The sequence below is a fragment of the Amborella trichopoda genome, chromosome 8 (genome assembly GCF_054954075.1).
Source record: "Amborella trichopoda isolate Santa Cruz 75 chromosome 8, AtrichopodaSantaCruz75HAP2 v2.0, whole genome shotgun sequence".
Lineage (NCBI taxonomy): Eukaryota > Viridiplantae > Streptophyta > Magnoliopsida > Amborellales > Amborellaceae > Amborella > Amborella trichopoda.
Window position 1 is genome coordinate 3765985 of NC_142343.1, and position 72089 is coordinate 3838073.

Below are 72089 nucleotides of genomic sequence, written 5' to 3' on the forward strand. Positions count from 1 at the left end.
AAAACATATTTCGGCACTATTTGAAGAGGAGCCTTACTTTGATAGTTTAGGGCCTCAACCTTATACAAACTACAAGCATTTATTTTTAGTAGAAAGAGGTCAAAATCACTCTTATCTATCAAAGTTTAAAACGAGTAATTACAAGTGTGTTATTGACTAGAGTCAAAGTTCAACAAAAAAGTATATTTCAACTTCGCAATCACCCCAAGCCATTAAATTAGACATCTAATGGCTAAGAGTAATTGTGACCTCCTTGTAACAATGGTAAATGTTTTCATATTATACTTACAAGAAATCAACTATTTAATATTTTATTGCTTGGCAATTATTCCAATACATGATCATATATTCCTTTTGATAGGTAATTTGAAATTAAATCGATAGATACAAGTCTAAATGATAAAGTTAATCTCTTATGGCCATTTGGATAAATTTTTCCAATTTGTATTTCTAGATAACACTTTGGGAACATGATTTTAAGTTGGTACTGAGGTGCTTAAAAAACATGCAGAAGTAGTTGACTTAATTGAGAGAGTTTGCTAGCAATATGGGGTTAACAATTAATGATAGTGTCCCTCAATTTGAGATCGATAACTCCTCAACCCCAGATCTGATGATGTTTGAAGAGCTGCTAACAAATTGTTGGAGATGTGGAGTTGTTATTTGCTATTAGGGTTTGGTTTCGGTGGGCCCAAGAAACCAAACAAAAAATAAAATCATAAAAATAATATATTTTTTTCTTACTATTTTTCTTATTGGAAATGGTCAGTTTCAACTCGAAATCACCGAGTTGTACCAGAGGAACCTGGGTCAGGACTTGGAGCCCAAGTCGAGTAAGAGAGGATCCAGGTCAAGACCTAGCAAGAGCCCATGCCCTACTTTTTAAAGACTAATTAAAACTAGTCTTTGTTCGTAACTTCTTTTTAAGATTCTTTGAATCACAAACGGTTTCCTAGTCAAATCACAGTGGCAATCACTTTAATGAGGATAATTCAATGAGTATAGATGAGTTTGCCCTTCTTTTTTGAAATTAATTATCTACACAACAACAAGGTCACTTGCTTGGGGTAAGACTATTTTCTTGAATTTTATTTACTTAAAAGGGAGGCCTGTGTAAGGCGGGCTTTTATAATGTAGATGTAGTTTGGTGTCGAAACTTATTTTTATCTTTAATTATGAAATTTACAATATCAAAAAAAGTATAAATCGAGCATATCAATAAATATTTAAAAATCTTAAAAATAGACGATCCATATGATTTGTTGCAAAATGTATTATTTTTAATAATTAAAATGTGGTATTGATGACTAGATTCAACGTTGGAACACTTTTTTGGATGATAGCTTAGTTCGATGGCGTAAGGTTGACGCCTTATATATTAATATTGTCCAAATTGAAGAAGCCAAAAGATTTGATACCCCTACGGAGTACGCTGTCCATTTTCTCCTTCAGATAAAATCCAATGTCATGGTAATTTCAGGTCGCCAAAATTTGGGAAACTAACATTCTCAACCCGTAGACTAACCTAAAATAAAAAAGAGAAAAAAAAATAAGTTCCAAATTGGACTCTCCAAGCATTTGAAAAAAGAAGAAGAAGAAGTCTCAAGACTGAATAGAAACCATCTTATTTTTAGAAGATTTGGGAAACTAACATTCTCAACCCGTAGACCAACCTAAAATAAAAAAGAAAAAAAAAAAAAAGTTCCAAATTGCACTCTCCAAGCATTTGAAAAAAGAAGAAGAAAAAGTCTCAAGATTGAATAGAACCATCTTATTTTTGGAAGATGAGATCGAAGTATTAGAAAACTCAAAATTCAAATGTGTTGTTTGAAAAATAATCACCTAGTAATTTATAGGCTGTTCCCAAAATTTCAGATAAAAAACAAAAGTCCTCCCAAGTAGGTTTTCAACCCAAGGGAGTAGATGTACAATATGCTCATGTAGGTATACAATATATGTGCAATTTGAAGATTTCGTTGAACTGCACTTTGTTGCTCAAAAGTTAAACATAGTTCTTACTGCCTATCCTTCAAACTTGTCAAGGTTAATCCTTAAAAGAAACGGATACTTTATAGAAAAAGTTTTTGTTGATCAAAGTTAAGCATAGTTATTACTGTCTACGCCTCAAACTCGTCTAGGTTAATCCTTTTAAAGGAAGCAAATATACAAACCACGCCCTACTTTATGGAAAAAGTTTATATAAGGGTGAGGCATTAAACAATCAAATTAAGGTTCAACTAAAAAATTCACCGGAAGAGGTTGTTTTTTTATGTTGAAAGACCCTCAATTCCATCATCTCCATCTCAAGATGTATGGACATAAGAAAAAATAGATTGTAAGTATTGGAAATAGTACAGTAATGTATTATCTATACTGCCAATTTTTAAGATTTTTAAGTATTTACAGATTTGCTTGATTAAAACTATTTTTTAATATTTAAATATTATAAATAGAGATGAAAAATAAATTTTCAGGTCATCACAAAGATTTATGAACTAAAACAACATGTTTCGATACTATGTGAGGGTGCACTTTATTTTAATGGTTAGGGCCTTCGTCTTATGCAAATCACACCCATTCGTTATAAGATCAGGTTTCTATAAGGCCTAGGCCGTATGAAAACAAAATAACACCTCAACTCAAATCCTCATTCAAAAAGCACTTTCGGCAACGGAAATCTCCATGATGGCACTAAAATTAATTTCCAACACCGACAATGAAATTCTAAACTCAAAACATGGTACATATCTTGTTGATTTTTTAACACTTATTTTTAGGGACAAATAGACGATCTAGATAATTTGTTAAAATAACCATATTTTTAGAGTTTGAAATCTTTTTTTTTTACAACAATAATATTCATGCCAATATGAGCTATGACAAATTTCTAACGCTTGAATTGTAATTTTCGATGAGTTATAAAGTGAAGCCTTACTATTGAAAGCTACAGGCCTATCAAACCATTTTCCTACTTTTTATCCATGCAGTTTGTAAAGGGGGAGTATGGTACAGAAACATATCCTTAAAAAAATAATAGGATCACGTTTTGTTTTGTTTTTGTTTTTTTGTTACAATAATAATAGATTAGTTATAAATGGGAAAAATTGTCATTTCTAGAAATGCCTTATTGTTGCTTCAAAATTTTCGCATCAGAGAATGTTTCCTTTATATTTTTCTAAGCCCCATCTTTGATTGATGGATTATGCCAACTAGCAAGAACAGGAGTTTATGATTTAATATTTATTGTTGGAACAAGTAAGTCGATGGTCCACTTTGAAGGAACACAAAAAGTAGTTCGTCAACCTTCCCTTTGGAGCGGTTCTCTTCACATCTTCATCATCATTTCGAATCTTGGTTTGAAACTTAATATTTTATTTATTTTTGAACGAAATAAATAAATAAATAAATAAACTTAATATTTTATTACCCTTCCATGTATTTTCCCCTAGTTGATTGACCAAAATCATATGACAATCCTTAGGGGCGTGGTTAGCAAGAGGACTAGAAAAATGAAACTGCATCTCAAATCTCTATTGAAAAATATAGTTCTGGTGTGAAAAATCGTAATGACTCTCTAAAAATTTGCTTCTGTTTATTTTATTATAAAATTTGAAGATTCATAATGGTATAGACTTGGCCGAGATGTAAACACTTGAATTCGTCCGGATAATGCGCTACAAGATACTCTATTTTAAGGCTTAAAACTCTTATTTTTTGTGGTATCCACAATTGTTGAAGTTGAGATGATAGTCATAATTTAAGAAGAACTTGAGTTTTGTATAAGCAGGAGGATATTGAACTTTAGTTCGACGCCATGTAGAGGTAATATATGGATCCTAACTTCAATTTAGACATTGAGAAAATCGATATATTCCCTTTTTTTTTCAAATTCTTGAATTCTTCATATCATAATCAGCAAGTCTCCATCTAAAACATAATTTTTTCAAAAAACAACTTCTAGTTTTTGAAATCCGTGAAGAACTTTGTATTTTTCAAAAGATATTAAAAAAAATCACATTCTTATAATGGAACCGATATAAATCCATATTTTATCTTTTTTCTTTATTTCATATAACTTCATTTCTTCATTTACACAATACAAATAGATTTTGATTTAGAGATAAATACTGATTTATATAAAGGATGATGTTTCTTTAAAAAGTTTTTTTTTTAAAAAAAATAAAAATATTGATTTATATAAGTTCCAATAAAAAATTTGATTATTTAAAAATCTTTTAAAAACTCGGAGTTCTTAAAAGAAAATTCATGATTTAAATGAAGGCTTGCTAATTATGTCCAAAAGACCACAATGTACTTTGCACCTGGCCACATGAAATTTTTTATTTTTTTTTGTTGAAACTTGCCCTAGCCACATGATTGCGGTCCAATAAAAAAGACGAAACACAAACTTGGCCCACACTCCTACATAGGCTATGGGGACGCAAGAAAAGTGTATTGCCCTTGTGCAGTTTGCATGTTATGCATGGACCTTCATTCAATGGGCACATAGGGAGGAGTCCTCTATTTACACGTGAATCCCATTCCTCAATGTGTGGCTAAATGTTTGTCTTAAAACAGCTTCACATTATTTATGACACGGTGAGGTTTGTATACGTTGCCTATTTTTTATTTTTTTATTTTGGTAATACGGTGAGGTTTGTATAAGTTGACCATTTTTTTTTTGTAATTCAGTGAGGAAAACAGGCATGTACCTGTTTTTTCAATTAGATTAGGAGTTAGCCTTTTTGAAGGTATTAGTCGGGTGGTGTTAATGGTGGGAACGGAAACCATGACGTGGTGATTAGGTTGTGGGGTGCTACCACCATGACTCGAGCCCTTTTACATAAGGCACACCTTTAAATTTTACCGGAAGATGCAGTTCCAATGTCAAAAACCTTATGATAGCTTAAAAAATTTATGTTAAAACTTAATTATAAAATTTAAAATTAAAAAAATAGTGCAGATTGAGTAAATTTATGAACATTAGAAAATCTTGAAAATAAATGGTCTAAATAACTTTGTTACAAGATGTACTATTTTTAGAACTTGAAATTTCTTTTTTCTTTTTTTTTTGTTCTTTATTCTTTAGATCTATACATCTCGATGTCAAGATGATTAATTAGAAGCTTTTTTAATTTCAAAACACTCTTTTGTATTGGATTTTTGAGGTGCATCTTACTTCTATAGTATAAGGTTGCAATCTCATATGAGCTTTTTACTTCAAAAATAGGGTGCAGTTTGTATAAGGAACAACCAAAGTACGGCGCACCTCTAACTATTATTAAAAGATGCAAATGCAGTTTCCATAAAAGAAATTCTTATGATGGCTGAGAAATCTATTTTCGCCCGAAGTATAAAAAATGATGTATATAAAGCAGGTCTATAAAAAATTATAAATTCTAAATAATGGAGAGTCTAAATAATATGCTACAAGATGCACTACTTTTAATATTTAAATATTTTTTTCTTTTTGATATATGTACATCTTGAGGTTGAGATGATCAATTGCATGGTTTATCGATGTTCGAACAACCTTTTTGGGTGGATTTTTGAGGGGCACCTTACTTCTACAGAATTAAGGTTGATACCTTATATAAATGTTTTCTATTATGTGTAGTTTATATAAAGTAGAACCTTACTTGGAGAAGTAAGGTTGCAATGCTCTACAATGTCTATTTTAACTTGGTGAGATTTGTATAATGTGCCTTCTTTATACTGTAAAAATAAATGCACCAAACTTTGTTTAGAGATGTGGTTTTAGTGTCGGAAACCTTGTGATGACTAAAATCTATATGAAATTTAAAATTTAAAAAATGGTACAGATTAGGCAGATCTATAAATACTTGAAAATCTTGAAAAATAAATGATTTAGATAACTTGTTATAAGGTACATTATTTCTAAGAATTGAAATTCTTTTTTTTTTTTTAATTATTATCAACACATCTTGAGGTTGAGATGATCATTTGGAAGATTCTCTAATGTTGCAACGCTCTCATCTAGAGAATTTTTGAGGTACACCTTACTTCAATTATATAAAGTTGTAACTTTATATAATTTTTTTCTTTTAGTTGGGTAGTGTAACTTTGATGTGTATTTTGAAATAATATATAAAAAAAGTACATTTTTTAAGATAATATCAAATCTACATGTCTAAATAAAATGGAGGGTATAGACTACTATAACTTTACTTCTATAGGTAAAATTGTAACCTTATATAAAGTTTTTTCTTAAATTATTATCAAAACAAATCCTAAAATATATTAGTTATCATTAAAAAGCTTATGCTAGGAAATGAGGATCAAGTTGCATTTTCCATTGGATTTTGGACACAACTTTCATGAGTCGTAGGACATATGGAGATATGCATCCCCTCTTCATGACCCATTTTGAGATGGATTTTCGGCTCAATTTTTTAGATATACATAATATTAGCAAGGAAAATATGTTAAAAAAAATAAAAATAAAAATATAATGTTTGAAAAAAATTTAAACCATTGATTTTATTTTATTGTATAATTTGAGATCACAAGTCCACATCCATCTATAAGATAGATAGATGTAGGATGCCTCGGAGAGGCAAATATAGTTATGCATCCCCCAACGCATAGAGCCACACTTTACCTTGGATTTTTGAGGTGCAAGTTTACCCCTAGGCCTTGCATTATTGCCTAAACTTTCCCCGCAAAAAAGCCGTTAAGAGACCAGCAAAACACGAACGATTTTTGCAATTCGAAATCTATGGAGGATCGCTGGTTTTGAATTACATCGAGTATCAAATCCACTGCTTCCATTCAACAAAACTTCTATTATCTACGTCTGTTTTTTAGGCAGGAGAGGAGAGCTTCACCACTATTATTGGAAGTTTAATAAGTGGAAAAAACTTTTAGGTTGCAATCTCATACTATAAAAGTATAGCGTACCTAAAAAATCAGTAAAAAAAAAGAGTGCTTTAAAGTTGGAAAATCTTCTAATTGATCATCTCTATCTCAAGATATATAGGATGAAAAAAAAAAAAGAATTTCAATTTAAAAAAGACTATGCATCTTGTAACAAGTCATATGAAACGTTTATTTTCAATATTCTAAAGTATTTATAGATCTTCTTGATCTATACCATTTTTTAACTTTACAATTTTTTAACTATGGTTGAATACAAATTTTTAAGCTATGATAAGATTTCTGATACCGAAACTATGTCTCCAAAGAAAATTTAAAGGGGTGCAGTTTGGATAGAGCCGAGGCTCTAAACGATCAAAGTAAATCACACCTTCAAATGGTGTCAAGAAATGTGGTTTTAATACTGGAAATATTTGTGATAGTCTTAAAAGATATTTTTATATTTAATTATAAAATTTAAAGCTTAAAAAATAGTGTAGATCGAACAGATCTATGAAAACTTAAAAATTGACAGTCTAAAAATGCGTTACAAGATGCACTATTTCCAAAACTTAAAATCTATTTTTTTCTCTTGTCTATGCATCTTAATGTCAAGATGTTCAATTTGAAGATATTTGGGCATCAAAACAACCTCTTCTAGGAAGCATTTTAAGGTAGGTTCTATTGGATTGTTTAGAGCCTCGTTATGTATAAACTTGTTTTTCAAATTTAGAAGTGCACCCTAGAGGCATCACTAAGTGAGTAAATAAAGAATCTCACAAAAAAATCCTAATTTCCTTTGCCTTTTCAAACATACTTATTTAGTTCATTAAAGGGACATCCATCAATTTTCTAAAGTAGGGAATCTCACAAAATTTCTCCTAATTTGCCTTTTGAGGGGTACTTATTTAGTTGATGTGGGCGTGGTTTGTATAGAGCCTGGGCTCTAAACAATCAAATTAGATCTTACCCTCAAATGGTGTCGAGAAATATGGTTTCAATATTGGAAATTTTTGTGACAATGGTAAAATATATTTTTATATTTATTTATAAATTTTAAAGCTCAAAAAATTGTATATCAACTGATCTATGAAAACTTGAAAATCTTGAAAATTGACGGTAAAAATTCCATTACAAAATACACCATTTTCAAAACTTGAAATCCTTTTTTTTCTCATGTCCATGCATCTTGATATTGAGATGATCAATTTGAGGATACTTGATAATAAAAACAACCTCTTTTAATGAAATTTTTTAGGTAGGCTCTAATTTGATGGTTTAGAGCCGCGGCTCAGTTTAAACTTTTCTCTTAATTAGTTAATTAAAGGATTAAAGGCACATCCATCAATTTTCTAAAAGTTATGTAGGGTACGTTTACTCCAAGGCAATAAAATTTTTAAAAGTTCAAAAGAGGAAAATGATTCGAAAATGGTAGGTTTGGGTTCATAAACGCAGCCTAGGGGCGTAGGCTAGAATGAAGCCGTGGAGGAGCAGAATAAGTTGCAGTGCACAACCAACGTCGTCATCCTAACCTTGTCGGGCCCATCTTCCTTTATTGTACTAACTGGCACCTGTCAGGACCTCATCTTTCGGGAACGGGAAAGATGAGAGAGAAATAATGGGGTGAAACAGAGACGAGAGGGGGAAAGAGTTCGACAGAGAATTGTTGGGGTGCCAATGGTGGGATCGGATACGGTCGGACCCGGGCCCACCTGTTGGGCTTAATTTTTGGCCTCATACCCGAACTCAGATTGAGTGTATTTTGTGGGTCTTGAGTCTGTTCCGGGTCTACTCCCACGCTTAGAACACAATGTCCAGTGAGAGCGACACTAATGGAAAGAGAATTCAAGAGAATGCGGATTACTTATTTCAAAGTTTTTAAATTTGGAAATTTTTGGAGTTAAATATAATTATAAAGATCCATTCTTTTAAACTTTATAATATATCTCAAGCCATCCAATTTGACATCTAATAGAAACACGAATTTATTGTAAAAAAGATAGATAATCGTATAGTATACAATCCCGTATTTAAAAAGAAACATCCGATTATGTTTAGCATTTTGATATCACCTTCAAAAAATTGTTAGTCTTTGTTCAATCTCGAAACACCATGGTTCCCACAGTTTGTGATTTTAAAAAATCTTTTGGTTAGGCTATGGGTTGAAGAGATTAATCTCCAAAATTTAGATCCTAAAATTACTCATAGATTGGGTTTTCCATGAGAGAGTAATATAATGAAATCTTTTGGCATTTGTAAATTTTCATTGGAATGTGGAAACTGCTTTTTGAGAGAGAAAGGAGGGGGAAACATTTTTTGAATTTTAGGAAGAGAGAGAGAGAGATGGGGTGAACAAAACAGAGAGGGAGAGAGGACCTTTTAGTACGTGTGTGGAAAAATATGCATGGGCCCGGGCTGTAAACATGAGTTAAAGCAAAATTCTCTTTTACATTTCTTTTTCCTATCCATTCCTCATCTTTAACTCCTTTTCTCCGACCTTTTCCTTATTTTTTACCCTCTTCATGCTTTGCATTGTACTGAACCACCTTTTTTTAATGAACTTTGAGAGAGAGATTCTGAGCTATAATAATTTTCAACAAAAGAAAACGTGTGGTGGGGTTCTTTTGATTATTTTTTAGAAAAATTAAATGGGAAACTCCGACAGCATTTATTATAGATTATTAATTAGTTTATGACCCATGAATATACCTTAACACTGTCAAACATTGAGTTAACTTTTGGTAGGGTAAAATGAGATATAATAACGAATGGGGGAATAATTTCATGCAATGGTTGTACATGAGTATAATGCAACTACATTTCTAGAAAATCATATATTTTGGTATTTGTTTGACTCCAAATTTTACATAAATATTTTCTTCATCCTCATAATAATTTTTATAAAAAAGAATTTCAATTTGCACCCTTAGATATAATCAAAATTAGTACCCATCTAACAATGAATCTTGACCATCCATTTGGTGAATTTCATGATTTAGCCCTTAACAAATTCAAATCACTTTTTTTTTTTTTAGCATTATTAATCAAATGATGATAACACTATATAAAAACCTTGGGAATAAAAAGCTCCTTCTGAGACCTATATCTAACCATCTCAATAAAATGGACGGCTTATATTAATTGGGCTAGAATGAAAACTTTTTAGAGCATTTTTTCAAAATTTTATTTTTTGTGATTGTTCTTTAGAATGAAAAGAGTGTACATTTAAAATCTCGTGTCAAACAAATGTCTCTAACATGGATTCTGAAAATGGTTGGATTATACTACTATGCAATCATTACATGAAATCATTCCTCAATTACAATGACCATGATAAAACTAGAGAATAGGATAAGAAAAGAGTAGCTCTAAACCATCCGAATATTGAAAAAGGGAAATTAGACAATAAGATGAGAAAGGAGTGAATCTTACGTATTAACCATCTGAAGTGAAATCTTGTGGAGGAGGTGTGCCGTTGACCGATTTTCAAGTCAGAGAAATTTTTCTCAGACTTGCTGAGAAATGACAACACACCAACTATGAGTGGCAATCGGGCCAGATCGACCTATGTAACTTGATGAGTCCAGGTTTGGATTCAAATAGTGCATCTAGGGAATTTGACTTGGACTCAACCTGGGTTGAGTGTGTCTAGGTCCATTCATTGCCTTATCCTGTCGGGCTAGGGTTGAACCGACCCCTGACCCTACTTGTCAGTATTATTTATAATTACATCCAACCAATAATTATTATGCTGTTATAAATATATAATATTATAAAATATACGATAAGAATTATATCTTTTTATTTAACCAGAACCTGACCCAACCTAGATGACCTAGTCGGGTCGAAACCTCGACCAGTGCCAACCCATTTACTCCCCTACTACTAGTCGCCCAACTTCATATCTGATGGTTAGGGGTGATCATAATTTTTTTGTATCAAATGTAAAATATATATTTATATACAGTCACATATTTTAACCATCCTTTCGTAATTGCAAAATTTATCAATAAGATATTTACAAGTGGCAAAATTCAACTTAATGTGCAACCGTTTTCCTTTCCAAAGTAAAGTATACAACAGACAATGTGTTGTTTCAAGTAACTTTTGCCTAGGAAATTAAGATAATCCACCCTATGAGAAATGCTTTCCAAAATTATGATAATGTGCCCTATGAAAAATGCTTTCCATTAGAAGAAAGGGTTTTAATAACTTAGTAGTCAAATATGTTGATTACATGGCTTTTTCTTTTCTTTTTTCCTTTTTAGGGTTGATTAATTGATCACTTGATTTCTGTTTTCACTAGAACATACACAAGTTACACTGACATGGAAGATGATTGAAAGTGACAAAAACTAGTGCTATGGAAAGACTTGTCACTTTCATGTTTCAATTTCCATCTATGATTGCCTAAGTGAGAGTGCTAAGGAAGATGATTGAAATTGACTAAAAATTATTGGGTAAGCATTTGGAGCTGGGGCTTCCTTTGTATGGTGCTTTTAGCCTTCCCTGTACTTTACAAGGTATAAAATGTGGAACATGACATTTTCATGGAGAGACATCCCAGTTCTATCATCAACTAATTTGTGTTCATAAGGTGAAGTCAAGAATCAGCATTATCAGAATCCAATCTATCATGCTGATATTTTTTGTAATATACCAATTTTATGAGATGTCTTTGAAGAGATATTTTCAAAAATTCTTTACCAAGAGAGTATATGATATTGCCCTTAAATTTTTGTTAAAGTTATAACTGTTGGGCCAAAATCACCCATATAAAGAAATCTTATATTATGTGGGATTGAGATTAAAATTGAGATTAATATATATTGAGATTGAGATTAATATATATATATATATATATATATATATATATATATATATATATATATATATATATATATATATATATATATGCAGTTTTCTATTTAGTGTGAATTCCTAACCTCATATATATGAGATGAAAGATGAAAGAATTAGTGTGCTCTATTTGGGTCACCATATAAAAAATGTCTCTTCCTTTAGAGAGAGAGAGGCAAGACCTCATTGAGCTTTCTATAGAGAGAAACATTGTGATGGAGCCTCATGTAGACTCCTAAAGATTGAGAGCAGGTTTCTTGAAGATTGAGATGCTAGTTTTTTGTAGAGAAACAGTTCTCATAGTGATTTTGGATGGTTTCCCCTTTTAGTTAGAGAGAAAGTTAGTTTTTCGATATTCTCGTATTTTTATATGGTTTTGTTGGTAATGGCTGCTAGAAGTAGAAAGAATGAAGAGCGACATGTGGAGTCAGTTGGAAAAGTAGTTTAAAAGGGTTTGCTTTACTGAGTTTTGTAGAGAGTTAGAGAGGTAACTCTACGTCTCAAAATCTTTTATGTAACTCTCATTGGTAAAATGGATTTCATTTTGTTGTTCCCATGAGTGTACCCCTTGTAGCGTGAACCATATAAATTTTGGTATTCTTTTTTCTGCTATTTCTTTTCTGCTTTTTTTCTTTTGCTTGTTGCCTATTTTATTTTTCTCATACTTTATTTACCAAAAATCAACCGATCGGGCTTAGAGCTTCTGTGCACAATAAGTGGTATGAGAGCATGGTTTGAGGTTGTCTATATAGCAGTAAAGATTTCAAATGCAAAGCTCGAGGTGGAGAAATTTGAGCGTAAACACAATTTTTTAACAAAAATGATGAAGAAATTTATTTGACAAAAGATGAAGAATTTGTCAAGTTATCCAATGGATGTTGCCATGGTGAGCAACTAATTTTGATATCAGGGTAGAGATTGTTGGATATAGTGATATCTAAAATCACCACATAAGGAAATCCCATGTAACGTGGGATTGAAATTTATACTAATAAGTTTCCTAGAGAAAGTAAAAATTCAAAAAGATTAGAACTCTTGGATATATCTATTGGTTTTGGAGATATATATAACATTTATAAAAAGTTTCATATTTAGTGCGAATTCCTAAACATACATATATATATATATATATATATATATATATATATATATATATATATATATATATATATATATATATATATATATGGAAAAGATAGAATTAGCCCACTAGCTCATATGAACATATGAGCCCAACGTCCCAGATTGATTCTGGGCCGATTTGACGATCACGGATGTCCAGTAGTGTTTGAATTTTAGTTTTTTTTCTACAAATCCAAATCACTTGAAATTTTAGACGTGTGTTCATAAAAAATAGGTGAATCTTCTAAAAAAATTATAAATTTTTTTTTTACATGAAATAAATTGTCCAAAATACCTCCGGAATTTTTGGAATTTTTAGGTGTGCATTGATGAGAAGAACACACAACTAGAATTTCAAGTGATTTGAATTTTTAGAAAAAACAATAAAATTCAAGCATTAGCGGATACCCGTAATCGTCAGATCGGCTCAGATTCAATCTAGACCGTTGGACGTATATGTTCATATGAGCTAGTAGGTTAATCCCATCTTTTCCCATATATATATATATAGATATATATGAGATGAAAGAAGAACGAATGAGTGTGCCCTATTTGGGCCACGATACGAGAAATGTTTCTTCGTATAGGGCACGTTTTTTTGTATGGAAATGATTTTTTAGAAATGATTTTCTTAGAAAATAATTAATTTTTTGAGTTTGGTTCCTCACAAGAGCAAGGTGTAAGTAAGTTTGGTTTTTAGAAAACTTTTACCTATGAAATTAATTTCCGTAAAAAATATCTAAAACCTAAGAAATTGGAATCATACCTACATAGTATGATTCCAATTTTGAAAGCAAACAAGGGACGGGTGTAAGTAAGGCTGCCATGGGGTCGGGCTGGCCTGATGCTAAGCAATGCCCGAAAATACTTTGGCCCGCCACGATAAGGTCTGGCCCCAGAAGTGTATCAAAAATCCCACCCCGCCCCCAAATATGTACTATCAAACCTGGCCTAGCCCAACCCAACTTTAGAAAAATATATTGGGCTTGGGCCCATCCCAGCCCATTAATCCCTTTTATTTATTTTGTTTATTTCACCTTTCAAACTTTTTTTGTTTGTAGTAGGCCAAAAATATTTTTAAATTTTTTTAAAAAATAATGGGTTTCTAGAGAGAGAAAGAGATATTAGGTTTTAAGAGAGAATAAAAATTGGAATTTTAGAGAGAGAAAGAGATATTAGTTTTTAGAGAGATGATTTTTTAGAGAGAAGAGAGATTGGGTTTTTAGAGAGAGAGGAGAGATTGGGTTTTTAGAGAGAGAAGAGATATTGGGTTTTTAGAGAGAGATTGAGCTTTTAGAGAGAGAAAGACATTGATTTTTAAAGAGAGAAAAAGAGCTTGGATTTCTAGAGAGAGAAAGAGAACTTAGATTTTTAGATAGAGAAAGAGAGATTGGGTTTTTAGAGAGAGGGAGTCTTTAGATAGATAAAGAGAGATTGAGTTTTTAGAGAGAGAGAATGGATTTTTAGAGAGAGAAAGACATTGGGTTTTTAGAAAGAGAATAGGTTTTAGATAAAGCAAGAGAGAATGAGTTTCCGACAGAGATTGGTTTCTAGAGAGAGAATGAATTGTTAGAGAGAAGTAGAGATTGGGTTTCTAAAGAGAGAGAATGGGTTTTTAGTGAGAAAAATAGATTGGATTTTCGGAGATATTGATTTTTTTCAAGAGAGAAATAGATAATAGGACTTAAGGTAGAAAATGAGAGATTGAGTTTCTAAAGAGGGTGGGTTTTTAGAGAGAGAAAGAGATAATGTGTTTTTAAAAAGAGAAAAAAATATTGGGTTTTTAGAGAAAGAAAGTGAGAGTGGATTTTTAGGAAGAGAAAGAGATATTGAATTTCTAGAGAGAGAGAATGGGCTTTATAGAGCCAAAGAGAGATTGGGTATAGAGAAAGATGGGTTTCTAGAGTGTACAATTTCAAAGAGAGAAATAGAGATTGGATTTCTAGAGCAAGAGAATGGGTTTTTAGAGAGAGATTGAGTTTCTAGAGAGAGATTGAGTTTCTAGAGAGAAATTGGTTTTTTAGAGAGAAAATAGGTTTTTAGAGAGAGAAAGAGAAATGAGTTTTTAGTGAGATAATAAGCTTTTAGAGAGAGAAAGAGAGAATGGGTTTTTTGAAAGAGAAAAAAAGATTGAGTTTCTAGAAAGAATTAGTTTTTAGAGAGAGAATGGGAGATAATGAGTTTTAGAGAGGGAAAATGAGAATGGAATTTTTGAGAGAGAAAAAGATTGGGTTCCAGAGAGATAATGAGTTTTTAGAGAGAGATTGAGTTTATAGAGAGAGAATAGATTTTTAGAGAGAAAAAGAGAAAATCAGTTTTAAGAAAGAGAAAGAGAGTTTGGGTTTTGAGAGAGAGAATGTGTTTTAAGAAAAAGAAAGATAATAGATTTTAAGAAAGGGAAAGAAAGATTGTGTTGCTAGAGAGAAAATAGGTTTTTAGATAGAGAAAAAAAGATTAGGCTTCTAGAGAGAGATGATGGGTTTTAGAGAGAGCAATTGGATTTTAGAGAGAGAAATAGATATTGGATTTCTAGAGAGAGAAAATAGCTTATATTCTAGATTCCAGGAGGGTTGGTAGGCTCCCAAATAGTTTACCAAACAAAAGAAACAATTTCTTAGGAAATCTAGATAGTATTACCAAATATGAGAAAAACACATGTGAAATCCAATCTAAGAAATCCATTTCCTAAGAAATTAATTTCCTACAAGAAAACTATTTCCCGCGAACAAAACGTGCTCTTAGAGAGAGAGGCAGGGGCCTCCTGCCCATGAGAGACAAGGCCTCCCTGAGCTTCCTATAGAGAGATAGATATTGTGATGATGTCTATTATGGATTCTTGAAGATTGAGAGACTGGTTTCTTGTAGAGAGAAATAGTTTTCATAGAGATTTTGGATGGTTTCACATTTTATTTAAAAAGAAAGTCAGTGTCTTGTTGCTCTTGTGTCTTTATCTAGTGTTGTTGATAATGATTACCAGAAGTAAAGAGAAGGAAGAACTACATGTCGGGTCGGTCAGGAGAGTAGTTTAAAATGGTTTGTTCAACTGGGTTTTGTCGAGGGTTAGAGAGGTAACTCTATGTTCCAAAATATTTGATGTAACTTTTATTGGTATAGTGGATTTCAGTTTGTTGTGCCTGTGGATGTAGCCCTTTTGGAATAAACCACGGAAATTGAAGTATTCTTTTTTCGATTATTTCTTTCTTGTTTTATTGTTTATTTTTCTCGTACTTTATTTATAAAAAATCAACTCGTTGGGTTTAGAGCTTCTGCGCACAACAATAACTACTCCTAGCCATCATATGCAGGCTTGGGACTTGGGTTGCTCATCATATTCCATTGATCATTCTCAAATTCCTTTTTTTTTAAAAAAAAAAGTGCAATGAAACAATCATCACCGCTTAATTTGAAATTGGTGGCTAAAAGTGATTATGAATTTATTTGGAAAACGTATACAAAAGTATTGTTTACTTTTTATATTGGGAGGTTACAATCATTCTTGTCAGACATATTTTAAAGTGGGGGGTTATAAGTAGTCGCTAACTAAACTCAAAGTTCAACTTATCTTTGATCTTACTTTTTGGCTAATTCTCTTCAATAGATGAACGACACAATTTTTATGAGTCGACTGACTCACATGTAGAAATGCAGGCCCCTTAATAATTCATCTTTAAAATATAATTTGATCTTAAATTTTAGGAAATATATAATCTTTAAGCTGGAGATTAATAATATATAAAAAAAAATAAATTTGAAAATTAGAAATGATATTTTTTGGGGAAACAATTGATATTACTTTTCCTTTAGAGGACTATTATTTACGGGATCCGGATTTAGTGGACGGTTTATATCTCCAGGCCCGCATAGTTACAGATGCGGGCTTGCACGGACCAAACAATTTTCCATGGATGAAAATTAAATTTTCTTTTTTTATATAGTTTATGACTAATACTTGTATATAATGTTATCCCTTATTTTATGTAATATTTTGACCATGGCTGTAAAGTACTTTGTGAAAGAGGGAAATGTGAATTTTATGCCTGATTTTTGGACAATCGTAACATGCAATATAAGAGGGACAGGATACCTTGTAATAGGTTTTTGTGGTGTAGGGTACGCCGTAGTAATGGTATCACCATCCACTCCATATGATAGATGGTGGAGATTGATAGTGCTTGGGTGAATGTAATCCACCGGGAAACAATTCTCATGCAGCACTTAGTTATACGATACACCTACTCAATAAGGAAACTTCACGGAATCAGTATTTCAGTCATATGGCTGCCAATATGACATCGGATTTGCTATTCCCACCCCATGTTTTGGGGGGAATAACACAAAAATTGGGTGAAAATATCAATCTTCAATTCTCACCCCATAAACCTCTATTTTAATTTTAATTTATTTTAATTCATTTTGGATCGTCGATCCAGACAATTCGAGGACTTTATCCTGATCGCCAATCCAACCGATGGAGACCGGGATTGGGGCCGGATGCTCCGCTCTACTATTCCGTTTTTTTAAACACTGATATGAAGTGATGTTGCAATTCGATGTGATTCTTCGTAGCATTAAATGAGTTGTCCACACATATATTTCACCAATTGTTGCATTATTGTAACACAATAATTGATCTGCCTTGTATTTTAGGTGTTGAGATATTCAATCAACATTTCCTACATCAAGGGACTCTCCAACCCTATGCATGAACTTAACCTAGACTCAGAGACTTGTATCTGATCCCCCACTTGAGAAACATAAGGAAGTGGCTATTGTCAATTGCATTTTAACGAATATACGATTAATTTTCACCCCATAGCCAAATCTATACTTAGATTACCTCCCACAGCAGGAGCATGATGATCGTCAAAACTTTTTCTCAACTAATTGGCGAATTTAAATCAGTATCTTATAGCGAGTAACATCTCCCAGTCATTCGATGTCGAACAATGCACAGTTTGGCTTCCAATTTGATGATCAACTTGAAGTGATGAATGATATACTCAAGGTGCTAGCAAATAATAGTTCACCTATCAATTGCGTGTTGTGCTTTAAGACGAGTATAGCTACTCGGTTCACCGCACATTGTTCACTTACTCCCTAATGAAGAATATTTTTTTGGGAGTATTTTTTTTATCTAAAATTTTGAGATCCATTATAGAATTATCAAAAAAGAAAATTGGATTTTAAATTCTTAAACACTTATATAGACTGTATAAAAATTAGATAGCACATATTTAATCTTAGGGTGTCATTTTTTTGAGCACGATGCTAATGAAATGACTTTTTTGTTTTGTTTTGTTTTGATGATTAGTGTACCAAGGAGGTTATATTCCCAAAATTTGAGATCTCAATATTTCATCTTAATAAAAATTTAACCGAGGGAATAAATATAAGATATGCTCCTCAGGAACTTATACTCTAAGAGGGTTGCACATTGTAACATACCTATATGACTAATGGTATGCATCCTAGCCTAGAAAAATAAGAACTCTAATGATCGAATACAACAAATATAAGTCTCTCTCTCTCAAAAACTTCCATAATCTTCTCTATATCTTTCTCTCAACATTTGTACTCTTTTTTCAAAATCCTTTTATCGATCTCTCTTCTTAGAAGTCTTGGGAACAATCTCTCTTTTTTTCGATTAGTATAAAAAAAAAGGTAAGTCAGTGGCAATTTGAGCCCCTATCTTTAGTTGAGAATAGAGTAAGGGATTTCATCGTAGAGCTCCTATCTTTAGTTGAGAATAGAGTAAGGAATTTCATCGTAGAGCTCATTGGTACTGCCGGCCAAGGCCCTAGCACATTCTCATCTTTTCTGGATTAGTAATTTAGCTGGTTCTGCCAATAAAGCAATTTCCTTATGCTTGCCACGAAATAATTTAAAAGTTTATTGATCAAGTGAAATTTTTTTTTTTTGGGTAGATCAGTAAGGATTAAAGCCCTTGCTTGTTTTAAAAATAGTCCGTGGTTTTCGAAGGCGTTGGTGGGATCTATCATTGCTACCGAAGAGTCTGAAAATATGTGTTGATAAGGTAAAAAGTAGGTGATTGAAGAGAGTAATTATGCGTGCCAAGAGGTCGGTTCAAGTTTTAATTTGAATGAGATTTGAGCCTGAATTTGCAAGGTTTCAGGGGAAAAAACCAATCTTTCGCATATTTATTTTGCCCTCTCGCCGGAGTGTATTGTCCAATTTCTCCCCTCGTACAAAATTTACACTAGGGATATTTTTTACATCTCAGAATTTCGGGAAGTGAACTCTAGAACCTAACAACCGATCTCAAACATAAAAAAAAGAGAAAGAAAAAGAAAAAGACAAAAAAAAATAACCCTCACTTTCTATGTACCAAAAAAAAAAAAAAAAAGGCATCCAAAGATTACATTGGAACCATCAATTTTTTTGGAGGGAATGATCTACAAGTTCAAGAACTCAAAATCCTATCTTTTTTCTTTGAAAATAACCATCTAGTTATAATCCTATGGATTTCAAATTTTCAAATTCGTCTTGCTTGAGAGAGTAAATCTATAATCTGATCCTGCAGGAGCATAGTATACGAGCTCTTTATTTTTCTATGTTAAGTGGTAGTTCATGGTGAGAGAATAAAGTACAACGTTGTCCACTGAAACGTCGTTTAGTCCCACATCTAAAGTTTCAAATAAATTCTAAGAACGGAAGGCTTAACCTCCGAAGAACCGTGCAGGCGTGTGCGGTCATTGATTTATTTCTATTTTCGTATCTATATTTTTTTATATAAGATAAGCTTGTAGATTTGATTAATGGATGCATAGACACTACTCCGGAAAACCTGAGACTTGAAACTTGTTTATAGGTTATTGTGTTATTTTTGGAATAAAAAAATTTATATAAGGTTTACGTCTTGAATTCAAGTTATAGATAAAAAAAAATATATATATATATACAATGAGATTATCTTTGGTATAAAGTAGTCACAACTAATTTTGACAGCTGGATGTCACATTGGGTGGTTGCATTTATTTCATTGATCAAGCTCAAAGTTCAAAAGAAATTCTCAAATTTTGTGACACACTCAAGCTATCATATTTGACATCGAATGGTTATAAGCAATGGTTTAAAAACCGGATCGGTGACCCGGATCGGGCTTTCTAAAAACCGATTCGGATCGGCGGATCGGCGATCCGGATCGGCAGATCGGCGATCCTGATCGACGATCCAGATCGGGAATCGGGTGAATCGGTCCGAATAAAGCTTCAAAAAAATCCGAAAAAATTATTAAAATTCATTATAAATATTGTTTTTTAGGAATTCAATAAAAAATGAGGGTACTCCATTAAGAATTTTCATGTTTTTGAATGAATATGCGAATATTGATATGTTCTTTCCCTGCATGAACCGCCATTCAACATTTAATTTACATCACACAAAAGGATAAACATAGAATTATCATGGAATAAGTATATCAACATACATGGACTACAATAAAGTATAAAATTAGTAACATACGATCTAAAAATAAAATGATAGACGACGTTGTTGTTCTTCTTGGTCACGCTGGTGCCATTGATTGAATTCGTTTGACAATTCATTGATTCGATCTAAAAACGAATCATCGATATTAGCAGGCGTCTGATTATTCCCAAATCCCTGAGTGTTAGTGTTTTGTTGTGTTCCCAATCCAAAATCCCCGAAGCTTGTCCATCCTTCATGCTCACCTGCACTGTCGTGCTCATCCCTATACTGTTGCTGTTGGGACTCGATATGTGAATAAAATGGCTGGGATAGGGTGGCCTCAGAATCATCATCTCTTTCATTTTCTCTTAGACCCATTTCCCACTCTCCCTCATTAGGTGCAATATCACCGACATATTGTGGATACATTGGCTGGCTGCTTCCTCTTTCATGCTACTCATCACTTTCTTCAATATCTTCATCACCGATAGCCTCAAGGAACGCTCTCTTGTGCAACACTGGCTCCTCCTCTTCTGCTACCCATTGGTCTGCTGTGTCTGTGACAAATATTGTGTCTAAGTCTATCGGCCCATAGTCTTCAAGCTTCCTTCTTATTTGTCGCTCTCTGAGGTTTAAATTATAATGAACGTAGACTAGTTTATGAAGCTTCTCAGAAGCGAGTCGATTCCTCCTAGTAGTGTGCAACCATTGGAACTTACTTCAGTTGCGCTCACAGCCAGTAGCAGAACATGTCTGGGAGAGCACTTTGATTGCTATCCTCTTTAGGTGAGGTGCATCAGTACCATATATCTCCCACCATTCAGCTAGATTAAAATGTAAAAAGCATTGTAAGGGCAAGAACAATTCATAAGATTAAATATATGAATAAACAAAATATTAGCGAGAGGATAACCTGGATCCATCATAGTTCGAGAATTTCTGGCAAGTCTAGTTCCGAAGGATCCTATAGCATCCCTATACATAGCAAGCTAAAACAAATATATTACATTTTAGTGCATTATTCCTCACAAATATAACAACTCAATGAAGTTCTTACCCAAACATTAAATAATACCTCTTGTATTGCTGCTACTTGGTTTCGATGGCTTCTCTCCAACCTTGCAATAATGTATCTGACCCCTTCCATAATCTTGTGGGGTTGTTCAGGTGTCAAATAGAAAAAATTTGGGTTGAAGTAGTAACCTAAAAAATATATAGGTAGAAAAATGTCATTTACAATTTCATAAAAAAATGATTTAAACTGAAACATTGTAATGATATAAATATATATTTACCAGCATAATGAATTGGACGTCCAAATTTGGTGTTCCACCTCTTTTCTATAATCTCGATCACTTTGCTAGCAAAATTACACTTCTCACCAATAGCTGATTTCGCCCTCTCAATACCTTCATAAAGGATACCCATGGTAGCTTTCTTATCAGCATCAACCATTCTTAACACCGTGACCAAAGGGGCAGTGGCCTCTACAACACTGGAACATCGAGACCAAAACAGCCTATTTGAGATTATGTTTTCCACTTTTATACCGGTACTGGACTTCGAGAGGCGGTCATTTAACCACTCTTCACAAGTAAACAATCTCTTTAATGCACATTGAGATTGTCGAATGGAGTCCACAGCTAAGTAATCGGTCGCAAAGCGGGTTATGGCAGGCCTGATTATCTCTTTTTTCTTAGAGTGTTCTCTAAACAGAAATAATATTTTAGAGTGGTTGTATATAAATCTCGACACCAACCTTGCTTCATCTAGAGTCTCCTTCACAATTTTGATCTCACCGATTTCCTCTAACATAAGATCGATGCTGTGTGCAGCACACGGGGTCCATACTAGATGCTTCCTCTTATCCATCAACTTGCTGCCCGCAGAAACACATGCACGCGCATTGTCCGTAATAAACTGGACTACATGCTTATCTCCCACCTCCTCCACTATCTGATCATATAGTTGTACGTAGAAGTTTGCATCCTTCTTCGTCCCTGATATGTCTTTGCTAGACAAAAAAGCTGTACCTTTTGGGGAATAGGCCAAGAAGTTTAAAAACTCCTTTTTGCTAACTTTATTCAACCAACCATCACTCATGAGAGTAATTCCTGTCCTAGGCCAACTCTGTTTATATTCTTCAATCCACTTTTTAACTTCCTTTACCTCTTCATCTAATATTGGCCCACTGAGCTTATATGCCGTCGGGGGTTTTACCCCGGGCCCGGCTCTCTGGATTGCACTAACCATAGGTGGAAAATATGGGCTATTGGCTGCATCAAAGGGAATCCCTTTATCGTAGAACCATTTACCAACATATCTCCCTAACATGTTTCTTGTACCTTTAACCATGCCTTTTAGGGTCATCTGTTGTGACTTAGGCTTTGAGAGAAATGGGTCTTTACGACCATGACCTGCAATACTGGCACTAGAAAAATTTCTTCAACAACTGATTCTCCTTGATACATATTGCCACCAACCCCTCCATACATATTTGAGCTGGGCCCGCCATACATGCTCGAGCTGGACCCGCCATGCATATCTGAACTAGACCCACCATGCATATCGGAGCTAGGCCCACCATGCATGTCTGAGCTAGACCCACCAGGCATTCTAAACCCACATTCCCTCTGATATTGTTCATGTAAACTCAATCTTGTGGCCATGTCCAGCTCATTATTATATTGCTCTTCTAGGTCATAATTATATTGCTCTTCTGTATCATTCCTGCTTGATGGTGTATATAAACTAGCTATCTCCTCATTCATCCTATGTTTGGCAATTTTTTTACCTTTGCTAGCATTAAGAATTGCCACCATCTGTTTTTTTACATTACTAGGGACACTAGTGCATGCAGAAACTTCTCCCTTAACCCCTGCCAAGTGTTGCTTGAACCTATGTACCCCACTACTTATCACTCTTTGACAGTAATTACAAATAATTTTGTCTTTCTTGTTGGGATCAAGTCTGACCCCATGTTGCCATGCAGGGTCTTCTGTAGATCTTGACATGATTCAACTGTTTTAAGATGTAAAAAGTTTAAATTAACCTGACAGTTCAAAAAGAAAAATAATCACCATATGTAGTGATAATATGTTGCGGTAGTTCATGTAGTCATATTCGTTGTTATTTGTTATTGCAAAATACCTTTTTTGACAATAATATTTTCGTACATATCAATTACAAACATTTAGAATAATACAAAATGCAAGCTCCAAACATGGCTACAACTCAATTATCAAGAACATACATTTTTTGCATTAAAAAATTAATAATAAAAACAATTCTTCAAAGAGCCGGCTAACATCAGTCATTCCAACTAAAAAATCCATGAACAACAGATAAAAAAAATACAATTTTGTATTGAAAATATAATAACATGCATTTTTTTGCATAAATAATCCATCAACATACAATTTTTTCAACAAAAACTTTAACAATAAAAATTTAAAATATGGTTTAATACCTCATGATAATTAAAACCTTGTCACGATTTTCACATCTTTTCGGAAAACCATCATTTTTCAAAAAATTCGATCATGGAAAAAAAAAAAAAAAATTACAGCAAACTCAAACAATAAAAATTAAAAATTGGGTTTAATACATCATGATAATCAAAACTTTATCACAATTTTCACATCTTTTCGAAAAATCATCATTTTTCAAAAAATTCAATCATGGATAAAAAGAAATAAAAAAAAAAAGTACATCAAATTTTCAAAAACTTCAATCATGGATTAAAAAAAAAAATTAACAAATTTTCAAAAAGTTCGATCATGGATTAAAAAAAAAAAATCGCAAATTTTCTAAAAATTCGATCATGGATTACAAAAAATTTGATCATGGATTACAAAAAATTTGATCATGGATTACAAAAAATTCGATCATGGATTACATAAAATTCGATCATGGATTACATAAAATTCGATCATGGATTACAAAAAAAAAAAAAAAAAACATAAAAAAACAAAAAATTCGATCGTGGATTACAAGAACAGAAAAAAACAATTCGATCATGGATTACAAAAAATTCAATCATGGGTTACAAAAAAAAAAAAAAAAACAAAAAATTCGATCATGGATTACAAGTAAAAAAAACAAACATTTCGATCATGGATTACAAAAAAGTCGATCATGGATTACAGAAAATTCTATCATGGATTACAAAAAATTCGATCATGGATTACATAAAATTCGATCATGGATTACAAAAAAAAAAAACAAAAAATTTGATCGTGGATTACAAAAAAAGAAAAAAACAATTACATCATGGATAACAAAAAATTCAATCATAGATTACAAAACACTCTATCATGGGTTACATAAAAAACAAAAAACAAAAAATTCGATCATGGATTACAAAAAAAAACAAACATTTCGATCATGGATTACAAAACATTCGATCATGGATTACAAAAAATTCTATCATGGGTTACAAAAATAAAAAATAAAAAATAAAATTCGATCATGGATTACAAGAAAAAAAAACAAACATTTAGATCATGGATTACAAAAAATTCGATCTTGGATTACAAAAAAATCTATCATGGGCTACAAAAAAAAAAAAAAAAAAAAAAAAAAAAAAAAAAAAAAAAAAAAAATGTTCTTCACAGAGTCGTTTTACATAAGCGATTTTAACTCAAAAATTCACCTCTAAGTGAATAAATTACATCCAATTGAGTATATTTTCCGATAAACAATAATATAAGGAATCAAAACCCTAAATTTTTAACACATTATTTCTAATATATCATGAAAACAAAATCAAAAGGCGGAAAAAAAAAAAAAAACAGCGGAATTTGGTTACGCAGACATCTCACTGTTCATATCAAATTTCTTGTTGTAATTGACCAGATTACGTAAAATTGAAAATTTTAAATCATACTAGACACAAGAAAGATTAAAAACCTTAATTATTGAACTCATTATGTTCAAAATATGCCGTGAAATAAATCAAATGGCGGAAAAAGAAAAAAACCCAAAGTTCTTACCTGTTTTTGTGAACCGAAGCCTTCAATCTCCAAAAAACTCTGTTTTTCTCAACGATTATCACAAATTAGTAACAAAAGGTTTTGATTCACAGCTTTAAGATCAAAATGCCTACAAATTTTGAAAGATTCATGCCCTATTTGGCATGAAATTTCAGAAAAGGCGAAAACCCTAAACCCCGAATTTTTCGTGATCCAAAAATAACCAATTTTTCCACCATTTAATCCTTGAAAAAGCTGAATAAAGCTGTTTACAGCCTGCAAATCAGATCACATGCCAAAAAAAACAAGAAAAATGATCAAAAAATGATAAATTTCAAAGAATCCCGTGAAGAACACTGTGCAACCCGTGTTCTTCACGGACTCGCCGATTCCGCACAGTGAATCGGCGAGTCACTGTGCGGAATCGTCCGGTTCTCTCTAGAACCGGACGATTTCCGATTTTTAAAATGATCCGGTCCCTTTTTGCGAATTCTGAGTCGAACCGGGCGAGTCCGGTTCGACTCGGCGATTTTTAAAACGCTGATTATAAGTAAGAGAAAAGTTTTAAAGTTGCAACATGAAAATGTAGCATTATAGATGTACCTCAAAAATTCATTGAAAAAAGGTTGTTTTAATATTGAAAAACCTTTAATTGATCATCTAGACATCGAGATGTATGAAAATATAACAAGACAAAGATTTTGAGACTTAGAAATAGTGCATCTTGCGATAAATTATCTAGACCGTCATTTTTCAAAATTTTCATATGTTTATAGTCTACTTGATTTTAACCAGTATTGAAGTTTAAAATTTTATAATTAAATATGAAAATAGATTTTTTCGATAATCGTAAGTATTTTTTAGACCAAAAAGGCATGTTATGATAAAATTTGAAAGTGCGCCTTAATTGGATTGTTTAAAGTTGCAACCTCCACAGCCTATAAGTAATTATGACCTCCTTATACAAAGATAAATGGCCTCATTGAAAGACTATTTCAATGTTGGAAACTATCTAAATGTCACCCTCATATTGTGATGTATGAATACAAAACAAAGAAAGAAAATTAGGTCACAAAAGCAATACATCTTGTTATATATTTTCTGGACTGTTTAATTTTAAAAAAAGTTTATAAACTTATAAATATGTTTGATTTCAATTATTTTAAAAATTTAAAATTTCATAATAGAAAATAAGAACTAAGTTTTGGGTCACCTAAGATTTTCAACACTAAAATAACTATCTTATGATAAAAACACAATGTCAAACATAGCTCCTTTTTTGGACTTCGTTCACCTTTGTTGTGCAAATGGATTTCATTTGTCCTCTGAAAAGCCTTCAACTTGAGAGCATTTGATTGAGCCCTTAATGTTCGAAAGTAACTGTTTCAAAAAACAAATTGGTGGGGTGCATTGTCTATCCACTAAACTTGATCTATATTGATTTCAATTTATAATTTAATAGTTTAAAAAAAAGAATTAATATGATGTAAATATTTTGGATATAGAAGCCTAAACTTTCTACACAATATCTATATGAATTCATGGGAATTGGCGATTTGGATCAACGGTTTCGACAAAGAATCAATTTAGTGACCGAGAATCATCAATCCAAAACAATAAGTTTGAGAGAAAATTTGACAAAAGATTGCCTGAATTCATCTCGAAATCTTTTAGATGTTTGCCAAGATTGAGAAGGAAAAATATAATCAATCATGGAAATTTTGGTTGGGGAGTTGGATCCAAAATATACCCGTAAATTTCAGAATGGACTCCAAGTACATTTTAAATGGAAATAAGTCCTGATGTCTTCCTAATTGTGAGGTCCTGTTTTGATAGGAAAAATAAAATTGGATTTCCATTTTTATGAGGGTCAGGTTTACTTAAGGCGTCAACTTTAAACAATAAAAAAAGGCGAACCCTAAAGTTTTGTCAATGATTGCAGGTTTGGTCTCAGAAATTTTTGCAATCGCCTAAAAAAAATTATATTTTCTTTACTACTATAAAATTTAAAGCTCATAGAGGTGGAGTAGATCCATAAAGAAAACTTTTATCTTTTCCATTCAACTTCTGGTGTTCAAGTTCAAGAATTACGATATGAATCAATGATTTTGATCATCGATCTGACAAGAAATTGATTCGGTAGCGAACAATTCTTGATCCAAAACGACAAACCTTTTTAAATTGGCAAATTTTAAACGGCAACCTTTCTATATTCTCCTACATTATAAAAGTTAAATACCTCTCCCTATACGATGGTAATGGACGGTTAAGATGGCCCCAATCACAATGTCAAGCCCCTATAATATTTTATTTTGAAATTTTTTATACAAAACATTTTGATGCTAAAGCTTGGGCATCCACCCCTCTTAAACTCGCACCTGTATAAACTATAAAACAAATATTCCCAATAAAATAAAATAACCAAAATGCTTATGAAATTTAGAGAGATATTTTGGTTATTATATTTTGTCGAAAATATATTTTTAAGATTATTTTTAGGTGTGCCCCATTGAGCTGACATCACGTACCAAATTTTATATCCATATAAGTTATAAAAAAAAATTAAAATAAAATACCATAAAGCATTGGATATAGATCAAACCATCAGTGGCTCACTTGATCTAAATTGAACGCTTTGATGGGGGAAAGTATATATCTTCTTCTAGTCATGGAAATATAGAAATCTTTCCCAATTTTAAAACATTGGAAAAGGGGAGTGGGCAAGCTTTCTATGCTTCTCCTATTACATAAAACTTATATGCTTCCCCTATCTAATCGTGTAATATGAATGGATAGCTGAGATGGCCCCAACTACAATGTATTTCTACACTATTTTATTTGTAATGCTTTTTATAAACTATTTTGACACCAAAATTTGGGCATCCACTCCTCTCTTAAAGTCACACCTGTAAATAATATAAAATAAATATTATAATAAACAAAATGATCAAAATATTTCTGAAAGTTTTAAAGTGTAATTTGGTCTTTTTATTTTATATAAAAAAAACTAATAGTTTTTTAGATGCGCTCCATTGAAATGATGGAACGTATCAAATTTCATATTCATATAATTTGTAAAAAAAATAAAAATAAAATATTTTGAGGCTTTGGATCTAGATCAAACTGTCAGTGACTCACATGATCTAAATTAGATGGCTGGATGGGGGAAGCATATATCTTCCATGCGTAAGGAGAAATATAGAAACCTTTACCAAGATAGTAGGTTTTCTAGTGGTGAATGGACAAAGGTTCCGGGTGACTGCAAGCCTTTGAGAGAGATTTTGATGCAAAGATTGCCCCAATTCAACTCAAAATCTTTTCGATACATGCCCAAGATTTAAAAGGAAAAGTCCGAAATTTTGGTTAAATGAAGGGAGTTACCCTTAAATTTCATAATGACATTTTTAAGTGAGAATAGGTCTTGAAGTCCTGATTGCGTGGTGATAGGAGAACCTTAAATTGGATTTTCAATAAGGACGAGGTTTAGATAAGGCATCGACTTTAAACGATCAAAATAAGGCTCACCCCTAAATTTTATCCATAGATGTAGTTTTGGTTTGGAAAATTTATACAATAGCCTAAACGTCTATTTTTCGCTAATTAAGAAATTTAAAGCTCTAAACATTGTGTAGATAGAGCATATCCATATATTCTTAAAAATCTTTGAAATAGATTGTCTAAATAATCACTATAAGACACAATATTTCAGGATTTAAAAGTCTCAATTTTATAGATCTCGAGGTAGAGATGATCAAATTTAAGAGTATTTTTAGCATCAAAACAACGGTTTTTTTATAGAGTTTTAAGGTGCACTTTACTATTATAGTATAAAGTAATCAATGTTTTCTTTATATAAATTATAATAATGCATATTTTTACAGCTTAGAATCCATTGTTAAAATTTGTAGGTATTTCGCATCAATTTGAGCTGGATTTGCACAGTTCTTTGGCTGGTAGATTCAAAAGGCGTACGTAGGGAAAGATTTTATAAAAAAGATTGTATATAATGAGACCATTTATTTTTATTACAAGAAGGTCACTGTAACAATCTTAAACTTCCAAAAAAAAAAAAAAAAAAAACTTTTAATAAATGATGGTCTATGTGAACATGATAGTCCTTAGGGACCATCACCATTTTCAAAGCTTTTTAGTTTGAGTTTGTTTGTTTGCTGCTGCCTTGCCACGTCCAGTGGACGTGGGCTTTAAGTGTATAAGAGGTAATATAAACGTTACACCTCGTGTATGAAGTGTAACTTAATAAAATATTATTATAAGGTGTCGTAAGAGATTAAATATGAGAGGCGAGGTTTCTCTCTCTCTCTAGCCGAATTTTTATCGGAAGCTCTCTCATAAAATATTTTAGGTAAGTGACATCATCTTTTTTAAAAATAGTACGTTTTTAATAAATAGTGATATTTCCGTTCAGGATCTTTATTTTATAAGTTTTGTGTGTACGTGACCTTATTGTCTCGAAAAATAATCCATTCTTTTTAAAAATAAAATGAAATAATTATTTCTACTTATTATCATGAATTTTAGGCGTGATAAATTTTATGCGCACGTGACCTCATTATCTTGAAAAATAATCTTTTTAATAAAAATTGTGATATTTTATCTATGTTAGAAATTTTAAACGCTGTAAGTTCTTAGAAAAATAAATTTATTTATTTTTCTTGTCTATTGTTAGAAAATTTTAGATACTGTAAAATTATTAAAAATAAATGTAATATTTCTGCTGTTAGTAAAATTGTGAGAATTCTTTCTACTGTTTTTGAATATTTAGACATTGTAAATTTCATATGCAAATGACTGCCTTATTATTTGAAAACTGATATTTTTGCATTTGATTATAACATTGTCTGTGAAATGTTCATTTGTCAATTGATATCCCATAAATTGTGGTAATTCCGCATTCTTGAATTTTTATAAGAGTTTTTCTATACATATTAAAATGGCAATTATGCTAGAATGTCTTTACGAACTGCTACCTTTCTAAATTTGAGCCCAAAATATTTGATTGGTTATTTTTGAAATGCTATTGAAAGTGAATGTTATTAATGGTTTCAGTGAGATTCATATTAATGATTCCAGTGATATAATGAGTACATAATATTGCTGCTTTCGAATTTTTAAAGAGATTTAGAAATAATTTAAGTATGCAAGTAGACTCATCCAGTTCGCCGGTGAGGTATAAGTGGACCTATCCGGGACGCCGGTAGGGATTAAGTGGACTCATTCGGTACGCCGGTGAGGTATAATTGGACCTGCAGGGATTAAGTGGACCTATTTTGGACGCCAATAGGGATTAAGTGGACCCATCAGGACGCTGATGGGGTATATAGGTGACCTACTTGGGACGCCAGTAGGGTATTTTGTGAAATCCTTTGAATTATGCACTGCTGTTAAAGTGTTATATGCATTTCAATTATTCGGCTTATACTTAATTACGCATTTATTGAAAGTGAAACTGTTGATGCATTTCTGTTAATAGATCTCCTTTTGGAAAATATTGATATCTTCCAACCATGATTATTTTTAGGATTATGATGATCACTTATTGAGTAGCCAAACTCATCAAACTATGGTAAACATTTTTTCAGGATAACTATGGATTCATTTTGAGTGCTAGTCAAGATCAACCTTGAAAGATACTGTTGTTGTGCTAGCTTTCTTTATTTACTTTGTAAGACCTCGCCATTGTAAATTTGTCCTATCAATAGATGTATATATATTTTGGACTGTCACATCTCAAGAATATCTGTATTGTAATTTCTTGGGGTGTGACACTTATGGTATCAAAGCAATAGGTTTAAGATTCTTAGGAATGGAAATTTTAAAAGAATGTACTTAAAATCACAGTTATTGTGTGTACAGACCGGGACAAAGTCAAGATCCAGAATAGCTGAGGTTAATATGGAAGGAATTCACAAAGCCTTGGAAAATATGGTTACTCTAATGCAACATCAGATGGAAAACAACAATCCACCCAGGCAATTTAAGAAATTAAACCCACCTTCTTTTAAGGGTGCTGTAAATCCACTGGAAGCCGAGGGATGGATTATGCAATTGGAGAAAGTATTCGAGGTAATGGAATGTCCTGATGATAAGAAAGTGGCCTTGGCAGTCTTTATGTTAGAAGGTGAGGCATAACACTGGTGGCGAATGGCAAAAGGAGTATTGGTCAAAGAAAATAAACCCTTGACTTAGGAAGTATTTCTAGAGGCATTTAATAAAAAGTATTTCCCAGATTTTATTCGAAACCAAAAAGAAATGGAATTTCTAGAATTAATCTAAAGAAATAGGACAGTAGCACAGTACGAGGCCAAGTTTACTGAATTGGCCAGGTTTGCACCACATATGATTAACAATGAGGCAAGAAATGTGAAGAAATTTGAAAGGTCTCAGGCCAGCTATTAGAAGCAGAATATCAGTCTTGAAATTGAGAACTTATGCTGAAATAGTGGATCGAGCCCAAATTGTCGAAAAAGATTTTACAGATTACCAAAAGACGAAAAATCAGAACAGTCATGTTAGACCTACATCATTTAATCGACAACAATTTAAAAGGCCAAACAAGAAGCCAAGGCCCTCGCCATTTCAAAATCCAATAGAACCATGTAGAAAATGTGGGAAAAATCATGGATCAAGCCCTTGTTATTATTATACCGGAGCTTGTTTTAAATGTGGAAAATTGAGACACCAGATTAGACAATGTCCTAGCTTACAGACACAACAACTTCCAAAGCAGCGAGAGATAGCTCCAAAGCCTCAGATGAAGGGAAGAGTATTTGCGATTACCGAGCAATACGCTCAGGCCTCAAAATCAGTGATCCAAGGTACTCTTACTATCTTCCAAAAAGTAGCTCATGTTTTGATTGATCCTGGATCTACTCATTCATTTGTGTCACAACACTTTGCATGCCACTTAAAGGTAGAACCAGAACAATTAAATTACATTCTAGAGGTAGCCACACCGATGGGAAATTCAATTAACACCAATATAGTGTACAAATCATGTGTAATAAAGATAGAAGAAAAAGAATTGTTGGTTGATTTAATACTCTTGAAAATTCAAGATTTTGATGTAATCTTAGGCATGGATTGGCTTTCTGCATACCATGCAAGTATTGATTGTTATAAGAAAATTGTTACCTTTAGTATTTCGAATCAACCAGTATTTTACTTCAATGGTGTCAAAAAAGACTCCCCATCATATTTAATCTCTTGTATTCGAGCTAATCGCCTCCTTCGAAAAGGGTGTCAAGGCTTTCTTGCCTATATAAAAAAAGATAGGAAGGAAGAGATAAATTTGGATACCACTCCGGTTATCCGAGAATTTTTCGACGTTTTTCCAGAAGAATTGCCAGGATTACCGCTTGACAGAGAAATTGAATTCTCCATTGAATTATTGCCAGGGGTAGCACCAATTTCTAAGTTACCTTACAGAATGGCACCTGCAGAACTTAAAGAACTGAAACAACAATTGGAAGAATTATTAGATAAAGGTTTTATCAGGCCTAGTGTGTCACCTTGGGGTGCTCCAGTACTGTTTATCAAAAAGAAAGATGGGACTATGAGATTGTGTATTGATTATAGACAGTTGAACCAAGTGACAGTGAAAAATAAGTATCCATTACCTAGAATTGATGATTTATTTGATCAACTACAAGGATCACAAGTGTTTTAAAAAATTGATCTTAAATCTGGATACCATCAGCTTAAGATTAAAAGTGAAGATGTACCCAAGACAGCTTTCAGAACAAGGTATGGCCATTATGAATTTTTAGTCATGCCTTTTGGATTAACCAATGCACCGGCTGCATTTATGGATTTGATGAATCAGATCTTTAGGCCCTTTTTGGATAAATTTATTGTGGTATTCATCGATGATATTTTAATTTATTCCAAGAATCAGAAGAAACATGAGCAACATGTAAGAATGGTATTGCAAATATTAAGAGAAAAGAAATTGTATGCCAAACTTAGTAAATGTAAATTTTGGCTTGAACAAGTGACATTTTTAGGACATGTTATATCAAAAGGAAGGCCTATCAGTTGATCCTTCAAAGGTTGAAGCCGTTGTTAATTGGAAACAACCAAGTAATGTGACTGAAGTTCGAAGCTTTTTGGGATTGGCAGGATATTACAGAAAATTTGTAGAAGGATTTTCTCGAATCGCAACCCCATTGACTCGATTGACACAGAAAAATATCAAATTTGAGTGGACAAGTGAATGTGATGAGAGTTTTCAAGAACTAAAAGTTCGATTAACTTCAGCACCTATTTTAACTATTCCTGAGGGGAGTGGGGGATTTGTGATTTATAGTGATGCTTCACATAAAGGCTTGGGCTGTGTATTAATGCAATATGGGAAAATAGTGGCATATGCATCCAGACAGTTGAAAGAATATGAGAAAAAATATCCAATTCATGACTTGGAGCTAGCTGCAATAGTATTCGCTTTGAAAATATGGAGGCATTATCTATATGATGAGCAATTCGAAATATACACAGATCATAAGAGTTTTAAATACCTCTTGTCTCAAAAGAATTTAAATATGCGGCAGATAAGATGGATGAATTTCTAAAAAGATTATGATTGTACAATCCATTATCATTCAAGAAAAGCTAACGTTGTGGCCAACGCTCTAAGTAGAAAATCTACAGGAGTCTTAGCTCACCTAATGATCCAAGAAATGAGATTGTTAGAGGAAATAGTGGATTGGCATCCAACTCCGTCCATTAATGGTGTGGTAAGTATGGTTGCCAACATTAAGGCAGAACCCCAATTAATCCAACAGATTCGATTGGCACAAAAGAAAGACCCTCAGCTTATAATAATTATAAAAGAGGTGAAGCAAGGAAAGAGAGATGAATTCTCTATATGTAGTGAAGATTTGCTAAGATTCAAAGGTCGGGTTTGTATTCCGAATGATGAGAGTATGATGAAAGCTATCTTGGAAGAAGCACATCATTCTCGTTATACAATACATCCCGGAAGTATTAAAATGTATCAAGACCTGAAGAAAATCTTTTGGTGGAATAATATGAAAAAAGAGGTAGCACTATTTGTGTCTAAATGCCTAACATGCCAGCAAGTAAAAGCTGAACATCAGAGGCCCGCTGGGTTGTTGCAGCCTTTACCGGTGCCGAAATGGAAGTGGGAGCACATCTCTATGGATTTTGTCTCTGCCTTGCCTAGAACAAATTCAGGACATGATAACATTTGGGTCATTGTGGACCGGTTGACCAAAGCTGCCCACTTTCTATCGATTCGCACGATGTATACTTTGGATCGACTGGCCCAGTTGTATATTAAGGAAATAGTGCGGTTGCATGGAGTTCCTGTCAGTATTGTATCGGATAGGGATATTCGGTTTACTTCTAAATTTTGGGCTAGACTACAGTCAGCCATGGGGACAAGACTCACCTTTAGTACTGCCTTTCACCCGCAAACTGATGGACAATCGGAGAGGACCATCCAAACCTTGGAAGATATGCTGAGGGCCTGTGTTATTGACTTTACAGGAAGCTGTGATGACCATTTATCCCTGATTGAGTTTGCTTATAATAATAGCTTCCAAGCCAGTATTCAGATGGCACCATATGAAGCCCTGTATGGAAGGAAATGCAGGTCACCCATCTGTTGGGACGAGATTGGTGAAAGAAAGCTTTTGGGCCCTAAAATTGTCCAGATAACCACAGATAAAATAGCATTAATTCGTGAAAGGCTCAAGACAACTCAGAGTCGGCAAAAGAGTTATGCCGATAACCGACGGAGAGATCTTGAATTTGAAGAAGGTGATCGAGTTTTCCTAAAAATCTCACCAATAAAAGGCATTATGAGATTCGGCAAGAAAGGAAAGCTGAGCCCACGTTACATCGGACCATTTGAAATCCTGAAAAGAATCGGAGGTATCGCTTATAGACTTGCCTATCCACCCGAATTGGTAAATGTACATAATGTTTTTCATGTATCTTCACTACGAAAATATCAGCCCGACCCATCTCATATCTTGAAATATGAACCTTTATAGATCAGGAAGGACCTATCCTTCATTGAGCAGCCAATTTTGATATTGGATAGAAGGGTACAAGTGTTGCGCAAGAAGGAGATTTAGTCTGTGTATTATGGCAGTACCATTCAAGAGAAGAGTCGACTTGGGAACGAGAACACGATATCAGAGAAAAATATCCCTATCTTTTTCAGTAATCAGGTACATAAATTTAGAGGACTAAATTTCTTTAAGGGGGGGAGAATGTAACAATCTTTAACTTTCAAAAAAAAAAAAAAAAAAAAAAAAAAAAAACTGTTAATAAGTGATGGTCCATATGAGCATGATAGTCCTTAGGGACCATCACCATTTTCAAAGCTTTTAGTTTGAGTTTGTTTGTTTGTTGATGCCTTGCCACGTCCAGTGGACGTGGGCTTTAAGTGTATAAGAGGTAATATAAACGTTACACCTCGTGTATGAGGTGTAACTTAATAAAATATTATTAAAAGGTGTCGTAAGAGTTTAAATACGAGAGGCGAGGTTTCTCTCTCTCTCTAGCCGAATTTTTATCGGATGCACTCTCACAAAATATTTTAGGTAAGTGACATCGTCTTCCTGAGAAATAGTCTGTTTTTAATAAATAGTGATATTTCTGTCCAGGATCTTTATTTTATAAGTTTTGTGTGTAAGTGACCTTATTGTCTCGAAAAATAATCCATTCTTTTTAAAAATAAAGTGAAATAATTATTTCTACTTATTATCATGAATTTTAGGCGCGATAAATTTTATGCACACGCGACCTCATTATCTTGAAAAATAATCTTTTTTATAAAAATTGTGATATTTTATCTATGTTAGAAATTTTAAATGCTGTAAGTTCTTAGAAAAATAAATTTATTTATTTTTCTTGTCTATTGTTAGAAAATTTTAGATACTGTAAAATTATTAAAAATAAATGTAATATTTCTGCTGTTAATAAAATTGTGAGAATTCTTTCTACTGTTTTTGAATATTTAGACATTGTAAATTTTATGTGCAAATGACTGTCTTATTATTTGAAAACTGCTATGTTTGCATTTGATTATAGCATTGTCTGTGAAATGTTCATTTGTCAATTGATATCCCATAAATTGTGATAATTTCGTATTCTTGAATTTTTATAAGAGTTTTTCTATACATATTAAAATGGCAATTATGCTAGAATGTCTTTACGAACTGCTACCTTTCTAAATTTGAGCCCAAAAGATTTGATTGGTTATTTTTGAAATGTTATTGAAAGTGAATGCTATTAATGGTTTCAGTGAGATTCATATAAATGATTCTAGTGATATGTTGAGTACATGATATTGCTACTTTCGAATGTTTAAAGAGATTTAGAAATAATTTAAGTATGCAAGTGGACTCATCCGGTTCGCCGGTGAGGTATAAGTGGACCTATCCGAGACGCCGGTAGGGATTAAGTGGACTCATCCGGTACGGCTGTGAGGTATAAGTGGACCTACAGGGATTAAGTGGACCTATTTGGGACGCCAATAGGGATTAAGTTGACCCATCAGGACACTGATGGGGTATATAGGTGACCTACTTGGGACGCCAGTAGGGTATTTTGTGAAATCCTTTGGATTATGCACTACCGTTAAAGTGTTATATGCATTTCAATTATTCAGATTATACTTAATTATGCATTTATTGAAAGTGAAACTGTTGATGCATTTCTGTTAATATATCTCCTTTTGGAAAATATTGATATCTTCCAACCATGATTATTTTTAGGATTATGATGATCACTTACTGAGTAGCCAAACTCATCAAACTATGGTAAACATTTTTTCAGGATAACTGCGGATTCATTTTGAGTGCTAGTCAAGATCAACCTTGGAAGATATTGTAAGACCTCGCCACTGTAAATTTGTCCTATCAAGAGTTGTATATATGTTTTGGACTGTCACATCTCAAGAATATCTGTATTGTAAATTCTTGGGGTGTGACAGTCACAATCACTCATACTCATTAGATGGCTTGGGTTAGTCACGAAGACTAAGAATTTTTCTTTTTTAACTTTGAGCCTTTTCGTTGACACTCTTACAAATGCCCAATTTGAAATCCAAGGGATAAGCGTGATTGTGACATCCTGGTACAAAAAATAAAAGAGATTTGTTTTATAACTGCAAGGCTCTAAACAATCAAATTAGGGCGCACATCAAAAATTTCACTAGAAGAGGTTGTTTTGGTGCCCAAATATCCTGAAATTGATAACATCAAGATGCATGGACATCATAAACAAAATAGATTTCAAGTATTGAAAATAGTGCATCTTGTAATACATTTTTGGACATTCAATTTTTAATATTTTCAAGTTTTCATAGATTTGTTTGATATACACTATTTTTTAAACTTAAATTTTATAGTTAGAGATGAAAATATGTTTTAAAGCTATCACAAAAAATTTCAATATTGAAACCACATTTATCCACACTATTTGAAGGTGCGTTTTACTTCGACTGTTAGAGCCTCGACTTTATACAAACCGCAGTGATGAAGAGCTCATCACCCACTATCTCTCTCCAAAGGTCCTCGACTCGAGCTTCACCACGAGCCATGGGATCTTCCTTGTAAGTCCTCTGCGGCTTTACTTGTTCTTTTTTTTCATCTGATTTTGAAGGTCGATTCGATTCGAGAATGGGTTTTTAATTTCGTAGCAGGGAGAGGAAAGATGGAAGGGACAGAGTGGTATTTCTTTTGTGTTAGGGATGGAAAGTACCCAACTAGTTTGTGGAGCAACAGGGACCGAGAAAGAGAGAGCGAGAGGGTATGAATTCGATGCATTCTTGATCAGGTCAGGGTAAGGTGAAGGATTTTTCCTGTGTGTTTTTGGCCGGAATAAGACCCGAAAGTGGGGTGTTTTTCGGATTCTTGATGTGGGTTTTAGGTGCTTTATTTAATAGAAAACTATTTCATGCTAGCTGGACCGCATTTCTACATATGCGGTTAAGAAGTGGGTACTCCATTTAAAAACAATGAAAATTAATGGTCCAAATGTTTTTTTGTTAGAATTATTATCTCTAGTTGTTAAAATTTATTTATTTTTTCATATTCATGATCTCAATGCTAGAAATTACATGTCCTTAAAATTTAAGTCTAAAAATCCTTTTCAAAAATAGATTTATTAAGGGGCCCGTATTTCTACATATGCGGGCTTGGCCGAATAGAAACCAGGTCCTTATTTAATTAGGCGATGTTTGTTTCTCGATTTTATTTTATTTATTTATATTTACTATTGCACTTTTATGGGTTTTATGGCGAAATTTCAAGGAGAATGGCTGGGTTTTGGCCAACAAATGGGCGAAATAGGTTGGTTTACGGAGGTGAGAAAATTGGCTGGTATATCAGAGGTTTTCTTTTCTTGTTTTGGAGTATATGGCGTCGGAAATTTATGTAAGAGAGATAGAGAGAGGGTTGAGCGAGAGATGGCTAGTAAAGAGAGAAAGTGTGTGGGGGGGGGAGAAAGAGAGTGGGTAGAGAGTAAAAGAGGAAAATGACATTTTAATCTCAATTTTTTTTTACTTTTTGAGGGTTAAATACAAGAAGGATGAAGTTTTTAAAAAGCTTAGGCTTCATGAAAACAAAATAAAGCCTCACTTCAAATCTTGATATGAAAAACACTTTCGATAATGAAAATCTCCATGATGGATCTAAAATCCATTTCGAACACCGACAATAAAAGTTGAAACTAAAAAAATATTACAAACTTTGTGAATCTATAAACACTTATTTTTAGGATCAAATGGTCAGTCTAAATAGTTTATTATAATATACATTATTTCTAAATAGTTTATTATAATATACATTATTTTTAGAGCTTCAAATCTTAATTTAGTTTTCAAGACCATAATATTCAGGTCAAATTGATCAATGGAAAAATTTATCAACACAATTTTCAATGAGTTATGAAATAAGGCTTTACTTATTTTGATATGACTCTAGTGTTTGAGTCTCCTAAAAATTACCCTCTCTCTTATCATCAGAAGCAGCCTTACGGTGTTCTCTCTTATAAAAAAAACCCTCAATTCTGGCTCGCGAATTCTCTCTGTATCAAAAAACCAGTGAAAAATGGCTATGATGCCGACCGGTTTTGGGCGAAGGTCCAATGTCTTCGACCCCTTTTCTCTTGACATTTGGGATCCCTTTGAGGCCTTCCTCCCTTCTCCCTTTAACATGTCTCCCCGTTCTCTAATTCCCCATGATCCAACCTCCTCTGCGATCTTGAACCCCAGGTTCGACTGGAAAGAGACTGACAACGCTCATATCATCAAGGCTGATCTCCCCGGTCTCAACAAAGAGGATGTGAAGGTTGAGTTGGAGGAAGGTAGTGTGCTGCGGATAAGCGGAGAGAGAAAAAAAGAGGTGGAAGAGGAGAATGAGAAGTGGCACAGGGTAGAGAGAAGCCACGGCAAGTTCGTGAGGAGGTTCAGGCTCCCTAATAATGCGAAGGTCGACGAAGTGAACGCGACAATGGAGAATGGAGTTCTCACTGTGACTATTCCTAAAGGTGAAGTCCGAAAGCCTGTCGTCAAATCCATTGAGGTTTCAGGCTGCGATTCCTAAGTTTGAGGGCAGAGGTCTCGAGTTTTCATCGCTAAGTTTGTGAGTTTTTTATCCGGATCTGTTTTTGTTGGATGGAAGCTAAAGTTAGGAAGAAGAGAAGGGTTGTGTAGTTGTGTGAAGAGTTGTGTGAGCTCTAATGGAGGTTGTCTAAACAACAATAAAATGTGTAATAAATAATAGCGATCGTACAAACGACACCCATTTTTATTTGGTTGTATTTCTCAGTTTCACTGTTTTAAAAACTTCTCTAGTTATTATTAAGATAATTTATATGTTATTGAGATTGTTCATCTTAAAAATCGAGTTGGATTGGCGGGTTGGCTCCTCGGACCGAGGAATACGTCGGATTGAGAAGATTTAGCATTAAAAAATACAGAATTATTAAAATTAATTAAATTTTATTTTTTAATATTTTTTTTAAAAAAGTAATGGTATTATATTATCATTTTTTATTATTTTATTGAAAATACATAAGTATTGAGATTTATTATATTTAATTTATAATCGAATGAAATTTAAAATACAATTCATTGATTGGATCTTTTAAGACTCAAATTTATAGTGAAAAAGAAGAAGAAGTGTGTTATAGTTTTTTAATTTTTTGATTTAATAAAAAGGTACGATCTTCACAAAGAAATAAGCATAATCTATAATAATTAGTGTGACCACAAATTTATAGTGAAAAAGAAGAAGTGTGTAATAGTTTTTAAATTGCTTGATTTAATAAAGAAAAAAAATAAGGGTACGATCTTCATAAATAAATAACCATAATTTAGAATAATTAGTGTGACGAAAAATATAAATTTATAAATATAAATTTTGAATCATGTTTTAATAAAAATTGAAAAATAAATAAATTCATAATTGTATTGTAGAAAAATTGTTAAAACAATTTTAAAATACATTCTAATGTAGTATAAGCTAGTAATATTTTTTTTCTCAAAATATTTTATAAATTAATATTTTTTTAATGTTTAATAAATTAATATTAATATTTTTTAATATCCTACGAACGAGTACTATTTTGTGCAGAGAAAACTCACAAAAAAAAACTCCAAAATCATACTTTCTATTTTCTAGACCTAATTGCTAAATCATACTTTCTATTTTCTAGACCTAATTGTTAAACCTAACCAAGTTTCTTTTAGCAATTTTTATATAAAATTTAATTTTTCTAACAAATACCCCGAAATCAAATCAAAAGAAAATAAAATGAAGTAAAAAAAAAAAAAGCATGCCCTCCATTATAAAATAGGGAGGGTCTGGCTCCTTGTTTCTGAAAATGTTTCTGAAAAGCTTGCCTCCTTTTGGAGGCTTTTTGTAATTTTTCTTTATTTGTTGCAACGTTATAAATTGATTTTTTTAATTAAAATATTAATAAAGACGTGGGAACCGATTGGGGCGCTGATATTCTTTTTACATAATCGGTGCGGACCACCGGAACCGATAAGGAAGGGACTCGACCAAAATTAAATATATTGCAAGATCCAAAACAACATCACAACCGGCATTTCCGATTCAAATCGCCGAATTTTCAAATATTAATAGCTTCAAACACGTGTTATTCCGGAAAAGCAGCCCTGACGGACTTTAATTTGTCAATTTAATGGAAAATAGTGGTAGGTTTGTATCTCCCTCTCCTGGCACTGCCCTGCTCTACCCCTCGCTTTCCCACGTGTCGCTTACTTCGTACTTCAGCCCCGTGTTCTTGCACCTTTCCGACAGAAAACCTCTCTATCGCGGTTGATCGCTACTGTTTCTTTTACCAATGGACGGTCAATGACTGTCTGTCAAATCTCAACTCTCTACATATTCAGGATGTGCTCCTTACAAAGTAAATTCTCTGTACGTGATTTTTGTCCAGAAACTTCCACCCCCTTCTCCGTCTGTCACCATAAATTCCCTCTCCTCCCCATTGCAAATGGCAGTTTCAAGGATCCACCGTAGATGATCATCTCTGTTCATCAAAAGCAATCCTTCATTTCTGTTTCTTGTGTTCGAATTCTCTCTCTCTCTCTCTTAATATATATATATATATATATATATATATATATCAAGAAAGTAGTGAGAAATGTCTCTGATTCCAAGAGTTTTTGCGCAAAGATTCAATGTTTACGACCCCTTCTCTCTTGATATTTGGGATACACCTTCCTCTTCTTCTTCTCTTATTCCCCATGATTCAGCCGCCTCTTCGTTCTTGCATGGGAGGTTCGACTGAAAACAGACCGACAATGCTCATATCATCAAGGCCGATCTCCCCGGTCTCAACAAAGAGGACGTGAAGGTTGAGTTGGAGGAAGGCAATGTGCTGCGGATAAGCGGAGGGAGAAAGGAGGTGGAAGAGAAGAGTGGCACAGGGTAGAGAGAAGCCCGGTAAAGTTCGTGAGATGGTTCAGGCTCCCTCAAATTGCGAAGGTCAATGATGTGGGCGGCAATGGAGAAAGGAGTTCTCACTGTGACTGTTCCCAAAGTCGAAGCCCAAAAGCCTAACGTCAAATCCATTGAGATTTCAAGCTGAAATTCCTGAGTTTGAGGGGCAGAGGTCTTGAGTTTTCATCGCTAAGTTTCTGAGTTTTTAGCCGTGTCTGTTTTGTCAGATGGAAGGTAAAATTAGGAAAGAAGTGAATGGCCGTGTAGGCGTGTATCAGTTTTCTGTTTCCTGTCGTAATGGAAGTGGGCTTAACGAGTGCAGTTAGTCTCATGTCCTTTCTTCTTAGCTCGGGCCCGTTTTGGGTACATGAAAATCTACAACGTAACAATAGATTACAAGAAAGTAACAATAGATTACAAGGAAAGGTATATTATTATATTTATGGCGTGTTTGGGCGTGTTTGATAAGTGAGAGTTATTAGAAGTGGGAGCTAAATGTCCTAACTTTCATGTTTGATATTATTGTGTGGAAGCTAGAAAGGCAATTTTTTATGGAAATTTTTTTAATGTTAAAATGGGTTCAGCTTTGGAAGAAACGATGGAAGAACAGTTTTCGTAATGTGGGGGAAAGTCTCTTTCATTCTAAAAAAACTCCATGTGTTTAACACACCTTTATATCGTTTGGATATACTTTAATAGTAAAAAAAAAAGAAAAAAAAGAGATTATCTGAGATTACGTTAAATTTATCAAAAAATCACGAAATCCATCAGACGTACGAGTGGTGAAAAATCTATTACGAGGTTGACAAGTAATCTCTAGAAATATTTCGTATGCGTATCTCTGGCCTATCTTTGCTTAAAAAACATTTGTATCATTGGAAATTTTTCATATGCAGTCTCTCTGCTTTATTTCCGCTTAAAAAACATCTCTCTCAAGTATATACTGTATGGTATAATTATTAGGATAAGTAGAAAGTGAAAGTAGAGGATATGAAAAGAGGAATCTAAATTGATTTGAATAGATGTACGAAGACAATTTTCTACTGCAATCATAATAAAAAATTTCTACATTCTTCTCTCCTCAATTTAGTTATAGTCCGTTTGACTAATATAAAAACAAATTTTTTTAATAATTGGTAAGTGAAAGTAAGGGAAAATCTAAATTGATTTCAACAGTTGTAGAAATTGATGAGGGATAATTTTCTATTGCAATCATAATTATAAAATTTTTACATTCTTTTATCTCCAATTTGGGTTGTGGCCCACTATCAGTTTTTGTATAAAAAAAATAATAATAAAAATAATAAAAATAATAATTGATAATCGATGAAAAATTATACCATTATAAAAGGATCACAATTATTTGTAGACGGTTTGGGATGCATCAAAAATTTGAGAATATTTTTTTTAAAAATTTTGAATCTAATGATAAAGATGGAGATTTTTTTTAACAATTTTTTCAACCATTGGATTTGCAAGTTTGAGGGCTAAGATTGATTGCCACCTCGAGTTAAAAGTAAATGGTGTTTTTGTGTGCTTTTCTTATTTGAAAGTCGACAGGCAATAATTTTTTTACAAAAAATAATGGCATTGTATTAGAGTTTTTACTATTTTATTAAAAATATGTAATTTTTGAACTTGTCTCATATCTGATTGTTTACTATCCATTACATTTATTTTGTAGTCGAATAAAATTTTGTAGTTAAATAAAATTTAAAATATAATATCTTACAATAGAATAGATATCTAAGATTCAAATTTGTAGTGAAGAAAGAAGGAAGTGTATAATACTTTTGGACAACTATTTGATTTAGTAGAGGTAAGATAAATATACAACAAACCTCACAAATAAATAAATTTATGGAGTAATAAGTAACATGAAAAAAAATATAGAATTTAAAATATAAATTTACAATCATGTTTTAATAAAAAAAATTTAAAAATAAATAAATTCATACTTACAATGTGAAAAAATCGAGTAAGTAATTTGAAAAGAGATTCTAAAATGGTATGAATTAGTATCTTTTTTTCTCTTAAAATATCTTATAAAATAATATATTGTAAATGTCAATAAACTAGTATTAGTACTGATTTTTTCTTTTTTTTTTTAAATCCTATATGCTGGTTTTTTTTTTTTATAATCTTAATGACCTAATATCTCTCCATTTATCGATTTCTCCTCATTCTCGATTTCTCTCTCATCAACACCAACACGCCCTCTCTTTTCTGTCTTCGATTTGTCTCTCATCAGATGAACAGAATGCTTCGTGATGACGAGGTGTTTAGAACTCCAGATTTTCGCGCAAAAGCTCGTAACACTAGGATCCTTGCAGTTTGCAGCGACTGGCCAACATTCTGCTAAAATTTCGACCGAAATTTAAACCAATAACCTAGCTCTTACTGCTCCGAAATTTCGACGAACACGAGCCTCTTTTGAATGGAGTTTATTCGCTACAAACTCCATTACATGTTTGAGTAGAGAGAAAGGATTAAAAAATAATTATTCCACGTCAAAGAAATTTGATGGCAAACAACGATATAAAGGGGATGGAAAAAGGCTCGGCTGTAGTTGGAAGTTGTGACCTTAAAATATAAAATTATAAATGCATTTTAATAATCCATAAAAAAAATATATTTTAATGTTGAAAAGGCCTCATTTAACCTCAATTATTGGTGGGCCACCACTTAAGTTTTTGTAGACACCCGAATGACCATGAGCATTGTGAATTCAGAAAATACCTTAAATTAGAAAAAAAAAAAAAAAAAACTAAAAGATTTCTAAAAAAATAGAAAAAATCTCAAAAAATTCAAAAAAACCCAAAATTTAGATTTTACCTTGTAAAGTCCCAAAACCCTTAGAAATCTAAAAAAAACTTTATTCAAATCCGACAAAAGGCTAAATAGATCGTTTCTAAAATTTTCATGCTTTTTCTTGAGCCGTAGGAATCTTAGATGTATATCAAAGAACTTTTGGTCTACATATTTTAGCAAGCATAAGGCATCCAAAAAAGAGATGATTGCACAAATCAGAAGAGCAGCCTGATCCAAACATGAAACTCTGAATTTTGGATTTCTAGAGCTAAATATTTATTTTTGTGCTTAATTAAATTTATTTTTTTGGCTTAAATTTATTTTTTATTTTATTTTTAAAAATTAATAGATTTAGTTAAAATTTAGAAGCATTTTTTTTTTAAGTTAAAATACGGATTTAGAGCTGACGATGCGAATGGACCCAATAAAAAATCAGATTTGAATAGATCTATATCATTCTTTGACCCATAATTGAAACGACTCTATTTTCTCTACCTTTGAAATTTAACTAAGTTTTGTAAATATTTGAATCGATCTCAACTCATAGATCAACACAGATCGAAGCATAAACAATTTTTTAATTAAAAAAATTAATAAAAATATAGGAATTCATTATTATCAAAAAAAAAGAGAAAAAAAAGTGGGATTTGGTTGGCGCATCTGAATTATTATTATTTTTTTATAGAATGGGTATAGATTGTCCGAACCGAACAAATAAACCAAATCCCAATCCAAATTCCCATATATTATAGGATCTAAAATAATATCGATGATTCTCATTTCGAATCAGATGATTCTTATTCAGATCGCTAAATTTTCAAGGACTAATTGTCCGTTTATCCGTATAATTTCCAAAAAATAAAAAAAAGCAGAAGGATATCGGCAGTTAATTTGGATATTTAATAAAAAATGGTGGTAGGGATTTATCTGTCTCCTCTCTCGTGTGTGCATTTTGTCAGTTGGCCACGTGCTCCCTCTTTCCGTCCTCCTCTGCCGTGTGCCATGCTCTATCCCTCTCTTGGCCATGTGTCCTCTTGCTTCCTCCTTTCAGCCGCGTGTTCTTCGCCCACTTCCGACGCCGCTCATCTGTGAAAATCAGCCGTAAACAAGAAGTTGGCAAAATCAACCGCCCTGTCCTAAAATGAACGGTGGATGCAAAACAACACAAGCATATAACAGAAAGCATATCTATCGCGGTTGATCGCCACTGTTTGTTTTACCATTGGACGGTCGATCATTGTAAAATCTAAATATTCAGGATGCCCTCCTCTAGAAAATTGCAGTTATATCCGGAATTATCCGGATGTGATTTTTGTCTAGAAACTTCGACGCCGTTTTCTCTCACTATAAATTCCCACTCCTCCCATTTGCATAGAGCGGTTTAAGCAGCATACAAATCTTTGTCCTGTAAAAGAGAATTCAATTCTGGTTATTGAAGTCTCGGTGTATCAGAAAACTAGTGAAAAATGGCTTTGATCCCAACCGGTTTTGGGCGAAGGTCCCATATCTTCGACCCTTTCTCTCTTGACATTTGGGATCCCTTTGAGGGCTTCTTCCCTTCGCCCCTGAGCACCGCTTCACCTTCTTCTCTTATTCCCCAGGACCCAGCGACCTCGGCGATCTTGAACGCCAGGTTCGACTGGAAAGAGACAGACAACGCTCATATCATCAAGGCCGATCTCCCCGGTCTCACCAAAGAGGAGGTGAAAGTTGAGCTGGTGGATGGCAGAGTGCTGCAGATAAGCGGAGAGAGAAAGAAGGAGGTGGAAGAGAAGACCGATAGGTGGCACAGGGTAGAGAGAAGCCTGGGCAGGTTCTTGAGGAAGTTCAGGCTCCCTGAAAATGGGAAGGTCGACGAAGTGAAGGCGACAATGGAGAATGGAGTTCTCACTGTGACTGTTCCCAAAGTTGAAGCCACAAAGACTGATGTGAAATCCATCGAGATTTCAGGTTGAGTTTCCGAGTTCTCTGTTATGGAGGGCTTGGGATCCGGGAAAAACGAAGGTTTTTTTTACTTGTTGACCATGTGTATAGAGCTGTGGATGTTGTATCTATCTGTGAAGTGAACATGTGGATATGTGGCGTGTGGTTTCTTCTGTGTTTCAGAAATGTAATGGTATATCTGTTTTGGAGAAGTGAATGTGTGGCGTGTGCTTCGGAGTTGTATGGTTGTTATGATATATGAGTTTTAAGTGTGATAGATAATGTGGAATTTTACTATTTTGTTGATTTGATGCAGTTGATGCGAATTGTTAGTGGAAAAGATTGTGTTTTCGATACTGATGGAGATAAAAATCTGGTTGCTACAAATATTTAATCTCTTTAAAACATGGTTAAATTGTTGGGTGGTATTCGTAGGTAAATTTCATACTAGTGTGACAGATGATTTGTGAACTTGTTGAAAACATTTGGTTGATGTCTGAATTTATGGGAAGTATTGGAGTTCTCTCTCCCACGAGAGGAGTGCGATTGCATAATTTTTCAAAATGTATCTATGGGAGGAGCTATATTTACTAGCAATCACATAATTTTTCAAAATGTATGAATGAGAACGGATCACCTCTTGTGTCCGCGAGTCAGCTGATGCCATGGCCTGAGCTTTTTATGCATCGGAAGGCAATTATTGAAAGTCTTACAGATTACAAAAGCGCCATCAACAATCTAAATTATTGAAAATCTATAGATTACAAAAGCGCCCACGACAATCTAAATACCTCGTCCAATTTGCATAGTTTTTTTTATGTCCTCGTAATCTAAATCCCTCGAGTTGCATGGTTTTTTTCTGTACTGCTCTTGTTTACAGAATCTAAGGTCTACAGAATTTCAGAAATGGTGTCATTTTTCTGTGTTGCAGTCTTAATTGTCGATGAATGACGGTGGATCGATGTGTAGGAAGCTTTTCAAGATCGAGGAGGTGCAAGCGTAGTATTACGAAAGGGGCCGTGAAAGTACATTTTGTTTTTGGTTGAAAGTAGTTGAAACGGTTGATATGTTAGCTTTTTTCTGGTTTGTTTCAAAACAACGTTGTATATGCTAGTTTATTTTAGCAGTGTGGTCGTTTTAGACCATAACCAGTTCTCTCCCTCTTTTAGAACCACCCCTCATGTACATCGTGCCACGTTTTATTTCAAGTGGCTTGGCCCGGTTTAAGGGCTGCCATTTGTACCATCTTCTTGCACCAACCTTACACCTCACTAAAGATGATAATAAAATAATATTTTTGAAAAGATTTTATGAGCAGGAAGTTGGGTTTTACTCTCTTTTATCTTGTGAAATACATTCCTTGTTCTCAAGGGAGACTCTTGGTTCAAGGGAAAGTTTTATGACTTTAATCTGACCTTTTTTAATCCGTAACCACTCCCTTTTACCTCTCTGCTTTTTACGCTACTCGGGGTGCCAATGGACCCGACAGGACTCAGGACGACGGGTAGACCCAACCTTGGGTCCCGGTAGGAGTTAAAATTGTGGATCTGAAAGGTTGGGTCTGCACTAAAATCTTGACTTAAATACTATTATGGACCTGGATCTGATCCGGACCCAATCCAAATATAAATATTGCCTATGTTGGTTTTTTTTTGCTTTTTTTTTTGGAAAGGTTTTAGTTATTGTATAAAACAGTAAGGATTGCACAATATTGCCAATAATATAATTACATAATGGTGCTATCACCGCGTCCTCCGCCCCATTCCCACTTACTCATTAAAAAACTGTTAATTATTGGCCCCATTCCCACTTACTCATTAAAAAACTGTTAATTATTGGCCCCATTCCCACTTGCGCATTCGAAAACTGATATGCATTAAAAAACTGTTAATTATTGGTATCGAATCCCACTTACGCATTCCAAAACTGCTATGCATTAAAAAATTGTTTAATTATTGATAGGGGTTTGTATTCCGCACTTTGTCTACCCAAAAAATAAATAAAGAAAAAAACCTTATAGTCATAAGGTGGCAATGGACTCGATCGGGCCTCAGACCTAACCAATAGGCCCGACCTCAGGTCCAGGTATCAATCCAAATTTTAGACTCAGATATGTCGGTTCTGAGTTTAAAACTTGGATCCAAATACTATTCAAAGTTTGTATATGGGTTCAATCAAACCGGACTTGGGCCCAACCCGTTGCTACCCTTACCTGTTACAAACTTTTAATTCGAGTCAATGGGGAGTAGCAAAGCAAGAGTGAGAGAGAGAATATTTTACTTTTAACTTTTCAGGAAGATACTACAAAACGTCTATAAATGAAAATGTATAGTGATTTTACTTACTTTTATCACCATCCAAAATTCATCACACAGTCACTATTGTTCGGTAATGTTTCATTTTTCATTTATTTCTACAAATCAGAATGACCTAAAATTTAGAGCGTATATTCATAAAAAATAAGCGAATCTACGAAAAATATAAAAAAAAATATTTTACATGAAAAAAATTGATCAAAATACCTTCGAAAAATTTGGGAGGTATTTTGGTCAATTTGTTTATATATATATATATATATATTAGGTGTGCTTCACTAAGATGTTCACATGTTCTAAATTTTAGATCATTCCGATTTGTAGAAAAAAATATAAAAAACTAAACATTACCAGACAATCGTGACTGTACAATGAACTTTGGACGCTGATGAAGGTAGACAAAATCACTGTTCATTTTCGCCTATAAGCGTTGGGAAGAGTTTTCCAACTTTTCATGAGAGTTTTCCAACTTTTCATGTAACAATTACTATTACAGTTGTCATTTATTTTACAACCCGGTTTCTATGCGGCCAAGCCCTGATATGTAGAAATGTGGGCTTAGTAATAAATTATTTTTGAGATGAATTTTTGGATTTAATTTTTGAAGACAAGTAATCTCTAACATGGAGATCGTGAATGTGAAAAAATAAGTAAATTTTTAAAACTAGAAATAGCATTTCTAATAAGAAAATATTTGAACAAATAGTTTCCATTGTTTTTTGAGGGAACACCTGCTTGTATCCATCTTTAAGATGGATGCTTTACATTTTTTGGAATGCTGCAATCATGTCCTGTTTGCATCCATCTTTAAGATAGATGCTTTACACTTTTTGGAATGCACATGCAATCATGTCCAGCCCGCATGAAACGATTTTCATTTATTTATTGTGGTAGACATCTGTGCTCACTGGTAATTACTTGGTTGTCTATGACAGTTACATACATGTTGATGTTGTTCCCAATCACAGTAACTTATCGACGAAAATTCACAAAGAGAAGTATATTATGATTCCAATCAATGTTTAATGGTTTTATACTGATTGGGATAACATATCAATTTTATAAATTGTGGTTCTGTACGGGTTTCATGAGTGTGCAATTTTGAGATTCAGAAATCGTATTCTGATCTGGTTATATATTGGGTGTGTACCCATCTTGACCCGTTTGCACTTTAGAATTTTACCAAAACATGGGTGTAACACTTTGAAGAAAGCGAAAACTTCTCGTGCCTCTAGATCCCGGAGTACTATGCGTTAAGACTATTAAATTAGACATCGGTCAAAATAATGTATAGCCAAAGCCAGTGATTTAAAAAACGGATCAATGACCCCGATTGGGTACCCAAAAAACGCTCTAGATCACCATCTTATTGTATGGAAAAAGCAATGAACTAGTAAAACACAGATAAAGCAGTGAACCGGCAATGTCCGGATTAGCGAATAGGGGTCCGGATTGCCATTTTACCATAGAGTCATTGTTTAACTATACAGAATTGCCGATTCCCTACTAGATTCAACCGTTTTCCCATATATACACAGAACCAGAATAAGGCAATCGATTCTAGATCAGAATGAGCGATTTCGTCTCAACTCTACGATTTTTAAATCCCGAGTAGATTACATAACAAATTTGGCTCGAAGCACGTAACTACATTCAAACTGCATAATGGTGTTTAATCCATGATTTGATCGATCAATACGCTCAAGAATTGATCCAGTGTTGGTCAAAATAGACCTCTATGGTCATAACACATGTACTCAAGCAGACGACACTACCAATTGAAAGATGATCAAAATGATTTTGCCCATGTTTAGATTTGAGTTGGTGGTAAAAGATTGTCAATTTGAATCAAGATAAAAGATTTATATATAAAATAAAATAAAGGGTGGAAGAAAAAAGCAGCAAAAAATCAAGTTGAGCAATAATATACATTTTTTTGTTAACTTAAATCTAATCAACAGGGCATCTGAAGGTGCCTTGGGATTGATAGTTTTCTAAGAAACTCGAAGTTCAAAAAAGTATATAGAGGGACCATTTATTTTTAATATAAAGAGGATATAATTACTTTTGTTTGTCAAATTTCGAACTAGGAGATTGTAAAAGTGTCATTGATTCGATTTAAAATTAAATAAAAAAAATAAAAAATAAAAAATAAAAAATAAAAAATAAAAAATAAAAAATAAAAATTTTGTGACACATCTTAAGTCATTCAATTTGACATTTAATGACTCAAAATAATTGTTACTTCCTTGTACAAAAGTTAAATGGTGTCATATTATACAATTCCATTAGCAAATTCCTTAAAAAGGTATGTATTTGGCTCGTTGAATGTGTATATTTTTCTTTAAATTTTGGTTAAATGGTTAGACTTATATTTTGAGCCAATAGAGTTTTGGTAACCCCTTCACAATATCTATAGAACAAATGGGGTGTCATTCAATGTATTTTTTGGCCTTGTTTTATACCGGTCGAAAATAATGATCTACATGGGAAAATTACGTGAGAAAGAAAAACTTGTGAGAAAAATTCACATATAAAGTATACTATAAGTTATCATATTCTCTGAGGCGCCGTAAACCCTCACTAATGAGTTTCAGGACCTTAAATTTGGGTATATCATCACTTCGACCCATAGATAAATCTCAATAAAAAAAAAAGGAAAAAAAAGTCATCTAGGTTGACGTCTTAAATTATAGAATTAAAATTAAGGTTCACCTTAAAATTTCATTGAAAAAGGTTAAACATTGGGGAACTATCTTATTGATCATGCCGTCATTGAGATGTATGAATATGAAAAAAAAAAAAAAAGTTTCAAATCCAACAAATAATACATTTTGCAGCACTTTATTTGGATCGTATGTTTTTAAGGTTTTTCATGTGCTTATAGATGTGTTTGATTTGATCCATATTTGGAGTTTAAACTCTTAATTAGCGATAAAAATAGATTCTCATACTATCTTATAACAAAGTTTGGAGTTGCACTTTACATTGATTTTTCAGGGTCGCAACCTTATGCAAACCTTAGCCATTAAAAAATTACCTCAGTTCACCCTTTATGCAATTGAAAAAAAATAACGTTTCAAGTTTGAATAGAAACTGCAGCAATTTTAAGACGGTAAGATCTAAGTGTTAAAAAACTCAAATTTCAGTTTTTTCATGAGACCAATCATCTAGTGATAGTGATTCCCAACATTTCAAATTAGATGAAATCCTTCTAAGTAGGTCTTTTGGTTGGGAGTAAATATAATCCTAGTATAATTCATAAATTATTTAGAAAAGGAAAAATATTACATAGAGTTGAGGCTCTAAACAATCAAATTAAAGCTCATCTTAAAAATTTGACTTCAAGAGGTTGTTTCGATGCCCAAATATCCTCAAATTAATCATCTCGACATCAAGATGATGGACATGAGAAAAAAATGGATTTCAAGTTTCGCAAATAGTACTTCTTGTAAAGTATCTTTGGACTATTAATTTTCAAGATTTTCATAGGTTTGCTCGATCTACACTATTTTTGAAGCTTTAAATTTTATAATTAAAGATGAAAATATATTTTAAGGCTATCACAATGATTTCCAGTATTGAAACCACATTTTTGGATACTATTTGAAGGTATGCTTTATTTTGATTGTTCAGAGCCTCGGCTCTATAAAAACCGCACCCTTTAAGAAATACTACAAATGTAAATTTCCATAGACTAAAAGGCGAATGAAAGTAAATCATCGAATTACTCACCTTTCAATTGAACCATGATTCCGGAGTGCAAGGGCAAGTGTTGTCAAATCCTTCTGTTTTCTTCACCTTTTGATCAAAATAATGTATGTGATCCGCAATCTAAATCATCTGTACACCGTAGTCGTATACGTAACTGTGGTTGGGCCCACAACATTACGGTATTTTGTCCCAACTCTACTGTGGCCTTTATTTATTGGACGCTTTGATATCGAATCTCTACCATCGATTTCAATTGATGAGATGAATCCACGAGGCGACACTTGGCACTCCTTGATTGACTGCAAACATCATGTAATAGCTGGGTGGCGCCACCGCCCCGTTGGGCGGAGCCGTACAAGAGATTGTGTAGGTGTAGCCGCCGGATTCCGCCGAAATTGCGCCGGAAATTGAGGGGTGGGCGCTGGAGACCGAAAGCTTGACGAGGCGTTGGCCTTGTGAGAAAGAGTGAGTTGCGAATGGTGCGCTCGCAAAGTTGATTTCAACGACTTCGACAACGGGTAACGGTACCTTTATTTGGACTTCGAATTGCTCGCTGTAACGGATAACGGACGGTGTTTTGGAGATAACGGGACGGAGATTTTGGCGATCGGGAGAGAGATATTCAGGGGAGAAAGCCTCGATCCTTAGCTCCGTTGGAAAGTCGCCTTTGAAACTGTAGAAGTACATTTTTTAAAAAAAAATTATTCATTTAATGATAAGGTTTTTAATATAACTGCTCTTATTAAAATTAGTGCTTACGAAACCATAAAATCAAAACAAAAAAGAAAATCGTAGCTTCGTCACCCCTATAACTAGTAAACGAAGACTCAAAATCTTTAATGCATTTAAAAGACATTCCATATTTTAGGATATGGTTTAGAGTTTTTTAAGTTGGTCTTCTTCCCATTTTACTCGATTGAAAGGTTCAATTTCAAGATCCAAATTTCAAACCACCCAATTACGTGCGGGGTCGAATGTTGAACTTTTGGAACCACTTCATATACCGCACGAGAAGTGTGGAAGGAGGTTTAGGAATTGGACGAGCGTACGGCAGTTCACATCGAACAACATTACATCTCAAGTTTGATTGACTACTCAATGTTGGATATTCGAACCACCCAAACACTTTATTTTATTTTTTTAAGCGTGGTGCTAAATTCCAACCTTTGGATGGATTATAATTCGAAAAAAGTTGAACCTTAAAAAAAGAGCAAAATGGTGAACAAAAATCAAAGTTTTGAGCTTGAGTTTTGTTATAGAAAAATAGCTAATACACTGGTGCAACATACAAATAAAATAAGAATATGTATAGTTGTGGTCCCCTACTAAAATACGATAACTTTTTTATGATTATATATAAAAATTAAAAAGCATTAGTCATCCCCTCCTAAATTATTTGTGACTTTTTGTGGGGCTGGCCGGCACAGCTAGTGGCAAGTTTGTTTGTAGTGATAGTGATGCAAAAGTTGTTCATCAAATTAGAGAAACAACTAAGTATTGTAGTCATTACTAACAAGGTTTATGTGTAATTAATAGAATTATTACTCTATAATGCACGATTTTATTGGTGCAGTCAACATTTCCTACTTTAAAACCTTTTTTGCGTTAAGAACAAAGTCAAAAGAAGCTTCAAAAGGAGGAACCAACCTGTAAAAGTAATTAGGGTTACTGCCTGCTGTCAAAATGCGGCCATCGGGCAACAAAACCGCAGTCGAATGGTACATTCTGGGCACGGTTGCCGGATTAAGTGTCATAAACCGTAATCCGGCGTCCATTTCTGGCCGATATAGAACCGGGTTTAGACAAGGGCTGGAAGCCAGGTTAAATCCCTGAGACCCCGCTTGTGCACCATTGATTATCAATAAATGTCCCGTGGGCAGCATCACCATGTCCCCCATTATCCTGACAAATGGCATCTCCTCCATTTGCCATGTGGCCGCGAGGTCTGTGGCCACGATTCTCCCGCAGCTCCCATTGGCCGGTGCATCGGTAGATTGCTGTATAAATGCACCGTATGTTGCTCCACCGCAAACTACAATCTCGGCCGTCGAATGTTCGTTATCCGGCGTCAAGGCGAGCATCGCCGATGATCCGGCAGACGGGTAGTTCCTGGGCCCTCCCTGTAGTTCCGGGTACACGTGTACAACCCGATTCAAATTATAATCGTAGAGGATAGATTTGGTATTTGCGAAAATGAAGAGGCGACCATTGGGGAGAAGATGAACATAAGGGTAAAGATTGTCCATCTGAGCGTCCTCTGCTTCCAAGAGGAAGGGCAGTTCTGTAATTGTCCCCATGTTAGGAGGGTAAAACTCCACGGTGTGGGTCCCGCGACCTCCGACGATGATGACATGGCCCTCAGGCAAAATCTGGTTCGTCGAATACCACCGTCCAACGGCCAGATCATAATCCGGAGTTTCCATCCAATCACAGTAACTTCCCGACGAACACGGCTCAAAGAGCCTGACCTTACGGTTGCCATCGAGGTCGCCTCCGGTTTGGAGGAGAGTCCCGTTCGGTAAAAACCCACCCGATGAGCACCACGTGTCAGTCAGGATTTTCAACGGCCGGATTTGATTGCTGGCAGGGTCGAAGATTGCAGAGTGAGCATAGCAATCGAGCTTCAGTGTTGCGTCCCTCGGATCGTAGCGACAGTTGCCGCGAGGCAGCTTGAGCTTAGTGGGCCCGATGTTGGTGCGGTCGAGAAGCACTACAGTCCCGAATCGGGTGACCGCAGTATGCATCGACGAGATCCCGGCATTCTGTAGGAGCAATTCCCATTTTCCGGGCAGGTCACCGTTGGAGGTGAAGATGAAGCTGGAGATTACTGAGAAGAGGAAGAGGGTTATGGAGGCCATGGCCTTTTTAATTTGCGTCTTTTAACATGGATCGAGGGAAGAGGATAAATAGTGGCCTCTACCTTTAAAGTCTGGTGTGGGCCCCACAGAGTAGGAGCGCTGAGAACAGTTGGCATAAACAGTGAACGCCAAATCAGTTTCCGAGAAAGAAAAGAGGTGAAGATCGTGGTCTTTTCGGTGGGGGAGAAGAGCAGCTCGGCTCGCCTCATGGCTCGGATTACACGCGGAGCTAGGAAAATTAACAGGGGTGGCAATGGGAAGGGTGGCCCAGGCCCCCCGGCTCGGTCAGCCAGCCCTAAAAGTAAGTTTGGGCTTCGGTAGGCTGGGCTGGGCTGGGCTGGGCTGGGCTAGGCCAAGGCCGAGGCCGAGCCAGGCTAGGTCAAGAGTTAGCGTAGCTAGGCCCAGGCTGCCTGTTGCCAGCTTTAGAAAGTTAGGTTGGGAAGATTGAACTCGCCCTAGCCTGATTTGTTCCGTAAAGGATAGAGCAAAGCCCAGATAAGCCTTCCCAGGCCTTGGGCCTATATAGGAAAAGTAGGGGTTAGGTTGAGCTAAATAAAATTAAATAAAAATAAAATAGAAAAGATAAAGAAATAAGAGTCGTGCTGGGATAAATTGGGCCAACCCTGTCTTGGCCCAGCCCAAGTCTTACCCATCTTGGCCCTCGCCCTGCCCTGGCGCAGACCCACTTGGTCCATTACCAGCCCTATGGAAGAAGATAGGGATGTTTTGGTCGTCGGATTTGATGGATGGGGATGTTGTTTGGAGAATCTGAGCCGTGCAATGGTGCTCAACTGCTGTGGGTCACTATTGACGTTGGTGCGTGGAGTTAGTGGTGAAAACATGCAGCGTTGGGAGAAAGTTCACAAAAGTCAGTAAAGAGTAAAGAGCGGCAGGTCAATTTTAAAATGTTACCGTTACCACCATAAAAAAATGTGCTCAGCATGCTTTTGAAAAAAGAAAGGGTACGGTTTGTATCGAGCATAGGCTTTAAACAATCAAATTAGAGCATATCTTTAAATAGTGTCGAGATTTTAATATTAAAAATTATTATTATAGCTTTAAAATATTTTTTAATTTTTATTTATAAAGTATAAAGCTTCAAAAATAGTGTAGATCGACATATCTATAAAAAAAAATTTTGAAATTTATAATCCGAAAATGCGTTACAAGATACACTATTTCAAAACATGAAATCCATTTTTTTCTTATGTCCACGCATCTTGACTTCGAGATGATCCGTTTGAGGATATTTGGGTATCAAAACAATATCTTCTAGTGAATTTTTTGAGGTGGGTTCTAACTTGATTGTTTAGAGCCTTAGCTCTATGTAAACTTTTCTCAATAAGAAAATATTTATTTTTCAATAAAGATCCATGAATTTCTATATTACAATACATTTTATTTTTTGGTGCGGTTTGTATAGAGCCTAGGGTTTAAACAATCAAATTAGAGCCTACCATTAAATAGTGTCAAGAAATGTGGTTTCAATACGGGAAGTCATTGTGATAGCCTTAAAATATATTTTCATATTTATTTATAAAGTTTAAAGCTTCAAAAACAGTGTAGATCAATAGATCTATGAAAACTTGAAAATCTTGAAAATTGACAGTAAAAAATGTGTTACAAAATACACTATTTCTAAAAACTTGAAATCCATTTTTCTTCTCATGTCCATGCATCTTGATGTCGAGATGATCAATTTGAAGATATTTGGGCATCACAACAACCTCTTCTAGTGAAGTTTTTGAAGTAGGCTCAAATTTGATTGTTTAGAGCCTCGGCTCTATACAAACTTTTTCCTTTATTTCTAATATACGATCATTAAGTTTAAATTTGATAACTCCAATCCTTTAGTTTTGAAAAAAGCATTGTAATAGATCATTTACCTTTCGTTCAAAGAGATCACAATCATTCTGGTCGCATAGATTTTAGAATTGGTGGTTGTAAGAGTATCACCGATTAGACACAAAGCCCTAAAAATAATTCTCGTACTTCATAACTCACCCCAAGCCGTCTAATTTGACATTTAATGAGTGTAAATAGTTGTGACCTCATTATACAAAAGGTAAATAGAAATGTGAGAATAGGGTTGGGGTAGTGGTGGTAGCACCACTGGCGCCCCAACTAATATCTAGGCTTCCATTAATACCTAATGCATTAAAAAACCACTAATGATTTAAAAAACGGGTAGAGGCTCCAAAAAAAAAAAAAGTTAAATGAAAAGTCTGAGGTTAGCCCACTAGCTAACAACTACAATGTTAGTCATGCAGCTTAGATTAAATCTGGTCTGATATGACGGTCACGACTCATTTTATAATATAATTTTAATATATTTGTACAAATCCAAATAACATGAAATTTTAGGTATTAATTTTTCTCATCAAGGCATACTTAATAAAAATATAAAAATAAAAAGTTCACAAAACATAAATTAATTAAAATACCCTTGAAATGCTTCAGAGGTAATTTGATCAATTTATTTTTATGAATTAATTTTTTGTTAAATAAACTTAAAATTTTAAGTGATTTTGATTTGTACAAAAAATAAAATAAAAATATAAAATACAATCGTGACCATCGACCCAATTGGACTAATAGTGGGCTAGCCTCATCTTTTTCCAATGACAAATAGTCTTTTTGTATACCCCTCTAGAAATTCTTGAGGTATGTCTTTGTATACCCTTCTAAAAAAATTCTTGAGGTACGTCGTAATTGTTTTTTCTTTTTTTTGGCTTTTGAGCTCAATCAATTGCACAAGACAACCTCTTGCTGGGAGATTTCACATTCAATATCGGAAGATCGTGATCCCCTATAAAAAAAAAAAAAAAAAAAAAAAGTTTTATTGTGTATACCTTTCTAGGGTTTAGTGGCCCTTTTTCTCTTGTCCTTTTTGTTAGAATGTTCCCTCATCTTTAAAGAGGAAATATACCACCAAGTCGTGTCAAGTTCTTCCCTCCATCATCCATGGATACGATTTGATGGTGATGACCTTGACCACTTTTTCCCGATGGTAATGTGGCTTATATGAATAAATTTAGGACCCGGTTTCTATGCGGCCAATCCTGTATATGTAGAAATGCGGGCTTTTTAATAAATCTATTTTTAAGATGGATTTTAGGACTCAATTTTTAGGGATATATAATCTCTAACATGGAGATCATGAATATGAATAAAGAAATAAATTTTCAAAACTAAAAATAACAATTCTAATAATAAAGCATTTGGACCGCATATGTAGAAATGCCGTCCAACCGGCATGAAACAATTTTCCATGAATTTATGAACGTAAAACATTGGTATCTACCCTATAATAAGAAGCAGCACTTTAAAACCCAGATCTGTTGGGTGAAACGGCCATCTAGGAATCCAATCTGGATAGGATCGACAATGGGATCGTTCCTTTGGTGTGAGAATTAGTACAAAAAAATAAAAAATAAAAAATATAATATGTGGGAATCAAGAGATCCAGCCGGTTCGAGTCACCTGATTCCCTAACAAACTCACCCAATTCTTACACATAACCGTGCAATTCTAAGAGAACCTGACCAATTCTCAATTCCAGCAAGGAACCGAAGTACCGAACCAATCAAGACTAATTTTCAATCTGAAACGGTGATTCCCAATCTGATTTGCCAGAGTTGTAAACATGGCCAAACAAGTCTCTGTCTCTTTTCAATGAAGCTGAAAATAGAGGGATTTGAAAGGAACCCTAAACCTGTTAAATCTTTGAATGGGGAAATAGCAAAACTGATGTAAGTGACGATCTTTGAAGCGTGGACAAGTGGAGGTTCTAGTATTGGTGCAAAGAACGTGGACATTAGCCATTGTAACATAGAGAACAAATTTTCTTTGGACTTTTAAATTTGTTATTCGAAATGATAACCATAAAAATCAAAACCACCCGTAAAGATATTAGAATAGGAGCTCCAAACCAGTAGGTTCACTTCTCTTGTTTCTTTTCCACACACACATGATTGATAGGTCTAGTGAGAACATTTCAGGCTCAATCTTTTGCCTAATCAAAACCATTACAAGAAAGCTAAAACTTTAGTATTCATGGTAACATTGTTTCCTTAATGTTTTTTTTTTTAATCTTTTAAGTAGGACAGCTTGTATCCGCTAGTAGCCATGGATTGTCATATGTAATTAGTTTTATATGTGGTAAAAGCTTCGGAGTTATACATAAGGGCCTGTTTTGATGATGGTAAGTCTTATCAAAAGTATGTTGATAGAACTTCTAAGCTGTAGGGGAAGCATATAAACCTTTTCCAATATACTATGTGTAATATTATTATTTTAGTTGTTTGGTATATATATGTATTACACATAATACTTTAAATAATTATACATAGTATTATTTGATTATTTAACTTTTGGGGCAATTTTCAACTAATGTTTGTTATTTCTAGCTATAAACAAATGATTTTCAGCAAAATAATTTGAATAAAGTTAAAAGCGGTTTTTCAAAAAGCTAGAAATATATATAAAACTGCCTATAAGTTCATCTTAGATAAATTTATGAGGGACGCCACTAAGCAACAAGTAATTCATTATCATAATTAATTTTATTTTAATATTAAATTATGAGCGATAACAAGCACATCCAAAAAAAATCCTAATTGAATGATTGAGCATAAACTTTTCCTTGTTATGTTAAAGAGGGAATAAAAAAATGATAAATACTTTGTTTCACGAATAGGCATTTATTGGAGAAATAAAGCATTTAATAAGCACAATCGTTGTTCTATTCGAAATTCCATATGATTTCATCCTTTAGATGTAAAAAGGCGTTTCTGGTCCGTCAAGAAAATTGTGAACTTAAATGGAAGAACATAGATCTTGGCCGTTTGTTGTTGACATTAGATGGCTTGAGTTATGTCAAATCATTGGCTCATTGTGTGTGCTAACCATCCGTCAAGAAATTATTTATGGAAGAAATCTAATATATGGTGGTTTCATGCATTCTGCATAGAAGGGTTACCTTGAATGCCTTTTCCATCGTATAAACAAATTAAGGTCTATGATTTCATGAATAAAGCTTAAAAGGAAGGGATTGTTAGGGGTGTGTGATAGAGTTAAGGTCACAATCATATCTAGTTGTTAAATGTGAAAGCCGGTACTTAAGACTACATTATAGAATTCGAAAAAAAAAAGAAAAAAAAGAAAAGACTTTGAATTGGGTTTTTGAAAATGATATCCATTACAGAGATCACCCTATCAGAAGAGTAAAAGGGGATTTAGTATTGTACTCTCTTTTTTAAAAGAATTGCGAACTTTACGTTGTTAAAAAAAATTTATGTCATCGTTGTCATCATCAAAGTTTTTTTTTAATTATTTAGAGTTTTCTACATGAATCTTGATCTGACATTCTGCTTTATTAAGAGCTATACCCTCAGTGAGGTCTTAAGTCCTCATTTATTTCCATTGCTTCCAACCATATTCATCGATAAAAGTTATTGGTGGATCCAAAATTACAATGCGCATTTAATATATGATTTTTTTTTTTTTTTTTTTTTTTTGTAGGGAGTTTCGAACATCACCATAACTAAAAAGAGACATACGTAAATCATGAAAATGACCCACTTACACATAAATATGACATTAAGTATCAGTATGTCTAGAAACTGATATGCTACTCTATCTATGAAACATCATATTAGAAAGTGACATGGAACAATTTCTTTCATTGAATGTTGTCCTTAGGCTTCGGAAATTATTAGAAAATGATTATACGAGATTGAATTGAAGACTTATGACGAAGGAAAATATAAATGAGGTCATGTTCAAAAGTCACTATCTTACTTTATTTTAGATATGGATTTAGTATCTGGAACACATCATAAATCATTTTAGATGTATTTCGGCTTTAAATTCATGATTTGCACTTCTAAAAATTAGTGCAGATCCGACCATTTGCCAAGAATTAAAATTAATGGTGACCAATATTTAAAATAAAAATAGACTACTTTTGAAGTTCAATTGTTTAGTTTTTCTTTTGTCTTTTTTTGTTTCAGATCGTGGTTGTCAAAGTTATTGATGTATAAAATTTAAGGTCTAAAATTTGGATTTTTGAAGGAATCGACATTTGAACAGGTGTGTCTGTTAACGAACCAAAACCCTATCCTTTATGATACTCAACAATTATTTTGTAAAGGACAAATTTATTTAGGAGAGAGAGAGAGGGAAAGGCTTTACAGTAAAACCATTCTCAGGACAAATATATTTTGGAGAGAGAGGGTGAGCCGTAAGAATCAAAACATATTATCTTGATTTGGGGAGCACTCATGTTCACATGGCCCCCAAGTTAGAAGCAAGTCGGGCTCACATTATTATCCTTATTAACATACTTAATAATTTTAATAAAAATGGCGAGGCCCTCTTTATCCCCACTTCTTCTCACCCACAAAAAAAGTCTTGATCACACTAAGGCCGGCAATGTGCTGGTTGCCAGGGTTAAGTAGGGCAAGGGTTGGCCCGACGTAGTCCGACCCATTGCCACTCCTAGCCCACATAGTCCTGAGATGGGTTTCCATTAGGATTCCACATTTTGGACCAGTGAAATTTCAAGGAGAGTAGGCGGTATAATGTGGCTCGAGCGTAGGGCAGATTGGACGAGGAGGGAGCCAAGGCCGGGCTGGGCTGGGCTGGGCTGGGCCGGGCTTAGGCCAGCCCTATGATGACTAGGGCCAGGCTAGGTGCGCGGGCAAGCCTGCGTGCCCTAATGGAGTCTAAGCATGCACCTTGGCTAAACCCAAAAATAAAATTAGGGTCATCAGTTTGACACGCGTAACAAAAGGCGTCAAAATGGGCCCCACAACGTGGGCTAAATGATCCATGGCCAGCCTACCACCACTCTCCGACAATCAAAATTCACAAAAGGAAAGAGAAGAGACTGTGATAATGATTGCTCATTCACCCGCGGCAGCGGGGAACGCAATGATGTGATGTGATGTTAAGTGCAATTGAATGGAAAGCATTCGAATGACGAGGTGCACGGGTCTCCCTTTTTTCCGTTGAAAGGATAGGGTTTTTGTTAAGGCACTCCTCCACACAATAGTGACAGGTTTTAGGAAAAGTTGGAGTTTTGATTTTAATAACAAACTATTGTTTCCATAAAAAATGGAGTTTGGATTTTAAGAATAAACTATGTTCGTGGATTGTTTTCTGAAAATTCATCAAAATACACACAAGACATGAACTATTCATATTGGGTGCTGTTTGTTAAGAGCTGAGGTTCTAAGAGCCGAGGTTCTAAACGATCAAAGTAAAGTGCACTTTCAAGTAGTGTCGAGAAATGTGGTTTCAATATTGGAAATCTTTGTGATAGCCTTAAAATATATTTTCATCTTTAATTATAAAATTTAAAGCTTTAAAAATAATACAGTTCGAGCAAATCTACAAAACCTGAAAAATCTTGATAATTGACGGTCGACAAATGCATTACAAGATGCACTATTTTCGAAACTTGAAATCTATTTTTTTTCTCATGTCTATGCATTTTGATGTTGCGATTATCAATTTGAGGATATTTAAGCATCATAACAAGCTCTTCTAATGAAATTTTTGAGGTGAGCTCTAATTCGATTGTTTAGAGCCTCGGCTCGGCTCTATATAACATTTTTCCTTTAATATTTTTCCCACTGCAACTATTCTACCTCAAGACCATGTTTTTTTTACGTGTACTTTGAAAATTAAATCATAAGATATAGATGAAGTGATATATTGCTTATATCTTATGGGTAATTTGATAAATTTCTCTTATTGTTTTTTTAACGTTACATGCTTTTGGATTGTTCATTTTAATTCTTTGCCCATTATTATATTTGTGTTATTTTTTTGAGCTACAAAATCATGGATCTAAATTGAAAACGCATATAGAATGACTCAAGATGTGTTTTGAATGCTCCAAAAATGAGTTTTTCACAAGAGGCCACAATTGATTTGGATCTCATTTTAAAATTTTCTCTTTGTTAATTAATTAGTGGATTTGAAATGATTTTTTTTTTGGGTAATTCAGTGGGGAAGACAAGCCCTTACCTGTTTTTTTCAATAGATTAGGGAGTTACATACTCCCAATTGTCAAATTTAAACAATTGTCAGGTAAACATGGTTAAGTTTATGGTGAAACTGTGGTTGTACTTATAAATCCACCATGGGTTGATGATTTCAAGCTCTGCAGTGTCATTCAATCGACCTCCAAAATCATGAATCCCAGAGAAAACATGCTAGAGGCCAAAACAACAGTTCCATTTATGCTACTACCTTTTCTTTTCTTTTTTTAATCATCAATTTCAAATTATTTAGATTTATCAGATTTGCATTAGTTTTAGAGCTCCGAATTCTTAGAGCTCTAGATTCAACATTTCAGGCCAAAAATAAATTTATAAATAATCAAGATAATTAAGAAGTTTTTGGGCATTCAATCTATCTCTACGATGGAGTTTCTAGCTGCGATGCAACCCCATCTAAACCAAAATATTTCCCTTTAAACAATGAACATTTGGGTTGAATCTTTCCCCCACTTTATAGAGTATTGATACGCCCACTAAGTATTTCTCTTTAGATACGCCCACTAAGTATTTCTCTTTAATAAAATCTATCTAGTAGGGAACAAATAACAAGTAAAAAAAAGATACAATATGATGATAACAACATGATCAAGTGGATCATCATGGGTCAGGTCATTCTTTCATTATGAACATATAATAGATATTTTATCATCTTTTTTCGGTGGACAAGTTATTCAGGTCCATCCCTGATGGAAGCACTGATGGTGGATGTTGGATAAGAGTTTCCCAATACTACACTTTTATGAAATACAGTATGAAAATCCTTTGAGAATATCTTCCATAACCAGTATGTTATGGAATGATGTATTACCAAATCTTGCATCTACCATCCATATTTATTTAAAGACAGTGAATGATGAACTATTGACCAATTTTACTACCTCATGTTTTTTTCTTTTTTTTTTAATCGATGTTGTAGGGCAGTATTTGAAAAATTGAACCAACCACGGGCCGTGTGTGAGTAACAGGTAAACTGGGCGATTCAACCAGCCTAACCAGGCAGGTCCAAAAAGTGTCAATAAGTAAATAAAATAAATAAAAATTCAAAAAATATATTTAAAACATGATTAAATAAAGCACGTTCAAGTGAAATTTGTACAAAAAGTAGAAAACAAATGGATTTTAAAAATCGATTTGTACCTAGGTGTATCTTTGAAATTTCTAAACAAGATAGGAAAATGTAAAAATAAGTATTCATGGCCAAAATACTTTACAATCATCGTCAAAATAATTAAAAACATTCAAAAACACATTACAAACAAATCCCTTATTTTTTGGGTTCTTACATGTTTTTTTTTCATGGTCAAAACAAATGTCTGTTTTTAAAAAAACACAATCAATTTTTTGGAAAACAGCCTGGTTTTTTAGAAAACCGCTCGGTGTGTACTCAAAACTGGCCGGTTGAGTATTGGATATGTTGGGGGTCCACCCCTCGAGTAGACCTCCAAAACCGGGGCTAAACAGGATCATCTGGTGCCCGGTTCCGATCTAGCCGGCAAATATTTCTAGCAACGGTGTAGGGACTGAGAGGATAGTTACTTCTGGCTCAAGCATGAATTATGATTGTAGGGTAAGAGTCTTAGAATACCATACAAGTAGTACCAGTCCCAAGTCCCGCCACACCAAGATTCCTCAGTAGTTTGCAGGAGACACACAAATCTTACTACTCCATGTGCTCATGATATCAAAATTTATAAGTTAAAGGAGTGGGAGTATTAAATTCTTGTAGCTCTATTTCTTTGAGAGGTCAGACTAATGTAAAGGAGGGTAAGTGCTGTTTTGTACCTTTCATTAATAAAATTGTCTTTTCATGGGCCTAGGACACCGATGCAACCCCATATGCACATGTCCTTAAACCTTAGTTTAGAAGGGCAGACACGTGATAAGGAAATCGGTTCTGTAATTTTGTTCTTTATAATTTTGACAGTGTTTGCAAACTCGGCAGGTTCAACTCGGAACCGGCCGGCTAAGTTGAAACCAGGCATTAACTGGTCCAGGTTTGGTGGTTTGGCCGGGTATTTTAAAAGAAATTAAAATATATCTATAAAATCCCAAAAAATAAGGGATTTGTCTGTAATGTGTTTTTGTTTTTCATTTAGGTAAAGATTGGAAAGTGTTTTGGTCAATACTTATTTTGTATTTTTTCATTTTTTTTAGAAGATTTTGAAAATACTATTAGGCACAAATCGAATTTTTAAAATCTATTTTTTCCATTACTTTTCAATTTCATTTGGATGTGCTTTGTTTTAGTAATGATTTAAATATAATTTTTATGTGTTTTTTGATATACATTTATTTTTTAAATACTTTTTGGACCATCCAGGACCTGCCCAGTTAGGCCAGTTGAACCAGCCGGTGGTTTACCGGCAACTCGGACCCTGAGTTTTAATTAGCCACGATGTTTGCACTGAAATATATAAATAAATGATGATGAAATGAGGATAATAAAAGTGTGACCATACATAAGCATTGGCGGCTTGGATTTGGTTGATGCTTTGTTTCTTTGACAATTGAACTCCACTAATGAAATGGAAATAAGTAACCTTTGCTTTTAGAGAAGGCCTAGACATGTGCTTGAGAATAAAGAAGGTCTGGACATGTGCTTGAGAAAATAAATCATGACATGACCTATTTTCTCAAGCACATTTCTCATTTAATCATGACATGGACTATTTTCTCAAACACATTTCTCATCTTTGTTGTTGTAAAAGACGGTCTATATTATAGTCACTCTCTCAGGTTAAACCCTATCAAGGAGTGCTTTTAGAGGATGTAACCTTCTGAACCTAGCCTCAAACTATTAAAATAAATAAATCATATGATCTGGACATATGCTTGAGAAAATAGAATTCTAAATTTAAATATAGTCCAATTTTTGGGAATTTTTGGGCATTAAGTTCTAATTTTTAAAAACCTAAAATCAATTTTATTCTTGAAAATAATCATCCAATGATTCTAAAGTAGATTCTTAAATTTGAGGGTTAAATATATTTTGCTGAATAATGTGCTTTATATGGAGTATCAATACGGGTATAAAAAATATTTTGAATTTGTTTACTTGATTATTTCAATGAAAAAGTTAATATAAAGTTACAACCTTAAAATGTAGAATTACATATGCACTTCAAAAATCTATCGGAAAAGTTTTTTTAATGTTGAAAAAACCTCTAATTGATCATCTCGACATCCAGATGTATGAATATGAAAAAAAAAAATGAGTCCCAGAAATAGTGCATCTTGCAATACATTATCTAGAATGTCTACTTTCAAGATTTTCATATATTTATAGATCTACTTGATTTTAACCATGTTTGGAGTTTAAAATTTATAATTAAATATAAAAAAATATTTTGAGATAATTTTAAGAATGTTTTTCACCAAAATTATATATTATAATAAAATTTGGAGGTACGCCTTAATTGGATTGTTTAAGATTACAACCTTATAGAAACCACACCCTTACTTCAATTAAAATGTCTAAATTAACTAAGGGTTTGGTTATAAGTTGCGTCCAATAACATGGGTTTCCCCTTATTTCATTGTCCATGCTTAGTGACAGAAATGAAAAGGCCAATGCCGTCAAATTCACATGTCTTGGGCCTGAAATGGTGGGCCCATTCGGCCCAGGCAGCTCAGTTTTGTTGAAAAATAAAATATATTATTTTTATAAACAAAATATATATAAATGAAAAGGTTTATATAAAGTGTCAACGTTATACAATAGAGTGAGTTACACTTCAAAAATCCATTAATGATTATTTCGATGCTAAAAAATTTGCCAATTGATCATGACGACCTCAAAAGATAAAGATATAAAAAGAGAGATTTCAATCCTAAAACTAATCAATCTTAAAATATATATCAAGAACATCAATTTTTAATATTTTCAAACCATCATAAGAGTTTACAATACAAAAACTGAATTTTTTTACCATGGATAAAGCATCCCCAAAAGGCCATACGAGAATATAAATATTTTCGTTAATTAATAGCTATAGGGCCTTGTCTACATGCTGCGCCAAAAGACATTTTGGCGCTAGTTGGGGTGTTTGTGAAGGTCATTGGTAAAATGGATTTCACCGGCCCTAGCTAAGGCCTTATCTTAGCTAGGACTCACATGGTGCTATCATGACGACCCAACCCCATTCTCACTTTTACAAGTTTAAGTGGGCACACATTCATGAAATTTATTGAGACTAAAACATAAAATACCTCTCTCTAAATGACCTCATTTAATTGGAACTCCAAACATGTATTGATTCGAAGCAAGTTTGCAACCGATCTAGGAACGATTTTATAAGAGTTCTTTTAAAATCTACACGTTATAAAACGTAAAGTTTTTGTGACCAAGAATAGCTTGCGGCTTTGACAGTAGTATTATCGAGTTTTTTTAAAAAGAACTCTGACTACATCCTCACCAAAAGATAAAGGCTCAAATTTCCACTTACTTACCACTTTGAGTTACCCAACAAAAAACACGAAAAAAAAAGTTTTTGTGACCCTATTCAATGTAACACCCAAACTTTGGTTCTCTTAGTAGTGCTACCTAAACCTTTCCTAGAGCATCAAATCGAGGTCAAAACATTCACCATGGACGTCACACTATTTTACTCCTATGTCCTATGCAAGAACTCAAAATCCCAACTCCCACTTTAGGTTTAAAACTAACGCCTTACAAGAGTATCCACGATATCGTCCTCTAAAACTTTACTATACCTTCCAATTTCCGGAGAACATTTATTTTTAGGGAGTAGAACATGTTGTGCTTTGTACAGGACAAGATGTTCCATATGTGGCAGAAGATAGTTGTGCCTAGCCAAGCACAATTCACAAAACTAACAGGTATAGACTTTCCAAGTTTCAACAGCATCAACTTTGAAAGTTTTAGCTCCTAAAAATCTATGACTAAAGATCTGCCCCTCTTTCCTAATTGGGATTGTCTATAAAGAGATCATTTATCATTTGTACATAGAGGTCACAATCATTCTTGTGCTTTAAATTTCAAAATAGGTAGTTATAAAAGTGTCATTGAATAGATGCGAAGTTCTAAAAAATAGTATATATTCTTGGATTTTGTGACTCACTACAAACCATTCAATTTGACATTTAGTAAGTGGGACTGATTGTGATCTTTACGTACAAAAGATAAATGGTATTTTTGAAGTCAATCCCTTTCTAATCACGTACCCAAAAAAATCCCTTTCTAATCACAAACTCTTTTTCTCCCCTTTCGGATTTACAATCCTACTAGAGAGTTCCTAGTCCTTAGATCTATGGCTCAAATAAGAAGTTCTAGCACAAGCTATGCCCAGTGTTAGCAAAATCAAACCGGGACGATTAACTGGACATAGACCTGGAAGCAGTTTAACCGGCCTAACCAATAAACCGGCTTATTCAACCATTCTAACCGGACAAGTCCTAGGCGGTAAAAAAAGCATTGAAAAAAATAAAGAAATATACAAAAAAAATCTACTACAATATGAAAAGCGTATAAGGAATGATTAAAATAAAACATATTCAAATGAAGTTGAAAATTAATGAAAAAATGGATTTTAAATAATCGATTGGTGCCTATGGGTATTTTTAAATATTTTTGAAAAAGATGGGAAAATATAAAAGTGAGTATTAACAGTTAAAATAATTTTTAATCTTTACCATAATGCAAAGAATATTAAAAAAATGTATTACAAACCAAATTTTTTATTTTTTAGAATTTATATATATTTTTGAATTTTTTTTTTAAATACCGTTCGATTATCAAAACCGCCCAAAACCAGAACCGGTCAGTGGTCGTTTCCTATCTAACCGAGCAATTACCGGTTAGATCGCCTGGTTTTTCCAACAATGGTTGTGCCACACTCTATATGAAACCATACAAACTACATTGGGAAGTGTGTGCAAGCTTCCATAAGCGATTTAAGATTTATAATTAGGCATAAAAACAAATTGTGGTTTAAGTTTGTTTGCAAGGGTCCGAGCCTGAGTAATTCAGCCGAGTGGAAACTACTCAGCCGACTTTTCAAAAGCTGGGTCAAATATAGGCCCATCCACATTGAATATCTGCAGACCAGTTCCATTCATTGATATAATCTCATCTTGGGGATCTTTCCTCAAAGGAAAAAGTTTATATAAGGATGCTATAAGAACTACGGATGTCCCTAAAAAATTTATTAGAAAAGGTAGTTTTAATGTTGAAAAACCTTTTGATTGATCGTCTTGACATCGAGATGTATGACTATGAAAAATAAAAATATTTTAAATATCAGAAATAGTGCATTTTACAACATATTATCTACACCATCCATTTTCAAGATTTTCATATGTTTATAGATCTACTTGATTTTAACCATTTTTGAAATTTAAAATTTTATAATTAGATATAAAAAATAGATTATGAGATAATCCTAAGAACATTTTACATCAAAATTATATACCATGATAAAATTTAAAAGTGCACCTTACCTCTACACCTACGGATGCATCCGTATGCAAACTGCACCCTTCCTCAAATCATATATCACATAACACATTTCACGTTAATTTGGAAAGCTTCTGCTTTGGTTTTGTACCAAGGCCCATGAAGAGGCTTGTAGTCTCTTCATTTTCTTTTAATTTTACTTCTAAATTTTTCACTTGATTTAAGAAACCTATATATCCATCATTTCAAATCCTGCGTTTAGATCTTCATCTGTTTTAATTTGTTTTGATTCCAAAGCCTAATGTGGTCACTGCCAAGGTGGTATATGAAATATAGTTGTATATTAGTATACATTTGGCTGGATCTCTCTCTTCAACTGAGTCACTTTGAAATCTTCTTTGTCACCAAACTGGCAGCATTTGATTTCGATATAAACAACTTCGAACCAAGATTTTGTCAGGTTTTGATTCTAGAATCACCATGTAAAATGCAGAGGATGCAAAGAGAAAAGGTTGGAGGGATCTTGAAGTGGGAACCAAGCTTTCCATTCATGGCAGTTCCTTGTTTGAGGCCTTGATAATGCACAAAAAAAAAAGGATCAAGCAATATAAGTGTGTTGGGAGTCTTGGATGGATCTTCCAAAATGGATTATCCAAATCAAGGGTATTCATTATTTTCTAATAATATAAGTGTTTTACTTTTAAAACTTTCTGAACATTTCTTTTTCAGTTTGCTCTTAGAGCTTATGAGGATTACAAAAAAGGATTTGATACTTCAACATATGATTAACTAACATTTGTGGGTATTATTATGCTATATTTGTGTGCCATGTTACCTAAAAATTGTATTCAAATGGTTAAAATGGCAATATGGAATAAAAATAGCTTACAATGATATATTTCTTAATTAAAATTATATTTTATATTTCTTTATTAGATTGTCTCAAAGGAGCCCATCCCACTTGCTCCAGTGAATCTATAACAGTATTAACATGGGTCTATGCGTGGTTTCAATGCTAGATCCTAGGTTAGTATTTTGTTATTTGTGCCATTTCTACTTTCTTCTATTTCCTGGCTTCTATACAGTAATAATTAAAAAAAAAAAAAACTGACTACCCTTGCTATTTAGGAATTCTTACAAATATTTGAGAAAAATGAGATTCAATCCCCAAGAATCTAATTGACTCAAACTTGCAAAACCACGCTTTTTCATTTCCCAAATGAAGATCTCAACATTAAATCCATTAGAAAAACAATTAATATTACAACGCATATCATTTGCATGATCTTTATCATAACTATCGACTTGCTAAACTAAAATGTTAGGCACCAAGGTCTGCAACTTCTCCATTACAAGAGTCTTCGGTTGCCACCCTCTTCCCCACATTCTTGTAGGAGTACTTGCTAGCCACATACATATATATGCCCAAATTTAATGCACCCATGGTTCCCAATAGCCAGTAAAATAAATCTAGACGACTACCATTGATGCTTTTCGCAAACCACGGGTGTCCTCTACCGGTTGTTATCTTATCAACAATACTTATTAGTAGACTACTAAGGAAACTTGAGACTCCAATTACACTGAGATAGAGGGCGATCCCCAAACTTCTCATATTATCTGGCACTTGATCATAGAAGTATTCTTGGAGACCCACCAAAGTGAAAACATCAGTGACACCAATCAACAAGAATTGTGGGAGTAACCAAAACACACTCATAGGAAGTGGACCATTAAGACTGCCCAGCATGG

At 33.7% G+C, this 72089-nt stretch overlaps 4 protein-coding genes and 1 pseudogene across 5 annotated transcripts in view; 3 read left to right on the forward strand and 2 right to left on the reverse strand.

The window, feature by feature from the left end:
- Window positions 1-39364: 39364 nt before the first annotated feature.
- Window positions 39365-40033, forward strand: LOC18440220 (16.9 kDa class I heat shock protein 2). The gene has a single exon (XM_006850372.2). It carries the CDS (start codon window positions 39365-39367, stop codon window positions 39857-39859), a length of 495 nt encoding a protein of 164 aa, XP_006850435.1. The 3' UTR covers window positions 39860-40033.
- A 1730-nt stretch (window positions 40034-41763) lies between these two features.
- LOC105421108 (17.8 kDa class I heat shock protein-like) lies at window positions 41764-42648 on the forward strand (annotated as a pseudogene).
- A 3770-nt stretch (window positions 42649-46418) lies between these two features.
- Window positions 46419-47240, forward strand: LOC18440221 (17.8 kDa class I heat shock protein). The gene has a single exon (XM_006850373.4). The coding sequence runs from the start codon at window positions 46507-46509 to the stop codon at window positions 46993-46995; it is 489 nt and encodes a 162-aa protein (XP_006850436.1). The 5' UTR covers window positions 46419-46506; the 3' UTR covers window positions 46996-47240.
- Window positions 47241-52870: 5630 nt separating this feature from the next.
- LOC18440222 (glyoxal oxidase-related protein) lies at window positions 52871-56787 on the reverse strand. Its single transcript, XM_006850374.4, has 2 exons — window positions 54640-56787; window positions 52871-53665 (listed from the first exon to the last, which is right to left on the reverse strand). Exons 1-2 carry the CDS (start codon window positions 55848-55850, stop codon window positions 53242-53244), a joined length of 1635 nt encoding a protein of 544 aa, XP_006850437.2. The 5' UTR covers window positions 55851-56787; the 3' UTR covers window positions 52871-53241.
- A 14740-nt stretch (window positions 56788-71527) lies between these two features.
- LOC18440223 (protein NRT1/ PTR FAMILY 5.6) overlaps window positions 71528-72089 on the reverse strand; it is a 4112-nt gene continuing 3550 nt past the window's right edge. For both annotated transcript variants that reach the window (XM_088873410.1, XM_006850375.4), the window contains one exon: window positions 71528-72089. This exon is cut by the window's right edge and continues 455 nt beyond it. In XM_088873410.1, the coding sequence (XP_088729536.1) occupies window positions 71659-72089 (431 nt within the window). In that variant the 3' untranslated portion in view covers window positions 71528-71658.

Excerpts from the sequence above, each read along its gene's own strand:
- LOC18440222 (XM_006850374.4), bottom strand. The coding sequence starts at position 55,850 with ATGGCCTCCATAACCCTCTTCCTCTTCTCAGTAATCTCCAGCTTCATC. Across the intron at positions 53,666-54,639 it reads AACCCTAATTACTTTTACAG|TTTCAAAGGCGACTTTCCAA; the intron begins GTTGGTTCCTCC and ends GTACTTCTACAG.
- LOC18440220 (XM_006850372.2), top strand. The coding sequence starts at position 39,365 with ATGGCTATGATGCCGACCGGTTTTGGGCGAAGGTCCAATGTCTTCGAC.
- LOC18440221 (XM_006850373.4), top strand. The coding sequence starts at position 46,507 with ATGGCTTTGATCCCAACCGGTTTTGGGCGAAGGTCCCATATCTTCGAC.